Here is a 71,672-nt window from a genome sequence, read left to right as displayed (position 1 = left end):
TCATTCATTCATTAGATTTTTTTACATGATGATTTCTACTTAAACCACAGTGAATTCCATTGAGCTCACCTTTTTCCTCATTTTTGTTGTTGCTTGATGCATTAGATGTGGGTGCTGACTTATCTGATGAAAAAAAATCTATTTGTTATTTGGTAATTGTAAGAAAGCGTTATTCATTATTAACATATTGAAGGATTGTTTATAGATTATGAAATGTCACAAAAGCATTAATAATATTAAATACAACCACAATTACAATGAAGTGGGAACGTTGTGTAAAACATAAATAAAACAGTGAATACAGTGATTTGCAAGTCCTTTTCAACCCATATTCAATTGAATACACTACAAAGACAAGATATTTAATGTTCAAACGGATAAACTTTATTGATTTTTGCAAATTGTCATTTTTAATTTGATGCCTGCAACACGTTCCAAAGAATTTGGGACAGGGGCAAAAAAAGACTGGGAAAGTTGAGAGATTAATTTGGGTGAGTGTCATGATTGGGTATAAAGGGAGCATCGCTGAAAGGCTCAGTCGTTCACAAGCAAGGACGGGCGAGGTTCACCACTTTGTGAACAACTGCGTGAGCAAATAGTCCAACAGTTTAAGAACAACGTTTCTCAACGTGCAACTGCAGGAATTTAGGGATTTCATCATCTACAGTCCATAATATCATCAAAAGATTCAGAGAATCTGGAGAAATCTCTGCAAGTAAGCGGCAAGGCAGAAAACCAACACTGAACGCCCGTGACCTTTGATCCCTCAGGCGGCACTGCATTAAAAACCCACATCATTCTGTAACGGATATTCCCACATGGGATCAGGAACACTTCAGAAAACCACTGTCAGTGAACACAGTTCGTCGCTCCATCTACAAGTGCAAGTTAAAACTCTGCCATGCAAAGCGAAGCCACATATCAACACCACCCAGAAACGCCGCCGGCTTCTGGGTGGTGCAGGTACTAGACTGGCCTGCCTGCAGTCCAGACCGGTCTCCCATTGAAAATGTGTGACGCATTATGAAGCGCAAAATACGACAGCGGAGACCCCGGACTGCTGAGCAGCTGAAGCTGTACATCAAGCAGGAATGGGAAAGAATTCCACCTACAAAGCTTCAACAATCAGTGTCCTCAGTTCCCAAACGCTTATTGAGTGTTAAAGGAAAGGTGATGTAACACAGTGGTAAACACGCCCCTGTCCCAACTTCTTTGGAACGTGTTGCAGGCATCAAATTCAAAATGAGTGAATATTTGCAAAAAACAATAAAGTTTCTCTGTTTGAACATTAAATATCTCGTCTTTGTAGTGTATTCAGTTGAATATAGGTTGAAAAGGATTTGCAAATCATCGTTTTCTGTTTTTATTTGTTTTACACAACGTCCCAACTTCACTGGAATTGGGGTTGTATAATATTTTTGTTATTCTAAGAAAACCTGGACACAAATAAATTAAATTAAATTAATAAATGAATAAAATATTTCAATCTTATTTAATGAAATATGATTTTATAACAGTGAAGACTAAATGACATTCAGTACAGAATGTTTATTTTCGTGTTGATTTCTGCTTAAACTACAGTGAATTCCTTTATGCTCACCTGCTTCCTCATTTGTGATGTTGATTGATTCAGTAGACGGGGTTTGAAGGGTTGATGTTGCTGAAGGAAAAGATGGTAAGAAAGCATTAGTAATTATTAAGATATTTCAGAATTCTTATGTCATCATATCATGCATAAAAAAACATTCCGAAGTGCTAATGGAAGTTAATTTAATGATTTTTCATTCCGAATTTGTCATGAATTCTGATACAATGCAAATTGTGATTATTCAGACTCTCCCCCCAAAAAAAAGAAAAAAAATGAGATTTTGTGGAATTTGCATTTCCCAGATTTAATATTATGTTGACAGAACATCCATGTCAAGTGATGCTGACAGTTTTTTGTTTTTTTTTGACGCCTACTCTCTGGGGAGAAATGACAGACTTCGTAACTCAGTCAGGATCATCATCACCATCATCAGTCCCCAGCTAGTGTCTAGATAAGGGCAATATCGTGAAAGGGACGCTGCTGCAGGATTCCCAACTTGATTGACACATTTTATGATCCACAGCTAACGTTCTTGCTTCGTTGAGATCAAACCGTTGTTTCTTTAGGTGTTCCACGTTTTATTAGGTGCAGTTCAAGAGACGTTGGTGTGGTATACGGTTCACCCCCATTCTACACCTGTCCAAACCATTTCAGCCTATGCTGTTGTATCTGTTCCTCGATGGTTGCTTGCTGTTGACATGCTGTTGACATCTGGCTCGGATGGTGTCGCTGTTAATGTGATCCCGAAGGGAGATGCCAAGGATCTGCCCCAGGCGTCTTGGAAGTTTGGGTTGGGGAGTTGGGGAGTTTTTTTAAATCCATGTTGGTAGGGTTCAAGCATCTGATCCATAAAGAAAGATAGGATCGGTGTTCGGACAAGGCGGGTCTTGATCATCATAGAGATGTTATTCTGCTTCCAAAGGCACAATGTGAGCGAGGCAAACACTGGTGCACTCCTTTCTCCTGAACCAGTCAAACCCGAGTCATCCTGCACTTGTTCAATTTGGATGTCAATTCGAGTGAATGTCACGGTGATGAAATGCAGGTAACATGATGGAGCTTGCCAAGTCAAGCTGGTTCACCAAACATGAACATTTTCCATGGCCTTTAAGTTTTGTTTTACTATTTTAAAGACTAGTTACATCAGCATTGTGTCACTGTAGTATACATAAAGTCATTTTAGCCAAAATATTCTCTCAACAAAAAAATCCATGGCACTTGACAGAAAACTGCCTTTTAAGCAGATGCTGTGTGTTATTGAGGTGTGTATATATATATATAGGACTTAACAGGGGTGTCCACAGTCAGCCTGCAGCCTGCTTTTAACCCATGGTTTCTCATTTAGAGTCTCTTATCAGTGGCCCACCAGCTGTCATGATTGGCCCCTCCCAGTCCTGTCCATGTGTTCATGTTTTGGTTTAGCCCCCTCGTTTCATGACTCCGCCCCTGATTGTCTCCACCTGTTTGTCCTCGTTTTCCCTGTGTATTTAAGCCCTGTGTTTGGCATTTGTTCTGTTTGCTTTGTTTGTGTCTCTGTCTGTGTTGGTGGTGTGATCTGCTGTGGTGTTTGTTCTGTTCTGCTTGTTCTGTTGAATTCTGGTTTGTGTCATGTCTGCCCCATGATCTCTCTGTATTGGCTACTTGAACCTGGACCGTTATGACTATGACCCTGGATTTGCCCATAATAAATCTCGGTTATCTCAGCATGTACGTCTGCCTCCTCTCTCCCCGTCACACCAGCCAGCATGTTGCATTTTTTTCTTTTCACCTGATGGTGGCAGCACCACAAAATTACAGAGTAATGTGATGCCTCTGTTCTCTGACTTGACCTGCTGAATGACATTTGGTAAAGACCGCAGTCATAGGTCATATATGTAACACTGGGACCCAGTCATTTTAGCAGAATGGCAATATGAACTTTTTCATTAAGAGTCAAAATATGTGTGCCTAAGATGTCAAATGACTGTATGAATTTTTTATCAATAGGTGTGAAACTGAGCATGCATATGATAAATATTCAGGATGGGAGAGAAACTACAGTATCGGAAATCTTTAAACCCCCAAAATTTGATCTGCTACGCCTGTTCAATAAAGTGATTTCTGTTGAATTCTGTTTATTTAAAGTGCAAAAGACATGATCTCACTAAACTGAAATCACAAATTCAGTTTGAACAAGTAAACATGTAAATAGGAATACAATCAATGCGTTAGTGCTGTTTTATTTCGTCTGTTTAAACAAATCAATGTCAGCACTTTTCATAAGCACGCATATTGATTGTTATAAGCGCTTACCAAGCTGAATTACTCTGAGCAATGAATGAGCAATCCAACAATAAAAGAGGCCTCCTGCATCTTTAACAGTGATAGGAAACGCTGATCGCCAATCTTCAGTCACCGAAACAATGTGTTAAATCTACAAAAGGCGTTTTCTGCATTTTTTCATAATATGCTACGATTTAAAAAGCCATGTACTATATATGTGGCAAAAAGATATTTCCACCAAGTTCTACATAAAGTTGTTCAAATGTTTGAGCTTCGGCCTTATTTTCTTTCGCTATTTTTGAGGATCCTTCATGGTGGAGGGACACATGAAGTGTGTTTAGTCCTCAAAGTAGTATTTAGATTTTCCAATCAATATTCCATATAAAACTCAGAAGACACAGGTTTGGATAGTAAATAAAATGTCTATATTTGTGTTGTAGTCATAGCGACCTCTGGTTCCTATCACCACCGCTGTAAAAGACATCTGACTTTCTACACCGTTTTACATCAAACCACTCTGAATGACCAAATATGAAAATAAAAGCCATTGTAAAAGACTTGATATACTTGCAGCGGTGACCGCATTACATCTGCATTATTGCACCAGGTCACTAAACATAGTTGATAATGGAATAATCTTTAACTGTAATGCTGCTCACTTGGACCACCAAGTGATGAAGCAAGAACCTGTTTCTATTAAACTGAAATGCTGAAAACTTCATTTTATTAACTCATTTTATTAACTAAGACTAGGCTGATCAGCTGGATAAACAGTCTAAAATACAGCAAACAGGCTAAACAACTACATTAATCTCAAAGGCTTCAAATTAAAGTATTTACTGTATGATTTACTGTAAAACTGCAATATAAAAGTTTAAAGAAAGTCACATGAATGTCTTATTAGCGTCAAATGTCTGCTTTTATTAGATCTGCTTTTAATCCAGGCTGATTCTTAACCACCTCCCTCTGTCTGCTGTGTATGTTATGAAATTCTGGCTTCAGGATTTGTCCAGTGTGGATTTGTACAATATGGAATTGTACAGTTAAATCCCAAATGGTCATTTGTTAAAGATATTTTGCAATGTTTGGGTGCAGCAGTCAATATTTGAGAATTAGACCCAGCGTGGTAAGACGGGCGTACAACACCGTTAACTTGGTGCTAAAAAGACGCTAAATTAGCATAGCCATCACGATGGTCATTTGGAGAGCACTACTTACATAAGTGAAGGTTTTTGCACTAACAGTACTATATCGTGATATCTTCAGTATTACATGACAAAAGGTCTTAAAGGTATACGAAACAATTGCAGAATTCATTGTTCAGAAGTCCATAGCTGCCTAGAAACAATAACATATTCTTAATATTTACATTTCTTGGTGAAATACTTACCTAAGATTATTTAATGATAAATTTGTGTATTTTATCTTAATTTATGTGCTCCCCTGTTTTATACAAGCAGTAAGCCACTTGAGGCTGCGTGTTATAGTGATTTTATCACCCTTACCCATCATAATATCGCCTCGGCTGGCTTATTGCTGTATTAGATAATTGCTGTAATGATAAACTTGGGCCATCATTTGATTCAAGTCTCAATACTGGCTTGATGTTTCAATATTCTCATGATATTTTCAACAAAATCTGAATTAAGAAGAAAAACAATTCTTGTCTCCATGTTGTTGTACAGATTTCTAATGAACATGCCTGTGAGTTGTTGACTGGTGCCCAGTTCAATATCAGTTGTGATATTGCGATGCCTCGACACTTAATTAAGCCCCACTGAGATTATTAATAAAATAACAACTACATAAGTGTGCTCCACCTCTGGTGTAGAGTACTCACCATTGCTGATCATGTGTATGCTTCCACAAAGCAGGAGACAGAAGAACCCAATACGCTCCATCATGCTCGGACAGCAAGTGAGCGAAACTAGTCGAGGATAGTTTCTTATAAAATGGAAAAAAAGCTAAGACACGAATAGCCACTGCCGTGTGAAAACACAGAGCTGTTCACTCACAGCTAAAAGCAGTTCCTGCGGTGTGATGATGTGTGAAAAAATGTGTGAGCATGTGTCAGAGATGGGAACGCAAGACCTGAGTGGTGCTGATTGTTAGGGCCTCAAACAATACAGTTGCAATAGATATAATTCTGCATGTCGCATTTTTGCATTGCGATATCACTACATGCTACACATTTACCCCCCCCATTAAGTTTAATAAAGTACAACTACTGATGGAGTAAGGTACTCTCTGCTACTGATGGTGTTTACACTTAAACACAGCAGCAGAATAACCCAATGTGCTTCATCATGCTCTGACAGCAGGTAAGAGTCTTGACAGCGAGAGTCTTAAGTAAAAGGAAAGCTAAGACAAGAATAGTCTACTTCAAGAGAACACATTTCTTCCTGTTCACTCACAGCTATAAACGGTTCCTGCAGGGTGACAAAATGTGTGTGTGTGTAGATTGCATCTCGTGTCAGCGACTCAGACTCGAGAATCGTGAAATTTCAGCCAGACAAACCAAAACCGATGAACAGCAGCATGCCTTTAACAGGAAAGAGGCAAAATGAAACCATTAGCTTGCAAATAGTTTGGATAGCAAGTATGCTAGAAAACACATTGGCCAATTGAGCTCCACTTGCCAGGTGATCTAGCTGAAGTTTGAAGACGTTAGATTACATTCCTATTACACTTACTAACTAAACCTCAACGCCATACTGAACCTCAGAGATTCAAGACTTGATTCAGACTCACAACCAAGAGGTGTCACTTGGAGTTGTACTCTAGAGACTCTACTCAGAATCACACCTCAGATCCTCGAGGCTCCACTCGTCTTCACCCCTCATAGACTCGAGACGGGTGTTCGTGTTCACACCTCTGAGACACAGCTCGCACTCTGCCTGTTCAATGATGTTAATTTCTGTCAACACCCTAATGTGATTTCTTACAGCATGAAGGACTCAGATACTCAAAGCTTGATCCAGACTTGGATCTCAGAAATGTAAGACTGGACTCGCACTTGCATTGCATACAAAGTTCCGCTACTGACCAATAAAGCTGTCAGCAGCCCCTCAGTACCTACATGTACTTATCTCTTATTATGGACAATCACGACTACCTAGATCACCCGGTGTTGACTCACTATTATTACCTAGAATTAATTTATTTCTGGGAGGTAGAGCCTTTTTATATAATACTCCACAACTTTGGAACAACCGTCCAGGCAGTGTTTGGGATACAGATGTAGGTTTCAAATCTAAAAGGCTGAAAACCCACTTGTTTAGAAGCCTTTGGTAGCTAGTTTTTACTGTTAGATTAAAGATCTGAGGGTTTGTTAATGGACTACTGTGGTAACTGAGAATATTGGTGCTGTGATCTTACTCACTCACTCACTCACTCACTCACTCACTCAAGTTTGTTGATGGTAGAATGGAGGGGCACTGACAGCTCAGGGAGCTCTCATGTCTCTACTTTCTTGCCCTGCTTGCACCCTGTTAACACTATGAATTGTGTTCAGTCAACCAGTCAAGCTCTTCACATTCATTCTAACATATCATCATCATAGTAGTGTTACTGTTTGGTTATCTGATGTCGATCAGAGGAGGATGGAGGATGGTTTTCACTTTTGAGTCTTGGTGTCTCTCAAGGTTTCTTCTTCTCACTTCTCTTCTCACTTGCCACTGTTGTCCTTCTCTTGCTCATTTGGCCTTGGACACAGATTTCTATAAAGCTGTTTTGTGGCAATATCTTTCATAAAAAGCAATATGTAAACACAATTTGATGTCACTTGCACCTCAAAGACTTGGGATCTGGGCTTGCATCTCAGAGGCTTAAGTCTCAACTCACACATAAATGTCTGAGATATGATACTTGGACTGGCACCCCGGAAACTCAAGACTTGATTCAGACTCTGAATCTTCAAAGACTGGACTTGTCCCTCAGAGACTTGACTCACATTTGTACCTCAGAGGTTCGAGACTCGACTCACACTTGCACCTCAGGCACTCTACCCAGACACTCACCTCAGAGACTGAAGTTGCACTCATACTTAGAGACTTGAGACTTGACTCTCACTTGCACCTCAGTGAGTCGACTCAGATGTGCTCCCCTTAGAATCTCAAGACTAGACTGTTTCATCAAAGTCTCGACTCAGACTCGCTCCTTGGAGACTCAACTCACGCCCACACGTCAGAGACGAACTTCTTAGCGCCTTAAGTCAGACTAACTCCTTAGAGATTTGAAACTTACTTCTCAGAGACTTGAGACTTACACTCTCACTCCAGAGACTTGAAACTTGACTTTCAGTCAAACCTCAGAGACCCAAGACTGCACTTGCACACCCCAGAGACTTAACTGTCACTCACTACATAGAGACTCAAGATTCGACTTGAGCCTCAGAGACTCTAGCCTCAACTCACTCTACAGAGACTTGAGACTTGACTTGCACTCACATCTTAGAGGCTCGATCAAGGCTGGATCCCTTCTGGAGTCCCAGAGTGTCAGACATGGCTTTGTAACACTTTCTAAGCTGATAGTTTTTAAGTATCTTTCTCATTTCCTTTGGAATATAATATCATAGTTTGGTGCTTAATGAGACTATTTAGTCTACTTTGCATTGCTGTATAAGGTCTATTTAAGTGGTTTAACATGGATGAGTGAATCAGTCTTTTAGATTATTAAGCCTAGTATCAACTTAATTGGTGTTGGATCACTTCTTTCCTTCAATGAAATGATCATGTCAAAACTGTTTTTCATGGTTACTCGGGTTGTATTTGTTTCAAGAATGGATTATGTTCTTGTGAGGCCCCTGGGCGCCAGCATCTTAGGAGGCCCTCAGAATGCTAACTAACTAACCTAAATGCTAATTAAGCAAACACCTGAAAATTATGATTAGATATTAGATATTAATAGACAATGCACATGCATATTTATGTGGTCTTTCAACAAAACAAACTTTCATCATTTTTTTTTCTGTTTGTACACAGAAGCTTTCGGCTCGCCTTTCTCCGCTTCTGTGTCTCGTCTATATTTTTTCTCCTCCTTCGCTCTCCACATATTTGAAAGGTGCCTATACCACTGAAGATAAACCTGCATCATCTGGTGCAACACAGGCACCTGAGTCGAGAGGGAAAGAAAGAACTCACTGCTGTCATCAGTGTCCCAGTGTTGAGTGTATCTGAACCCACTTGGGCCCTGTGGTCTGAGGCCCCAAAAGGCAACTGACGGTCACAGAACGTATTAATCCATCCCTGCTTTGTCTAGTATTATGTGGGGTTTGAAGGTCAGAAACAATTAAGTGTGACAAATGGGCAATCATAAAAGAAACCAGGAGCAGGAAATTACAGACAATTACGTTACTGTAGAGGTGTTTTTGGTCTCGGTGTTGGCCTGAACTGATGGCTAGGATAAGATCTAAGTTAACATGCATTAGTAATGCATATAATGAAAAGGGGATAGTGTAGAGAATGAAATGATGTAGAATTGCTGTTGATCTGAATTGCTTCATATTTGACTACACTATACACTACACTATGGTCACTGCTGCTGTCTCAGCAGAGTGACAGACTTCTTAACGAACATGCAGTGTGCAAAAGAACTATTTTATGTACAATTCAGTAAAGTAGTGCACAATACAAGCTGAAAAGAGTGAGGCTCTCAAAGCTACACTGTGGTCTTATAGGACAAGGTCATCTAAGTGGACTGAAGAGATGGGTGGGAGGAGAAGTATGAGATCACTCGTGGTTTAGGAAGTGTTTGTGTGGCTGTCTTTCTGTGTGGGTAATTTCATGCCTTCCTGTGTCTGTGAGTGAGAGAGAGAGACCAAGAGAGACACATTTTTCAGTAAACAGTTCTCTTCTCATCTTATAAGCTGGAGAATTTTGAACCCCTCCTAATTAATCTTCAACCTGTCTCTTCATGAACTGAAGACTTGAAACAGGGAGTGCAGCTTCATGTCTGAAGGACAGGTTTTAATTGTCTGAGCACACGGTTCACAGACGACAAGCTGACAGAACACAGAATGGTGTTCATATAGGCCCAGGCACATAGTTGCTCCTGCACCACTGCCAAATTAGGTACTGAAGCAACAGCTGTTCTTAACCTATACATAGCCAAGAATAACTGTTCAGAATGTCCTCCCATTGTCCTCCCAGGTACAGCTCACATGAAATACACAGAGATTGCATATTACAACACATAATACTGAATCTAACATTACATGTAAAGTGTATAATACAACAGATTCCCTCTCTTACCTAATATAGTATATTAATATTAGGGTGAGAAGTTCGGTCATCCGGGAGGGACGCGGAGTAGAGCCACTGCTTATTCACGTTGAGAGGAGCCAGCTGAGGTTGTTCGAGCATCTGGTTAGGATGCCTCCTGGACGTCTCCCTCATGAGGTGTCGCAGGCAAGTCCACCAGGGTGGAGACCCCGGGGAAGACCCAGGACACGCTGGTGTGACTATACTGCCCAGCTGGCCTGGGAGCGCCTCTGAATCCCCCCGGAGAGCTAGTGGAAGTGGCTGGGGAAAGGGAGGTCTGGGCCTCATTGCTTAAGATGCTGCCCCCGCGACCCGAATCCCGGAGAAGCGGAAGATGATGGATGGATGGATGGAGTATATTAATATTGTCAACGTTTCAAAGCATACCATTCACTCCCCAGTCCATACATGAAGAGTAAGCTCTAACAATAGCCAGTTTGAAATGTGTTATGATGTCATGAAAACCAACATATTTATACACACCAGTTTGTCAAAACTTTATGACCACCTGCATGGACTCTGCAAGAACTCAGATGGTGGGCTTTGGTTTTTGGCACCAAGACATTAACAGCAGATCCTTCATGTCCACCAAGTCGGACATCTTGTTCCAGCACATCCATTCTATCATCCAAACATCGAAAGGCCACATATGCTTCTTTCATTATATAATTTGCAAATATAGTCGTGGGCTGGAGGTTAGGGAACCAGCCTCATGACTGGAAGGTCACTGGTTTGATCCCCAGAGTCGACAGCACATGACCGAGTTGTCCTTGAGCAAGACACCTAACCCCCAACTGCTCCCCGGGCGCTGCAGATTGGGCTGCCCACCACTCCGGGCAAGTGTGCTCACTGCCCCCTAGTATGTGTGTGCTCACTAGAGTATATGTGGTGTTTCACTTCATGGATGGGTTAAATGCGGAGGTGAAATTTCCCTGTTGTGGGACTAATAAGGGTCTCTTAATCTTAAATAGCTTAATGGGGATAGTGGGCAGCCTTGTCAAGCTCCTTTGCCAATTTGGAAGTCTGTTTATCCATTTTCTGTGATGACTGATGTATTGATTAGTGTTGAGATTATGTATTAGAACTATGGGATGCTCTTGTATTCCCATTTTCCTAAGTATATTCTATCATTTTGCCCATAACATCCAGCATCCAACAAAACATTTTCTCACAGTCTACTAGTTGACAAGAGACAAGTAGACAGGCAACACTGAGTGAGGGAGAGAGGTAGAAGGAGACCAGGACCTTTAAATGAGCCACACCAATTGTCATTGGCCTGAACAGGCCTGAGCCTGTCCAATCAAATTGCCTGACATACTTTTTTACAGACCCCGGGCTATCGGGCCATTGTTTATGTTGAATGCTGACATTATTACAATTTAGCTGTAGGCTAATGTTTTAAAAGCTCTGGATTCTACAGTATGAGCTTTGACTGTAAAGCACTTGTGACCTACAATGATAGACCCAAGAAATAAGAGCACATAAGACCTTCCTGAAATATTAATAGATTTTATTCATATTGGTTTTTAGAGAAGTTCTACAAAGTGCTAGTAGAAAACAGCAAGTAACACAACAACAATATAATAAAGAAAAAAGAGAAAGTTTACCAGGATCAAAATCTAATGAGCTGTCCCAGGTCAGGGGCACTTGGGTTTGGGTGCAAACAACTAAATATAATGAACAGCATTTAAAACATTTGAATTTAAAACATTGAGGAAAAAAATACCTTTTTAATAACTTACCATTCATTATTTTTAGTTTTAATACAATAAAACCCTTATATACACTAAAACATTGTAGAAGTCTATAGTTTATGCATATGACTAAAGTTTTCACTTGATTCTATTAGAAATTAGCTGATGAGGTGAGTCAGGTTTAGTGTTTATGAACACAAACAACATCTAATGCAAAATAACAGTGAATTAAAACAGAAGTAAAAGGAAGACATCCTGAATGTTAATGTAGGAGGGAACTTAATTTTGCATACAAATTAATTTACTGATGCAGAAGAGAACTTTGAGCACCGTGAATCAGATTGTTTCTTTCATTTTACACAACTCTGTAGTCTGTGTAATAACTCTGAAAGTCACAGCCAGTTAGACAACAGAACAATATAATAAAAACCAGAGGTCATTATAATGAAGTGAAAGTAATGAAGTGAAAGTCCAGGGTTTGTTTTGTGCGCTTCTTGATATCAGCATATAGCTGCTCAACTCTTTCCTGTGTTAGAGAGAGAAAAAAAACTTTTCAAAACTATCTTGGAAACATTGTATTTGTTCCAAACTAATCTAAACTTTTCTAAAACTTTACCTTCAGGTAATAGGTGGATGTTCAGGGGACCCATGTTCTCATATACACACTGCTGGTTACCTGGTTATTGCAGAGAAAACAAGGAAGGTTTGATTGATTTTCCATCCAACGTAAATATTCAATACAACAGCTTTCGAAACAAAGCGTAACACAGCCTTAGTTGAGGATCCATAAGAGTTCATGATATTAAAGTGTTACACCAATGAAATTAAACTAAAATAATGTCTGCTTGGCAGCCAATCTCAGACAAATGTTTCAGGATAGTGTCATGTTTAAGTCACACGATGTGACGTCAGGGTGAACAAGGGGTACAGCTGCTCCATGTCACTGCTGCAGAAATCCTATCCAGATGTTATTGTAATGTACCACTGCGCCCAAACGCTGAGCTACAACCTCCATTTGTGAGCACTGTTCATATGGATTCTAGGTAGCATAGCTAGCTAAATGTAAACAAAGCCTATTATCGTTGCTGTCCAATGAAAAACATGTATCTCAATTTTTTGCGATTTTTACTTTTCCGCATCACTGGAGCTTGGCCGCCGTCCCTTACATTGTGTGATAATTTCATGATGATTGGACCAATAGAAATGCTCCAAAAATACTTAAAATCTCTTTCCATTGACTTCCATTGAAAGTCAAGAGGGTTTCTGCCCTCTCCTGTGAAGTTACTATTTTGGAGATGCATGTTTTTCTTTGGACAGTGATGATGTAATACTTCCACTTTCTTTTTAAAGACAATAAAATCATAGAAATCACTGGCATGTTGTACAAAGACACACAGGTTGTTTACTCTGAGCAGCTGCAGCATCAGTAAACAGGGCTACCCCACACATACATCACCGGCTCCGTTTACATTAAATCAGTGCTTAGAAACTATATTATACAATATTAGACACTAATATATGGCTGCTGTAGCTATTGTACATTACAATAACATTTTGATATAAATTCTGCATGGTTGTATGGAGTGAAAGTGGACTAAGCTGGACAGCACAATGTAGCAACCTCGCATGTGTTTGTGAGGAAACATGTGCCTTGAATCCCCTTAACGCTGATGTAAGAATATGTATATGACTGCTGTTCCATTTCTCACATGATTTTGAAATGCAGCTGTTTTTATTTTGATACGTAGAGAATACGACTTAACAAAGCCTTCAAAACCTTCAAACTCAAAGAAATGGCCCATCAGTTCAGTTTCAGTCTGAACACATAGGACTGTGTCCAGTCAGAGCTAAAAAATAATATCGCAGTGTTTCTGTGAATAAAAAAAGCTAGAGCTGAGTAATTTAATCCTTTTTATTTTTACTTACAATACAGAAACATACTCATGCATGTTTGTTTGTTTTTTTTTTAAATCTACATATATCACCAAACGACAAAAAGTCATAAGAAGCATTAAAACAATAAAGCTGCAAAGGCAAGCACGAATTAGCACAGTGAGGTCAAATGCGCTTTGGGGCCTTTTCATAGACAGAAGAAACGTAATAGGGACAGCTCGTCAGAAGTCCTTCACAAGTCATGATTATTGGTCACTGACCTTTCAAGGTCTGTACAGATTGACCTTTTGACATTGGTATATTAAGCTGCTGATGAGGGATCCGGGTGAAGGTCGGGGCCCATGCTAGGCTAAAACCTAACCACAGCCGGCTGGCTTTACCGTCCATCTTGCCTTCCAGTGTCTGCTCACCAGACAATAAACAGGCACTACATCAGACTCCAGTGGACTATCCAGCAAGAGTTCAGAGACTGCTGCATTTTGGTTTTTCTGAAACATGGCTTAGCAGCAGCATTCTTGAGGCCATCATTCAGCTGGATGGGCTGGCTTCATCTTGTGCCGACAGTGTGTTTACATCATCATGGAATGGAGCAGAAACTCTGTGCTCGTTGCAAAGTCAACAACTGTTCTCTACTGGTGGAGTTCGGGATTGTCAGATGCAGACTTTTTATTTCCCACAGGAATTTTCATCCACGTTTTTAGTAGCAGTGTACATCCTCCCCAGCATGAACACCTCAGAGTCACTTTGTGAGCTGTATGCAGCTGTCAGTGAACTGCAGAACTGCTGTTTGTCACTTGAGATTTTAATCGTTCAAATCTCAGGTCAGTGCTCCCTAAATTCAGTAAGCATGTGGATATTGTGGATTTGGCTGTTGCAAGCATTTGACACAAACATTTGTGTGTCAGGTGGAGCCCTGCCCTACCTCGGCTACTCGGGCCACGTCTCCGTGTGGTTGGTTAGTGTAGTGGGTAACACCTTTGCCTTCTACGCTGTAGACTGGGGTTCAATCCCCCACCTGGATAAACACTCTATACTATACCTATAAGGGTCCTTGGGCAAGACTCCTAACACGACCTTCGTCTTCCTGTGTAACATGATCAAATTGTTGTGTCTGCCAAATGCTGTAAATGTAAATCTCTGTAATGCCGATACCCACAGACAGACTGCTCGTCAGATATTCCAAAACAATCGACAAGCCAGCAGGAGCCATCTTTGCTCTTCAAGACTGCTTTGAGCAAACTGCATGGGGTGTGTTTAGGGATTGCCACTGACAATGGTTCTGTTAACCTGGAGGAATATACAGCATCAGTGCCTGGCTATAGCCGCAAATGCATTGATGATGATCTCCAGGACCATCACCACACACAAAAATCAGAGGCGCTGGAGGACTGCTGAGGTGCACATGCTGCTGATGGCCCATGACTCAGCCTTTAGAGCGAGGGACAAAGCAGTCCTAAGATCAGAGAAGTCTTCATAGACTTCACTTCAACATCCCACACAATCACCCCTCAGCAAAGCTGAGCCCGCTGGGTCTGAACACTTCCCTCTGCAATTGGTTCCTAACCTTTCTTACTGAAAGACCTCAGTACAGATCGGGAGCAGGATTTCCAACACCATCACACTGAGCACTGGAACTCCTCAGGGCAGTGTGCTCAGTTCACTACAGTTCACTTCACTGACTCACAACTGTATGGCAGTTCCAACCACATCATAAAGTTTGCTGATGACACTACTATGGTTGGTCTCATCAACAAGAGCAATGAATCAGCATGCAGAGAGGTGGTGCGGTGACTGACAGACTGGTGCAAAGTCATCAACCTACGTCTGAATAAGGACAAAGCAAAGGAGATGGTTGTCAACTCCCATGTGGTTCCTTGGTGTTCCCCTCATGGAGAACCTTACCTGGACCCTGAAAGCCAGCTTCATAGCCAACAAAGCCCAGCAACATCTCAATTTCCAGCGGAAGTCAAGTAAATCTCATCTCTTATCCACCTTCCTTACCACCTTTTACAGAGGCGCTATGAAGAGTACTCTGAGCAGCTGCATTACTGTCTGGTTTGGGATATGCACCGCCTCCAACTGCAAGGCCTTTCAGCAAATAGTGAGGACAGCTAAAAAAGATAATCAGGCTCTCTCTCCTCTCTATCATGGGTATTTACTCCATCATGGCCACCAGCATTGTGAAAGACCCCACACACCCCTCACACAAATCGTTCTCTCTTCCACCATCCAGAAGGAGGTACCATAGAATTTGGGCATTAACAGCCAGACCATGCAACAGTTTCTTTTGACAAACCATCAGATTCCTCAACTCCTACAGACTGAACTGATGGACACCTACATAGACACACATACACATATAAACAACAATTGACCCCATCTTACGTCATGCAATTCCAGATTATTATGTGCTCTGTGGTAGCCTTTATACTCTCATAATTAAATCCAAAGTATTGTCAATTCTGACAAAGTTTAAGCCTAATTTGACTAACTAAAATTAGCTTATCAAAGCATAATAAAGTACATTTTATTCATTCTTACTGTACACCTAAAAATAAACCATAATTAATTATATGAATATCATAAGTTGATATTAAACTCACCAGGTTGTTTGGTTGGCATGCTGCTATCAATAGACTCATAGAGGTGCTCCTGATTTTGTGAAACAGCATTTTCAGCTGAGAGGCAGAGCAGAAATCACAATGTAGATATCACTTTTTGAACAGTCTACTAAAAGGTACCAAAAGGATTCTTTGAAGCAACGCCCCAGAATAACCACTTAATTGTTAAAGAAAGTCTAAAAGAGTGGATGGTTTTTAAAGAGCAGGTGTTTGCAATGAGAGTCTGAAGAACAAAAACAAACCAAGACCGATTTAGGCCATTTGGATGCATAGAAGTAGTTGCAACCAGCATAATGGTGAAAATGATTTCTCAAGAATGAGTTTCATCAGTGCTGCTAGGCCACAAATAAGTGCAGATAATGCAGCATGCAAACAGTGCACACTGCTAACCTGTTTAGCTGAGTGTCTGAGTCAGGGGTGTTTCAGTCACAGTTCAAATGAAATTGAAAACTCAGCAGACCCTCGATCACCTTGTGCTGTCTAGTCCATTTTATCTGAAGAAGAACACTTAGTTTTTGAGGCAGTGGACAGAACAGAACTGCTGTTCCTTTGGGGGTTGGCACAGAAACCACAGCACTAATGTTTCCTCTCGGAAACCACAGCACTCGGGTTTCCTCTCGTACCACCTGCCTCAGTCTGCTGGATCAGATGATGCTGTGCTCTCCAGGTCAGCAGTGGCTGACGATCAGGGTGGGGTAGGGGTTGTGTATGGGTGAGTGTATGGGAGGGGGGTGAGTGTATGGGGGGCTGAATGGTATGAGAGTGAAGGCAACCATGCACTGAAAGGTTCTTAAGGGAAGTGGTTTATTGGTGCCACTCCTGGAGACATTTAAGAGTGTAATAGTCTATGCATGTATGTTTTTTTTTTTTTTACTGAATAAGTGGACTGACTTTATCCAATTTAAATGTGTAACCTTTTCCTCATGAATATGTAACTTCACTTTTGGCAAGAAGTGAATTGTGTGCAATACATTGTATTTATGTGAAACCCAGCAGTGACCTAGGTGTTTAAAACTCCAGCAGCACTGATGATCCACTTGTACCAGCACAACACACACTAACACACCACCACCATGTCAGTGTTACTGCGACCCACCACCCAAATAGTACTTGCTCTGTGAGGATCCTGACTACTGAAGAACAGGGTAACAGAGTATCAGAGAAACAGATGGACTACAGTCTGTAACTGTAGAAATACAAAGTGCAGCTATACAGTAAATGGAGCTGATAAAGTGGACTGAGTGTAGAAACAAGGAGGCGGTCATGATATGACTTATCACCTGATCTCTCTCTCTCTCTCTCTCTCTCTATATATATATATATATATATATATGTGTGTGTGTGTGTGTGTGTGTGTGTGTGTGTGTGTGTGTGTCTGTGAAAAAAAACACAATATTCAACAATTTACAGCAAAAAAAAGCCTTATCACCCTTTGTTTTGTAAAAACATCTCCATGAGTACAGAACCAGCACGACAGACACCAGGCAGCTGCTATTATGATCAGGCAGCTCTGCAGAACTGAAAATAAAAACACAAGATGACCTCACAGGATCAGCTCACATCATCACACAGAGCATGTTTGGCACAAGTTGCCTTTTAAAATGAAAAGCAAGATTAAAACCAAACCACGACTGCCGGGGTCATTTTTCAGATCTTCATTTTGTCCATGCTTGGTTTCAGAACCACCTACAGAACATAAGAACAGTGATGGATGAGTCCTCAGCATTTCTTACTTAGACCCTCTGCACAGTGCAACCTATTTCCCCTCCTCTGACATGCCTGGTTCTGCTCTCCGCAGGATTAAAGTAATAAAGAAATATCAAATGTCAGATTCAAGTGTTTCCTACTGCATCTTGGACAGACAGTTAGTGGACCAATGTAAACATGCATAACGCACACTGTCTGGTTAAATCTGAGATGGGACAGTATTATGTGCATGTAAACACAAAACACTGATCTTTTTTTCATACAGTGTGCATATATAAATGTTATCTTTCGTTAAACTACTACATAAAATTATCGCATGTTTATTTTCTAAATATAAGATGTTCTCTAAATCCCTGGAGGGATTTCTCTTGCCCACTTTTACAGCCATTTCTATTTATCCTCCCGAAACCAGTGTCCCAATACATCAATGAGTCAAGCATCTAAAATTTCATAAGAGAATGAAACCTCGTAACACATCATCTAGTGCTGTGGTGACCAGACATTCCATTTTTCCCAGAACAATCCGATACTTCAGTCTGTGTTTTGGCTTCCCAGTTTTTTTTCTTTGTTTGTTTATTTTTTCCCCTGTGTCAAAAAGGTCACCAAAAAACACATTTAATATATTTAAACAAAACCAAAAACCAGCACAAAAAAACCAAAGGAGTGTAAAATTCCTGAAGGAATTTGAAGTGCATCCTGCAAAAGACTGTAACACAAAAAATGGGACACCCTGGCTGCTTCACACGAACAACCCAGCACCTCCAGCTAGCTGTGAGTTATAAGCAAAGTATTTGAGCAGCTGCAGAATATACAGTTCCAATCTTGGTCAAGTCAAATTGTATTTATATTATATTATATTTATATTACAACAGGTGTTGTCACAAAGCAGCTTTACAGAAAAATCCAGGTTCAAGCCCCCATGAGCGTCGTCGATGGCAACAGTGGCAAGGAAAAACTCCCTAAGAGCAAGAGGAAGAAACCTTGAGAGGAACCAAGACTCAGAACCCATCCTCCTCTGGTCAACACCAGATGTTAGTATAAAATATTACAACCCCAATTCCAAGGAAGTTGGGACGTTGTGTAAAACATAAATAAAAACAGAATACGATGATTTGCAAATCCTTTTCAACCTATATTCAATTGAATACACTACAAAGACAAGATATTTAATGTTCATACAGATAAACTTTATTGTTTTTTGCAAATATTCACTCATTTTGAATTTGATGCCTGCAACATGTTCCAAAGAAGTTGGGACAGGGGCAACAAAAGACTGGGAAAGTTGAGGAATGCTCAAAAAACACCTGTTTGGAACATTCCACAGGTGAGCAGGTTAATTGGAAACAGGTGAGTGTCATGATTGGGTATAAAGGGAGCACTATCCAATAAATAACAAAAGCATCACCTGTGACCAAAAGCTAATGAATAGAGATGCGTTTTGAGTCTTCCTTTAAAAATGTCCTTTGATTCAGCTAGTCTAACATCCAAAGGCAGAGCATTCCACAACTTGGGGGCACACACAGAAAAAGCACAATCTCCCTTACGTTTCCGTGTTGTCCTAGGGACCACTAAGAGCCCCTGACTAGATGACCTTAGTGATCTGGTACTAGGATACGGTGATAATAATTCTGAAATATATTTTGGCCCATCACCGTGCACCGCCTGGTATGTTAAAACCAAAATTTTGAACTGAATTCTAAAAACAACAGGCAACCAATGCAGAGATGCCAGTACAGGGGTAATATGATAGAGTACTCACCGTTGCTGATCATGTGTACGCTTCCAAACAGCAGGAGACAGAAGAACCCAATATGCTCCATCATGCTCGGACAGAGAGTGACAGAAACTAGTCGAGGATAGTTTCGAATACAACGAAAGGTTAAGACAGGAATAGCCTGCATGGCGTGAAAACACGTTTCCTCCTGTTCACTCACAGCTGTAAGCTGCTCTAGCAGAGTGACAAAGTGCATATAGGTGTTAGAGATGGGGACTCGAGCCAGGAACTCGAAGTAAAGACACACTACTTTAATCATTTTGACCAGAGAAAAAAAACATAAACAAAACAGATGAATTTAGAACTATCATCTTAATGCTGTAAATGTGCTCCTCCTCCTTCTGCTTGAGGATGCCCCACAGGCGCTCAATTGGGTTTAGGTCTGGAGTCCATCATTTTTACCTTCAGCAAGGCAATCATCATCTTGGCGGTGTGTTTGGGGTCATTATCGAGTGCCATGCGGTGCAGTTTCTGAAGGGAGTGGATCATGCTCTGCTTCAGAAAGTCACAGTACATGTTGGAATTCATGTTTCCTGCAGTGAACTGCAGCTCCTCAGTGCCGACAGCACTCATGCAGCCCCAGACCATGATGCTACCACATTGCTTGACTGTAGGCAAGAGACAGTTGTCTTGGTAGTCCTCACTAGAGTGCCACCACACATGCTGGACACCATCTGAGCCAAACAAGCTTATGGTCTCATCAGACAGGACCTGGTTCCAGTAATCCATATTCTTGGACTGCTTGTCTTCTGTTTGCAGGCTTTCTTGTGTGCCAGCTTCAGAAGAGGCTTCCTTCCGGGACGACGGCCATGCAGACTGAGTTGATGCATTGTTCAGCGTATGGTCTAAGCACTGATGTCCCACTTCTTCAATCTCTGCAGCAATGCTGGTAGCACTCATGTGTCTTTCATTGATCCTGGTGAGGCCTGTTCTGAGTGAAACCTGTCCTGGAAAACTGATGTATGACCTTATCCACCATGCTATTGCTCAGTTTCAGGGTGTTAGCAATCTTCTTATAGGCTAGGCGTCTTTGTGGAGTGCAACAAATCTATTTCTCACATCCTCAGAGAGTTCTTTGCCATGAGATGCCATGTTGAATATCCAGTGGCCAGTATGAGTGAATTGTACCCAAAACACCAAATTTAAGAACCCTGTTCCCCATTCACAGCTGGAACCTTGACACCAGGGAGGGACGACGACACAATTGGGCACAATTTGGACACGTTCACTGTGAGGTGGATTCACTTGTGTTTCCAGCTATTTAGACATTAATGGCTGTGTGTTGAGTTCTTTTCAGAGGACAGTAAGTCTGCACTGCTGTACAAGCTGCACACTGACCACTTTAAGTTATATCCAAGTTTCATTTCTATAGTGTCGTCCCATGAAAAGCTAGAATAAAATATTTGCAGAAATGTGATGGGTGCACTTACTTTTGTGAGATACTGTATATAGTGAGTGGAGCTGATAAAATGGACAATGAGTGCAGAATGCGTATTCTGTGTATATTGTGTCCAGTCATCCCAAACAGAATGAACTATGTTTCCATGCCAAGATGGACAGCTGCCCATCCTGTGCTTCTTCTGTCTTGATTGGATGCCCCTGCTTGCCCACTTTCTGGTCCAGTGCAGTATAGAAAGCATCTCCTGCATCCCCCACTCACTCTCCTGATGTTACCACCAATACACTGAGCTCCTCCCATAGTCATACTAACATATCATTATTCTAAACATAATAAATGATGTGATGTTTATAGATGTGGCTCTCATTTCCACTGCAATATGCTTCTAACAGTACTGACCATTTTTCATAAATCTGATTCTCGTTTCTGTTCATATACAAGAGCTCCATCTCTGAGCAGCTACACTAGCTCAGTATTTACAGTATATTTCAATAAAAGTGCTCTATCAACACAACGTAGGCTTTCTTTGTGAAAATCTCATTAACAAGCAACAAAGCACCAATAAGCCATACACAAACACTCAGGCTCTTACGCAGACACAGCTGTGGAACAGAAGTTCTTTCAGCTACTGGTCAGGGAACCAGGAATGCTACGGCAGTCACGCCAGAATCAAAACACCACCTTTCTTCCTGGACGTCTTTATGAACTTTTTATCAGCGGCTCCCCCGGCGGTGGCTTAGCGCATATGCGCCTCTCACAGGTCTGTAATCAGTACAGGAGAAGACACACCACACAAAAGAAGCCACAGGGCCATAATATAGGCTCAGAAGAGTAGTCATCAGCTGTGACAAGCTGCTCTCCTTCTCTCTCTATTCAATACTTTATATTATCCTTTGTTCATATTGCACTTGTGTTATCGTGTTGTTATCCAGCGTCAATCAGAGAAGAATGGATTTCACTTTCCTACTTTCTCTCAGAGTTCCTTCCTCTTCTTGCTCTTAGGGGGGGTGTTCCTTGCCCCTGTCAGTCTTCTCCTGCTCACTGGGGCTTGGATTTCTTTTAAGCTGCTCTGTGATGTCTTTTGTAAAATGTGCCAAGTAAATACATTTTCATTTGACTCGCACATCAGAGACTTGAGATCTGGACTTGAACTTCAGATATTCAAGACTTGACTCAGGCTCACTCCTCCGACACTTGACTCACTCTCCTCAGAGACTCTAGACTCGACTCAGGCTCACCCCTCAGAGACTCGAGTCAGACGTGCTCATCAGAGAATTAAGACTCAACTCAAACTTGAATCTCAGAGACTTAAGACTCGGATTGGCACCTCTGAAAGTCAAGGCCCGACTCTGACTCGCTCCTCAGAGATTTTAGACTCAACTTGCACTCACACCTCAGAGACTCAAGTCAGACGTACTCATCAGAGAATTAAGACTCAACTCAAACTCGAATCTCAGAGACTTAAGACTCGGATTGGCACCTCTGAAAGTCAAGGCCCGACTTTGACTCGCTCCTCAGAGATGTTAGATTTGACTTGCACTCACACCTCAGACTTGACTCAGACATGCTCATCAGAGAATTAAGACTAAACTTGAATCTCAGAGACTTAAGACTTAGATTGGCACCTCTAAAAGTCAAGACTCTACTCAGACTCTCGACTCATACTCTCACCTCAGAGACTTGTCTCAGACTAACTCCTCAGGGACTTGAATCTTGACTCACACTTGCTCCTCAGAAACTCCTCAGACTTGGCTCACACTACAGAGACTGAAGACCTGACTTGCAGTCACATTTAAGGGACCTAAGATTCAACCTACTCTCACATCTCAGAGACTTGACTCCGATTAACTACTGCTCCTAAGTTCACGGCCAGCAAATACTGGTTTTTGGCCTCGTCCCTTACATACAGAGATTTCTCCAGATTCTGTGAGTCTTTCATGATATTCTGTACCGTAGACGATGAAAAGCAGAAGTTCTTTGCTATTTTTATGTTGAGAAACGTTCTTCTTGAATTGTTTCACCATTTGATTGTGTAGTCTTTCAGAGAGCGGTGACTCCACCTCTCTGAGATGTTCTTTTATATCCAGTCATGTTACTGACCTGTTGCCAATTAACCAACAGGTGGTTTTTCAGCATTACACAACTTTACCTGCCCTTTGTTCTCCTGTCCCAACTTTTTTGGAACACATTGTTGGCATCAAATTGAAAATGGGAAGATACTTTTAAAAAAACTATATTTGTCTTTGTACTATTTTGATTTAAACGATTCGCACAACATTGCATTTTGTTTTTATTTAGATTTTGCACAGCGTCCCTACTTTTTTGGAAATGGGGTTGTACTTAGCTGATGAGGTGAGACAGGTTTGGTGTGTTTGCTCACAAACAGCATCTAAAGCAAAATAACTACATAAAACAGAAGTAAAAGTGTTGACGTTCTGAACATCCATTTTACATGCTGATATAAAAGACAAATTTTGAGCACTGTATCAGGTTATAGTTTTTATTTTACACTACTCTGTAGTCTCTGTAAAATCTCTGAAGGACAACAGAACAATAAGTAAAAAATGGGTCAGGATAGAGCAGTGAAGAAGTAAAAAAGTCCAGAGTTTATTTTTTGGTCTTTTTAATATGAACATACAGCAGTTCAACTTGTTCCTGGTATAGAAAGAAAAAAAGCAGTACTTGATTAAACCTTTTGTATACTATCTTGAAAACATAGTATTTGTTTTGGAGGGATCTAAACGTGAAAATGATTGTTTATATTCAAACACTTAGAAACTATAATCAAAAACAATTCAGAATTAAATACTGCAGTGAGTTTTGTGTGTTTACCCTCGGTGTTGACTGTTCTTTTAGGGGATATATGGCCTCATACGCACTCTGGTTATCTGGTTAAAGCAGAGGAAAAGGAAGGAAGACTCATTGATTTTTCTTCAAACATAAACATACCGTACTAAAGCTTTCAAAGAAAACTTTTTATATCGATATTTGAGGATCTGCAAGAGTTCGTGAACACAGAAGAATGGAAAAGGGGCTGTGATATTGATATTAAAGAGCAATGCCAGTAAAATTACTGGAAAATGTAGCTAAAGCACAATCTGGTACCTGGTTATGTGGTCCTACATGTCTTCATGTGTCTGCTTGCCAGCAAATCTCAGAAAAACATCTCAACATTTTATGTGCATTTTATTGAAATAACATCTTCCCATCTTGCCAGTAAATTTGTTTGTGTGTACTAATGTCCTAGTGTAGAATGAAAAATATAATATAAATAAAAACGACTTACTTTGCTCTGACTTTAGCAGCTTTAGTTCAGCTATAACCATTTTTCTCACATCTCTGGCAGGATACTTTCCAAAAAGTACACCGGTTTCTCACAGAATGTCTCTCAATGGTCGACTTTTTACGAGGCTGAAGTCGCTTCTCATTTGCCAGCTTCTTGTTCAAATGTTCCCATCCCATCATAAATGATGTCAGATGGTAACTGCTGGTCCATTTAAGGTGGAGCAGAAAAAAGCAACCGAGAAGCCGACCTCAGCCTAACAATGTTTTAGTGTTTGACCGTTTCATGCTGCAGATTAAACATATCAGGAAACCAGCCAAGGTGATTATAAACATAAATAAATCCGTCCATTCGTCTCCAATTTATCAATATTCATCTTAAGTGTTTCTTTTCTTTGTTCTTTTATAGCTCTTAGCTGGGCGACCAGCAGTCTGCACACCAATGTCCAGGGTTAAAGGCTGGAGCCTGGCAGTGTTTAAGACCATTTATAAATTAACTCCAGCATTTGAGTCCATTTACTGTTAAAACTGTGTTAAAACAGTCAGTAGAGCTTTATTTTACTGCAAAGGAGGATTTTTACCTAAAAATCTAATTCTGCTGTGGAACCACAAGAGGGCAGTAAAAGAGCTGCATGCCTAGCCAGTCTCTCTGTGTCAGTGCCAGCCAGTAGCCAGTCTCTGTAACAGTGTGGTAGCAGGCTGAAGGTGCTAGTTAGCTAGCCTACCATTAGCAGTTTAAGGAACATCAGGTTTGTTTGAGTAGCCAACGTTAGCTGGCTAGCTTTGTTAGTGATCTGTTACAGCATCGTTCTTTTGATTTCAGAACAATTTCAAAAGCAGTGCTATGGATAAAATCCACATTTCACTCCTCAACTCCACAAGTTTGCTCTGCATGATCTGTTTTAGGGCAAAAAAATAATGAGCACATTATATAATCTGAGCACCAACCAGTGGACTGCAGTGGGTTTACCTGTGATCTGGGCTCCTGGATCAGTTGCCAGGTAGTAGATGGGTTCCTTTGTCCTGGCTAATAGAGAAATACAGCGTGATTGACTGAATCATTTGTTAAACACTATCATCGAGATACTCAGCGTAAAAGTCACACAACTTATTTACATATTTAAGCTTTTATTTTCTCATTGTTTACTGTCAACATCAACCGAAAGCTCCACTGAAGAATCAGAGCAACTGGCAGGCCAGTTTAGACACTGTGGTCCCTCACACTGATCAACAGCATCAACACAAATAAACTAATTTGTTCATTTATGAGACGCTCTGTGACAGCCGTTATTGTAATATTGTAAACAACATTGTAATAAAATCTGAAATATTGCAAACATTCACCAAAAATTGTGGGCCTACTTCCTTAACCTGACTAAAAGTAGCTTAAAAGGCGTTATAAAGTTGTATTTATTCTTCGTAAAAGTAAACCATAAGCAAATGTGTGAAAACAATACGTCGATGTTAAACTCACCAGGTTGTGTGGTTGGGATGGTGTTTTCAGTAGAGTCATAGAGGCCGTCCTGATTTTGTGAGACAATGTACGCGGCTGAGACACAGAGTAGGAATCGCACCGTAAATATCAGTCTTTAAAAACTCAGAGATGCCAAAAGGGTTCTTTGAAGACGTGCCAGAGGATAACCACTTAATCTTTAAAGAACGTCTGTTGTTTTTTTTAAAGCTTTTGAAACTTACGTCCAAGCCAAGCCTAATTTGGTTCTTTATTATTATTTTTTTAATAGGCATAGAAGTAGAAGTGAGAACTGGTATAATGATCAAAATTATTTCTTAAGAATGAGTTTTATCGGTGCTGCTAGGCCACAAATGAGCCCAGATAATGCAACACACAAACCGTGCAGACTGCTAACCCGTTTAGCTGAGTGTCTGAGTCAGGGATGTGTTAGTTATGTGTCAAATGAAAAAGAAAATGCAGTGAACTGTCAATCACCTGGTGCTGTCTAATCCATTTCATCTGAAGTGGATTAGACTGAACACTGAACACTTCGGGCTTTAGCCTAGCATGGACACCAGAGCGTGTCTTCTTTCTCTCGCACTGCCTAAAAGGAGCCACCTGCCTCGGTCAGCTGCATCATACAACAAGCGTTCTCCGGGTCTTGTGCATGCAGTTGTGCCATAATTTTTTTTTTTGTGATATCAATTTTTGCCCATAACATCCATATAAAGAAACTTCACAAACAGGTGAGTAGTTCCTCTGTGTATTCCTTTATAGAACCCTTTAGGCACATATGTTCTACACTGCAATAAAGTGGGCTGACTTTGTTTAATTCAATGTGTGTATGAATAAAATCAGTTTACTCTTGGCTCGTTTAACTTTTGGCAAAAGCTGAGTTGATGTAAAATGTTTTATTCATGTACATCTGATAAACACATTTAAAACACGTAAAGTTACTTCTCTTTTTTCAATATACTTAAAGTGGTCCTCTAATGGAAGTGTGTGTGTGTGTGTGTGTGTGTGTGTGTATATATTTTGTATATATGTGTATGTATGTATATATATATATATATATATATATATATATATATATATATATATATATATATATATATATATAATCATTATTCATTAATACTATATACATTTTGTTTAATCAGATATTAACACTTTTCTCAGCAAATAAACACAAACTACTAGATTTTGAAAATGTGTCTTGGTTGCCTAAAACTTTCACACATTACTGTGTGCACATATATAAATATATATAAATAATAAATATTGATTTTCTGGATGTGAGTGTGTTTGTTTACCCATCTCCAAGCCGCTCCTCGAGGAAGCCCAGTATTATATGTAGTTAAAAAGCAGCTCCTGGTTTGACCAATCAGTGCTCAGTAAATTGAGCTCATGATGTAATTGATGATATTAACGAGTCTCTGTGGTGGCTGTGAAGGTGTCAGGGAAAAATATGGACCCAAGAAATTCTTGTTACTTTTTATTGTTTTTCTGTTTATTTGAATTATGAATACGACTTTATTCTAATGTATATTGTGATAAACTCACTGCTGAGGTCAACTGTTTAAAATTGCCTAAAACTTTCACACAGTACTGTGTGTATGTATATATATATATATATATATATATATATGTGTGTGTGTGTGTGTGTGTGTGTGTGTGTGTGCGCAAGATATTCCTTTAAAACGGTACAATAATTCATAATTTCTAGCTCGATCAATAAACCAGAATCACCTTTCCTTTTGTAGAAACATCTCCACAAGTACAGAACCAGCGCCACAGCAACGAGGCAGCTCACTGCTACTGTGATCAGGAAATTCTGCAGATCTGAACATAAAAACACAAGACCGAGAATGTTCAGCCTCCTAAATGAAAACTACTATTAAAATCAAACCATAACTGCCATTTGTTAGTCTATTGCCATTGTCTAACCTCAAACATCAGGTCAAATCAGTAGAGTCTCCTACGGCGTCTTGAACGGTCAGATAACGGACAGATGTAAACATGTGAAATGCACATTATCTACAAAGGATATCTAGTAAATGCTTCTTTTTGAAATATAAGGTGTTCTTTATGTCCGTGGAGTGATTGTTCTTGCCCACATGTTCAGTTATTTCTATGAATCCTCCCTAAAGCAGATTACATCCGTCGTACATATACAGTTTAATAAAAATATAAAACCGTGTAACACATGATCGCCCTAGCGCTGCTTTTCTCAGAGACAAGCCCACATTTCAGTCCATGTCCTGGTGTCCCAGTTCATTTTTAAAAGATGTACATTTGTCCCAAACCGCCACGTTATTAGTACAGTTAGCAGAGATTCACTGCCAAAATGGTTCGTGTTTATGCAACAGGAACACATCAGTTATTTCACGAGCTACAGGTCTGTGTACGCATCCCCCCATAAAACAGCCAATTATGTTTGTTAGTTGTGTAAAAGTGTAAAATAAGTGAGCCGGTTATCAGCCGCTCTTCATCGACGTGACTTACTGGCCTCACTCTGCAAATGGTCAAACATACTTGTTTACTTAGTGACTTAAAAACTTAAAAACATGCCGGTCGCAATGATTTTATTCCGTATATTTAAACAAAGACGATGAAATACGTAAGAGTCTTTTATTGCACAAACTGAAGAGGCCTCACCTCACCATGCGAGTGAGGGACTGTCTGCATATCAATCAGTTGGCCATGGACATAGTGTCAGATCAGCTGACCACACCACAAAAACTGAATATTTCAGTGACAGCCAGTAAATTATGGAGAGGAGTGTTGTGAATTCTATGTAAAACTACAGGAAGGCAAAAACACACCCTGCAAAAGACTGAGTTAAGTGGAAAACGGGAACACTTTACTGTAGGGTGCTGTTCATAAGGCTACATGACACTTACATAAGGTTACCATTACAACTGGCATAACCCTTCTTATAAATGCTGGTTCCAATAAGCATCATTCGCTGTGAATGTTACATTTGCCAATTTTGACCAAAGTCTTTATGACAGATGACGCCTGTTGTACTAAGCACTTATAAACAGTTGCGTAGGGTTATGTCAGGTGTAATGACAACCTTATGTAGGTGTCACGTAGCCTTATGAACAGCACCCTACAGTAAAGTGTTACCTGGAAAGCTTCTCAAACCTGACACTCCGGCTGCTATACATGAAGAACAACCCACCACCATTAGCTCATAGCCGAACCTTCAGTTGTTCTTCCAGATGGATCTTCGGTTGTTGTTTCAGATTCCAGTGCTGTTGTGTTTGTCGTTTTAGGGCCTAGAGTGTAGAGAACAACATTCGTTGTTTTTTCCACTTGGTTCAGGCCGTTTACCCTCACATGGCTAAGGTATTAATTCAGTACATCTTGCATTAAGATGTGTTTCATGTCCAGATCTTAATAACACGTCAACCCAAGCCATTTTTCTGTTTACTTTACCCTCCTGTTACACTACAAATGGACCAGTTTGATTTGGTGGTTTGCACTGGGTGCAAGAAGGCCTTCAGTTTGGGGAGAATTCCAGTTTCCTTCTTCCCACTGGTTAGCATTCAGCAGATTCATTTACCCTAATGTCATTATATTTGGATATAGGAAATGCATTCCATTTACCCTTTTGTGGGATGTGGCCAAGATCCTGACCACCTCTGAAACAGCTTCATTGAGTTAGACACCAGTCAGGAATGTCAGATACAGTCTAATGAAATCTTCTCCTGCCCAAAGCTCCAGAAATTAAATCATGAATAAAAGGATTGGCACTGTGGGATGTATTTTAAGTCTGACCTTCTGGAAGTCCAGCATTTTAAAGGAAAGGTTGGACTGAAACCCAGATTGATGAATTTGGAGAAACAGATGATGTCCAGGAAAGACTGTCATGGGTGTATGAGGTTAGCAGCCTGATATACAGCACTCATAAGAAGTCACCAAGCAAGCTATGGAAAGAAATAAGAAGCATTAACCCCAGAGTCTCGTGAGGAGAAAGGGAGGGAGATTGATGAGTGACTCGACATTTCTAGCCAGAATAGAATTGCAGGAAGGCTCAGAGAGGTGGCAATTGCGAGAAGGAGAGAAGACTTGGGTTTAAAGCCAGAAGCACTTTCTGTGTCTTTCTGCCTTTAGATTTACATTTATAGCATTTGGCTGACGCTCTTATCCAGAGCGACTTACAATTTGATCATTTTACACAGGGAGGCCAAGGTGGTGTTAGGAGTCTTGTCCAAGGGCTCTTATTAGTATAGTGTAGGGTGTTTGCCCAGGTGGGAGATTGAACCCCAGTCTATAGTGTAGAAGGCAGAGGTGTTATCCACTACACTAACCAACCATTAGATGAAGGAGTCACCCTTTCCCTTCATAAGATTTGTGACGTCATCAGAATTGTGTCACTGTGATAGAAACTAGTGGTACAAGGTACATGGTCAGTGGTTATAACTTGCCATAACACCTCATGCCAAATCAATTGTAATTACAGAAAAAAATAAGTTACCTGACACAAATGTTATGTGAACTGGCATCGAAGCAAAAGCAGCTAGTACAATGAGCTTTTATAAAGGTTTGTATAAGTGTGGGGGAGCCTCATGAATACTGCCCCACAGTAACAGGGTACTGTTTTTGAATATTAGAGAATAAGGCGCTTTATAGAAGCTCTGATTTTGTAATCACAGTGGATAAGTATAGCTGATAGACCGGTGTCGTCTTTTTATCTTTCACAATCCTGTAAAGTCCTGAGTGGTCTACTTATTTCCCCACACTCAATTTATAGTGCACATATAACGAAGGGAGAAATCTTTATCGATAAGTAGAGCAGATGTCGTCGCCCACTCTGTTCAGGGCTTTTGGAATTATCGTCCCCCTGCTTCAGGTTGGGTTTTCGCATACTTTCCATGTTGGATCAAAAGATAAATAAAAAACATTTTATAGCCTTTTAAGCCATGAGGGTGTCAATAATCCTGGCCTCACTGTAGTTTCGTGATACAGAATAAAACATCTTTACTCTTACTGTACCTTTTCCTGATGTCACACTGAGCTCCACTGTAGCTCCACTGCAGTTGTATCTACCAGCGTCTGACTGAGAGACTCCGTATATTATCAGCACTAGATCATTCCTTGAGTTGTAATGTTTGTCTGGATCAGCGATGTGTTTGGTCGTCTGTCCGTTATGAGTGGTCAGAATGTCCACGCTCTGTCCGTCGGTGTCTCTGCTCCACGTCACTTTACCGTTAGTTAGGTTTCCGCAGCGAAGGACGATGGTGTTTCCCTCTTTCTCAGTCTGATGTAGAGTCTCTGTTAGGAAGAACACAGTGGAGCAGGTTCAGTTGATTAATATGTTTATTACAATTCGACTACAGTTCCTTATTGGTCATTTCATCATTGTTTGTTTTCTTTCATTGTGCCAGGCCCCTCCATTTTCCTCTCATCATTTCATACCTTCCTGTATCTTTATTAAAATGTACATATCTCTTCTGCAGCTATGCACTACAGTCTTTAGAAAGCAGTGTTCTGTGCTGTGGATTGAAAAGTGCCATTATTTTACCAGTTCGGTTTGAATTACAGGGGGGCCACATCTCCTAAAAGGTGCGTACAAAATGAATTACTGAAACTGAATGTAAAACGTAGGTTTTTAAAAAAAAAAAAAATTTAATATTCCTGGGCCAACATTCCTTGGCCACACCACCCCTCTCCTTTTCCAGGGGACATCATTTACTTATTTATTTGTTAAATTTTTTATTTATTTATTAATTTATTTTTCACTTTGCTATTAATGTCACAACTCAAGATTAGAAATGAGCAGATCAGAGGGACAGTGAAGGTGGAGCAGTTTGGAGATAAAGCCAGAGAGGCCAGGTTGAGATGGTTTGGACATGTGTTGAGGAGGAATAGCGGATATATTGGTCAAAGAATATTGGAGATGGAGCTGCTGGGTAGAAGGAGAAGACATGGAGATGGTTGGTGTGAAAGTAGAGGAGGCAGTGGACAGGGCAAGATGGAGGCAGATGATCTGCTGTGGCGACCCCTAAAGGGAGCAGCCGAAAGAAGAAGAAGAAGATTAATGTCACAACTCAACGTTTACTGAAGATCATACAGGTATATGGTGATGTGGCACCACAACCGCCTAACACCCCTCCAAACGCCAACCCCCTGCTTTGAGTGAAACAAAAAAAAAAAACAGAAATAACAGAGACAAAAAAAAAAACAGACGAGGTAGACAAAAAAGATTAATTATTATTATTATTATTATTAACACTTGACAATGGACAAACTGGACATACAGGACAGAGAAACACAAACACAAGTTTTTAAGTACAAGAAATGATGCCCTGTTGAATAAGTTAAACCTGAATATATTCATTTTTAATAGAGCTACATTTTTGAACCAAATTCTTATCATTGCAACACAGTAAGACTAAATGACCAACATTGCTCTTCACTTTGTGTGTACTATTTCACTTTCTTCGAGTTTTCAGAGATATTGACCTCTGGTCTCTACAATCAACCGTTTCACACCAAACCACTCAGAATGAAAATGTATGAAGTAAAAGTTATGATTTCCTGCAAGTATAATTCAGTAAACGTACAAGTAGGCAGTTTCAGTTTGAAGCCTTTGTGAAATATTTGATATATGCACAGCTATGACGGCCACACCGCAACTGAATTTCATATCGCTGCACTGAGTCACTAAAAATCGCCGTTCTGTTAATGGAATAGTTTGACTGTAATGCTGCTCACTGATCCATTATAATATCACTGTACACCACCTCAAGTGGCTTATTGCTTTAGCAGAGGTGTAATAATAAACTTGGACCATCATTTCATTCAATTCCCAATACTGGCTTCACAGTTCAGTATACTCATGATATTTTCAGCAGTGTGTCGCAGAGGTTCCTGACGAGCATGCCGCTGAGTTGTTTATTGGTGCTGATTGTTAGGTGCTCAGTTCTTCATGAACGTTGTCACAATTTTGCATTGTGATATTACAATTTCCCGATACATTATGCCCCCCTCCCACACTTGTTTGTTGTATTTTCCACCCATGGTATAAACTACTGTACTCACCGCTGATGATCATGTGTACGCTTCCACCCAACAGGAGACAAAACAACCCAATACGCTCCATCACGCTCGGATAGCAAGTAACAGAAACTAGTCGAAGACAGTTTCTAATAAAACAAAGACAGGAAAAGCCCAGACCATGAGAGCATGCAAAACATTTCCTCCTGTTCACTCACAGCTGTAAACGGTTCCTGCAGTGTAGGACAAAACGGGCATGTAGGTCTCAGAGGTTGGATCTCAGGTCAGTGACGTGGACAGAGAAAAAAACAAAAACGAAACTCAAGAATTATGACAGGAACCTTAATGCTATAATGTTTCGGGGCAGGAGGGAGGTGGACCCCAGCGCAGAGGAAACCTGTGACAAAGGGTCTTGTGGTTGAGGAGGCTCAGAGCCAGATTCAAGCTGCCAAAGTACTGATTGGTGGTCCGAGGAGGTACCACTGCACCACCAGGAAGCACAGGTGGAAAAGGGAAAAATACCTCAGTGAATGGGAAAAAGAAAAAAAAACAGCGGGAAAAGGCAAACAAAGGGGATGCTGGAAACAGCTCAAACAAAGGCTGAGATAGAAAAGTGAATTAAAAGATAATTAGAAAATAAAAAACTCTGCCTCTGTGATTCTTTTCTTTTTGTTTAAGTATCACCTGGGCTGAGTACCGTACAGGTCACCTTCTACAAATACGTGACGAAGAGCTGCTGATTGCCATGGCCTTAAGTATAGTAGTACGCAGGTGTGCCAGGTTGGGTCTAATCAGCCTGGCGGCTTCTGGGAATTTTAGTTTCCTGAACTTATGGCACCTCATTCTACATGTAAATAACTAAAACTTTTATTTCCAGCCTTTTGTGTGACTTTGTTTTGCTACAGTTATTATTGGGAACAACTTGTACTAAACCTACATTTAAAAGAAAAGAGGCAAACCAACTTGGAACAGTTGGCTAGCACATAGTTTGGGCAGCAAGCTTGGTAGCTAACAATAACTAATTGAGCTTAGCTGATAAAGTTAAATAAATTAGATGAAATTCTTTTAAAACGTACTGAAACTCAACAGGACTCAAACCTCAGAGACCTGAGACTTGATTCAGACTCACACCCTACAGTTGAGACTAAGACTTGCACCACAGAGACTCGACTCAGTCACACCTTAGAGACTGAAGAGTGAATTCTTGTTCGCACCTCTGAGACTCAGCTCACACTCGACCTCGATAATGCTATTTTCTGTCAACATGATTTCTAAGAGTTTTAAAGCCTCAGATAGTCAAAGCTAGACCCAGACTCACCCCTCAGTGTCTAAATTACTTTATATCTTATTGCATACCATCATGCCATATAGATCACAAGGTGCTGACTCACTTTTATTACCTAGAATTGATTAAGTTACATGGAGTGGGGGGCTTTTCATAAAAACCCCCTCAGCTTTGGAATAAGCTTTCAGTCAGTGTTTGGGACTTGGATTTGGGTTTCAAAACTAAAAAGCTAAGAACAACTTTGTTAAGAAGAGACGTTTGGTAACTATTTTTCCCATTAGATAAAAGATTTGGGGGTTTGTCGACAGAGTGCTGTGGTAAATGGAGATTGGTGGTGGTGTTGTCCCACCCCTTTCATGCACCCACTCCAGTTTGTTGATGGTGGTCGGTGTAGGAGGTGTAGAAGAAGGTGCTCCAGTGTCTTCATGACATGGGATGTTAGAGCAACAGGCCTGAAGTCATTGAGTCCTCTTGGGTACTGGAATGTTGTGTGACTCACACTCGTAGCTCAGAGTCTCATAACTTGACTTGCACCTCAGAGACTACTCGGACTCGCACCTCAAAGATTTGAGTCACACTTGCATCTCAGAGACTTGAGACTTAACTCAAACTTGTACCTCAGACACTTAGATACACTCCTCAGAGACTTGAAACTCAACTCACAATCAATCCACAGAGGTTTAAGACTTAGATTGGCACCTCAGAAACTCGACTCAGACTCATACTTCAGAGACCCAACTCACACTCACACCTTAGACACTTGTCTCAGACTCAGCAGAGACTATGACACATTTGAAGACTCACTCCTTAAAGACTTGTGAGAAACTCTGAAGCGTTCCTCAGAGACTAAAGACTTGACCTGCATCCCAGAGACTTGGCCAAGATTAACCCATCAGAGACTTGAGACTCAATTGACACTTGCTCCTTAAAAGCTTGAGACATTACTCGCACCTAGGAGACTCAAGACTTGACTCACACTTACATCACAGAGACTTGACTCACACTTGCGCCACAGAGACTTGACTCACACTTGCGCCAGAGACTTGACTCACACTTGCACCACAGAGACTTGATCCAGACTCACATCTCAGAGACACGACTCAGATTGGGAGAATCGATTGTCTTTTGTATGAGGTTTGTGTACTTAAAGTAGAACTTGAATCAAGGTTTCTTGTCTTTTTCCTTTATTCCAAAAGAGTCATAATGCAAATATCCATTCACACAAAGTAAGGTGAAACATGCCATTTGATAGCTGTAACAAAGTCAATGAACAGAAACATTTCATGCCATGAGGAAGAAAGACACTGGAGACAGGTTTGACGGTCACAGCCATCTTAATTTTTATTTTAAACAAAGCACAAAACCACATCCAATCAAAATCAAGACGCCAGCCACTTTTCAGTGGCCTCTGACTCTCTAACCAGACTTATCGGTTACGGGCGTTTTGCACACAGAAGCTTTTCAGCTCTCCTTTTTCTGCTGCTGTGCCTCATCCATGTTCTTGTTTCCCTTGTCCCACTCCACTACTTTTAAAGGCACTTAGACTGCCGAAGTAAAACCTGCCTGGGTGTTGGGTGTCTGGCATATACAATGGCTATTGATTCATCTAATTCTTATATCTGCAGTGTGTTTGAGTCCCTTGTGGTCTGAGGCCCCCTGAGGTCCCTGACAGTCATAGATCCGGTCCGGATTGTTTCAAGGTCTTAAACAATAAATTGGCAAAAAATAAAGAAATCAGGAGAGGGAAAATACTTTTTAACAGTACTGTTAATAAAAATCCCTTAATGGTTCTGACAAAAAAAAAAACATTATTAGCTTGATTTTACTTTTTTTGACCAACTGTTGGCATTTCTGAAGGCCTGGTCTTAAAAAGGACTGAAGAGGTTGGTGGGAGGAGAAGTATGAGATTACTTATGGTTTATGAAGTGTTTGTAGTCTGTTTGTTCATTTTCTGTCAAGACTGTCTGATTAGTGTTCAGATTCCTTTTTGAACAGTTTTTCTAAGGACATAATTCATAATTTTACCCTTAACTCTATTGATGAGATTCTGCATGCAGGGATAACGGCCTCATTGCAATCAAGCAGTAAGCTAATGTTTTAAAAGTTCTGGTTTATATACCTTGATATACCCAAGAAATAAGAGCACAAAAGACCTGCTTGTAAACAAGTATAGATTTTATTCATGTTGCTTTTTAGAGAAGGTCTACAAAGTGTTACATAGAAAACAATTAAAACACTAAAATGATTTAAAACATTAAAACACTAAAAGAAAATAAACTTTAAAGAACAAAGAGTAAGGTCTGATAGAATAAAACTCTCATATACACAATAGAAAAAAAGTTGTGAAATTTTACAAGTTCCTTGTCTGACCTAAGTTTCCTGATTCTATCAATAGTAAGTTGATGAGGTTTTACATTGCTATATTTCTGGATGTACCAAGAAAGCTGTGAATTTTGCATACTGATGCAAAAGAGAACTTTGAGCACTGTGTATCATATTGTGCCTTTAGTTTTACACAACTCTGTAGTCTCTGTAGTTCTCAAAGTTACAACCAGTTAGACAACACAACAATATTATACAACAGGAGGTCAGTATATAGCAGTAGCCAAATGAGAGCAAAGTCCAGAGATTATTTTGTTGGCTTTTTGATATGTACATACAACCGTTCAAGTCATTCCTGTTTAAGAAATTAAAAAAAAAAGTAATGCTCAATTAAACATAAATCAAACTCTCTTGAGAACACGGTATTTATTACAGACTGACTTTAACTTCTCATCATGTAGTATTTTAATTTGATGAATAAGTTAAAAAGATCCAATTTATAATCAAACAATCAGAAAACACTGCAGGAGTTTTGTGTGTTTACGTGAGGTGTTGAGTTTTCATTCAGAGGATATATGGCCTCGTACGCACTCTGCTGGTTGTCTAATTAAAGCAGAGAGAAAGGAAGTTTCATTGATATACAATACAACAGCTTTCAAAGTAAAACTTAATACAGCGGACAAGGGGCTTTGGCTGATATTACAGAGTGAAATTAATGAAAGATGTAGTTAAAAGCTGTGCACAAGAGTAATGACTGCTTGCCAGCTAATCTCAGAAAACTGGATAGCTTTAGGTTTAAGTCACGTGATGTGACATCAGGGTACACAAGGGGCGCGGCCGCTCCATTTAACTGCTGCAGAAACCATGTCAATATTGTAATGTCCCATAGAGCTCATTCACAAACGCTCATCTTCACGCACTGATCCAAAAAACAGTGAGAACAACAGGTTGGGATCGTAGCCACTGTTACCAATGGCCTCTAGGTAGCATAGCTAGTAGTGAAGCGTATCAAAGTCAACCAACATGTGTTGGTTCCACTGTAGCACCATGAATGGTGAATACCATGTCTATAAGAACCTATAAAATTTGACCCATTCATAACACGATAAGTTGTATTAGTCCGCTCTAAGTAAAGTGAAGTGTGCTGTACTAAAGCCTCCTCCAGGGTTTAGACTGAGGCTTCAAGTCGAAGTATTTACTGAAGTATTTACTGAAACACTAAAACACAATAAAGCTCATTACAGGCTTCAAATGTCAGAGTTTAAACTAGAGCAACATCAGTGTTTCACCCAAATGTGGGAAAGTCAATGTTCACCACTGTTAATGTTCACCACCGTTAGCCTGACACTGACTTAACACTGCATATCCAATAGAACGGCAGCAGAAACCAGCATTACTGTGATGCAGTGCAATGACTCAAAGTCGGTTGTGAAGTTTAAGCATAAACCAGTGTTTGGACTCCTAGAAAGTATTACAGTAGGTTTACCTGTGATCTGGACTCCTGGATGAGTTGCCAGGTAGTAGACGGTCTTCTTTGTCCTTTGTTGGTCACTTGCTAATAGAGAAATACAGCATGATTGACTGGATCATTTGTTAAATATTATCATTGAGATACTTAACATGAAAATAAATAAATAAATGTTACATGACATTTTCAACAGCTTTTAAGTTTTTGTCATAATTTATTGTCAACGCTGTTGGAAAGTGGTTAACTCCTACATGCTCATTCCATCTATCAGGATAGTCATTCTGTCCTTAAGGACTGGATCCTCTTAGGTCCTCTTAGAATGTTCTGTATCATTCTATGCCTCTCTGTCACGGGTACATAACTTTGAAGGAGAGATTGTTTGGGTAAGTTGAGGGTAATATACTCTCAAATCGTTTCCGCTCTCGTTTTCTGTGGAAGAGTTAACACCTCTGTATGAAGACTTCTTGAAATAAACCTAACTCTCTTCTCCAGCATACATTCCCAACTGAAAGCTCCTCTGAAGTGTTTTTCCAGGCTATTTTAAATACGATTCACCCGTCCTGTCATGTGACACAAGTGAGATCACCACAGCTGGAGGCGGCATATTGGATGTGGCTGGAAAACCTCGTCTCATCTGTTTACGTAAAAGTCGCTGATGACAACTGATGATGTATCCGGTTCTTGAAGGGTCGTCCCATTTCATAGGTGGGAGATTTCAACACCTACCCCTTGTAACTCAGTTTCAAGGAGGAGGGTTACACTCGAAAACAAGCCTTACACTTAAATGTAAACCAAAAGTAAGTGTGTGAAAACAGTATATTGATGTTAAACTCACCAGGTTGTGTGGTTGGCACGCTGTCATCAATAGTGTCATAGAAATGCTCCTGATTTTGTGCTGCTGAGACACAGAGCAGAAATCACGCTGTAGATATCGCTCTTTCAAAAAGTCAAAGACACCAAAAGTGTTCTTCAAAGAAATGCCACAGAATAACCACTTCATCGTCAAAGAATGTCTGAAGCATTTCAACCATACGTCCAAGCCAAGAGTCATTTAGGCTCTTTGTTTTATGAAGGTGTGTGGAAGTAGGAGTGGGAACTGGTATAACAGTCTAAATTGTTCTTCAAGGTTGAGTTTTGTCAATACTGTTAGGCCACAAATGCGCTGAGATAACTCCACGCCTAGCGTGGACCGCCTAAAAAGAGCCACCTGCCCTGAGCTCACAATTTCTGGGCCTTGTGCATTGAGCAAGCTTTAGAGCAGCTGGTAGTGAAGTGTGAACCACTGTAACACTTTCCACATTCTAGCAGAGTCTGACGACCAGGGTGGGGCGGGGACGGGTGATTCTGGCTGGGGGGCGAGTGTAAAGGACGCATGTAAGAGACTAATGACATCACACGTTGGCTTCCCAATCAAATTTCCCGTTCCATCTTAAAAGTCGTAGCATTTAAACACCTGTTCAGGTGCTACTTCTGTTGCTTTTCACCCTCAGGTTTGAACAATAATTTACAGTATAAAATATTTAGTGCAGCATTATATGTCACGAAGTGTTACAGTCACGTAACCATGAGTTTAACATTCATTTAATCATTTATAGGGATCGTACCTAATGCCACGAAAGGAGGGAATGATGACTAATTTGAATAAATATCTAATTAATCAGTAGATTAGCTATTGATTAAAAGGAGAAATATTGGGTTTAAAAAGTCATATAGGATCATTCTGTGTGCTTCTGATTCTGAACTTCTGAACCCTCTGAACTTGGGGTCTTAAGCATTATGCAAGCGTATAAAATAGAATGAGCATAAAAGTAAAGCCAGTGTCTCAGGCTGAGCAATAAGTTGTATAAGCATATTCGCTGTTGTCGGAACAAATCCTCATATCTCCAAAATGGTAACTTTACAGGAAAAGGAAAAAACCGACATTACTTCTAATGTACGTCAATGGAACCAGACTTTTTTCCAAGTCATTTTGGGTCATTTATTTCGACCCATCCTTCACGATATTTACACACAATATAAAGGCCAACGTGCATTTTCGAATTATGTAAAAAACTGAAAATCAACAAAAACAAGGTTTTGTTCCGACAACAGCAGTATAGAAAAGGGATCTGTAAAAGGGAAAGCTGTGGATTAAGGCTATCGGATATAGGATGCATTTGCACTTACGAGAAACTGAACATGCTAAAGGAACCTCTCAGATATGACTCATATATGGCTAAACACGGTACAGGAATTACCTCGTCCCTCCAGAAAAGGGGTATTAAAGCTATGCTTTGAAGGTCATCTGGACGTTGGGCTGTCCGGAGAGCTCTGCAACCCAACTGCTTTGAGGTTTGCTTGAAGAAAGGCTGAAGCATTTTCCTCTTTGCACCAACTCAGCCTTCAAAAATTCTTTTGATTTTGTTAGATTTTTTTTCCCAATTTTAACTAAGAGTAATTACTAGTCTTGGTGTATAGCAACTGATTTAATTCGACATCTGGGTCTTGGGTAGAATGGATTGCTTCTGGGTCGACAGTGCCAGGATGTGACTGTGGCTTCATTTAAAATGGAACTTCAAAGCTGCCAGATAAAAAGCCAACTTGTAGGAATTCAGACATGATGCAATATTTGGCACCGTTTTTGCAATATTGGCGTAGGTTTGTTCATATCTACATTGTTCTGTTTTATTTTTTAATATTTACAAATATTTCAGATGTTGTTTCTGTGTGGTTCTTACTGAAAAATGAACAAGCATCCTAGAATAATAAACCACTGTTTATCTACAAAAATGGGTTTATTTCAAAAAGTCTGCTGTAATATTTACTGAAAACCTCAGAAATTTGAATATGAGATAAAGTTTTGTGTATTTTTTTCTGTAGCATCCACTACTTTAAAGAAACTTTATAACCAACCAAAAGTTTCATAAAGTTTCTTAAGGGAAATAGTTCCTCTGTGGCATTCCTCTAAAGACCTCTTTTGCAAGAGAGTAATAGGATGTGAAAGTATGTTCTCCACTGGAAAAAAGCAAACCTTTTACTTACGTCATGTGTACCAGTTTCCTCATGAGTACACTTTGTAATTTCAACTTTTTTTCAGTTTACTCTTGGCTAGTTTACTTGCGGCAGTAAAAGAGCTGATGCCGTTTATTTTATTCATGTGCACCTGATATACACACATTTAAAACAAGTAAGCAGACGATTTCAGTGTGCTTCACCCTCTAATCCTCCCTCTCTGCACATTAAAGTATGCTAGATACCCCTTTAAACAGTACAATATTCCAGAATTTATAACAATAAACCATAATCACCTTTCCTTTTGTAGAGACATCTCCATAAGTACAGAAACAGTGCCAAAACAACCAGGCAGCTCAGTGCTACTGTGATCAGGAAGTTCTGCAGAACTGAACATAAAAACACACAATCACCTCACAGGATCCATTCAGATCTTCACACTGAGGATGTTTAGCCTCCTAAAAGCAACTCTGAATGATATGAATACTATTTAAATCAAACCATAGCTGCTCGGTCAGTTCAGAAGCACCTAAAGAACATAACAACAGTAATTGATGAGTCCCCAGCATTTCTCTCTTTCCCCTCCATTGATATGCCTGATTCAGCAAATGAATGATGGGGTAATAAATTCAGATCTGTTGGGGTAATAAAATCAGATCTGTCTGTCCACAAGTGTAATATCTGATTTCAAATATCAGGTCAAATCAATAGAGTCTCCTACCACGATATATAAAATGCACATTATCTGATTACATCTGAGATGGTAATGTGTTATGTGCATGTAAGCACAAACCACTGTGATTTACATTTCATACAGTGTGCATATGTAAAAGTTATCAGTTTGTGAACCACAAAGGATAATTATCAAATGTTAAACTTTTAAATATAAGATGTTCTTTACGTCCCAGTAATGATGTCTCTTGTTCACATGTACCTGTAACGTTTGACAGGGGAGAGACGAACATGGATGAAGCTAACGATATACCAGGGATAGACAGAATTCAAAATCCACAAAACCAGTTCCTAAGTCAAAACACGAAAAAGCCAAAAACCACCAGCTAAAGTACAAAAAGATGAAACCACAAGACGAAGTCGGTAGGAACGAGAAAAAGGGGTTATAACATGTAATCATAGGAGATATAGAAATCGCTCAGTATGTTCTTATGGTGGAGAAGCAATACCTCGCACTAACTCTACTTTGGACCAGTCTTAAATAGTCCCAAAGTAGGTCAACCTGTACAGGTGCCTCAGATCAGTAATCAGGAGACTGTGAGCACTGGTAGTGACGCGGGCGCTCGTCCCGAGTCATGTGATCTCCCGATGCAGTCCGCCTGAGGTGTGACAGTACCATTATTCACATTCATCCTCCCAAAGCAGTTTACAATACATCAATGTGTTGCGCACAAAGTGTCATAAAAATATAAAACCTTGTTAATTCATGATCTAGGGCGTGTGTTAAAAGCAATGACAAATTGTTCATGAAGATTGACAGACAATCACTGCCAAAATGGTTTTGTCAAGTTCGGACAGAATTCAGAGGGTTGCCGAACAAACTGAATTAAGAGGTTTATTAGAAACAGGAGTATCCAAAATCAGATTCAGCCAGTCCAAAGTCAAAAGCCAAATCCAGAAACAGTAACCACAAGAGTAGCCCAAATTCCAGAAAACGGTAACCACAAGGGTAGCCCAAATTCCAGAAAACGGTAACCACAAGGGTAGTCCAAAATCCAGAAAAGAAGGTCAAACCAAAGAACACCAACTGTACTAGTGTGTTAGGCTAAAGACGAGGTCAAAAACCAATGAAGGAATGGTTTATGGTGAGCATAACAGGTGAGATGAATCAGTAATCAGGTGAAGTGGAATGGTGGAGAGTCATGTCTGTTACATGAGAGTTACATGTCTGTAGACATGTCTGTCTATCAAAGGGCCAATTATGTTCATTCACTTTACCAAAGCCTAATATAAAGTGTGACTTAGTGTCCTCACTCTGCATAATGGTCGAACATGCTTGTTGTCTTAACAACCAACTTATCCAAAGTGTAACGGTCAGGAGCGAGGAGGCAGACGCATGTGCTGAGGTAAGCGACTTTTATTGTGGGCAAATCCAGGGTCATAGTCTAGACAGTCCAGGTTCAAACATCCAACACGGAGAGCAGGAGGGACAGACATGTCAATAAGGAACACAGAACCTCAAACAAGAATCAAACACTACAAACAACAAAGAGTACATCCAAACATCCAGACAGTTCAGACAAAGACCAGTCAAGACAAAGAGCAAACACAGGTCTTAAATACAACAGGGCCATGAAGGGAACACAAGACAGGTGGAAACACAGGTGGGAACAATCAGGGCCGGAGTCACTAAACAAGGGCGCTGGACTACAAAACCAAAACAAAGAACACGCAGGCTAAACCAAAACACAACACGAACACATGGACAGGACTGGGAGGGGCCAATCGTGACACAAAGATACTATGGATAGCTGCAGGATGACATGAAGTTTTCCAGATGAAGGCACTGAAGATATGGACTGTCCCGCCCGTTCCCCAGACCTGAATCCGATTGAGCACATCTGGGACATCATGTCTCGCTCCATCCACCAACATCACGTTGCACCACAGACTGTCCAGGAGTTGGTGGATGCTTTAGTCCAGGTCTGGGAGGAGATCCCTCAGAAGACCATCCATCACCTCATCAGGAGCTGCCCAGGCATTGTAGGGAGGTCATACAGGCACGTGGAGGCCACACACAAAACTGAGCCTCATTTTGACTTGTTTTAAGGACATCACATCAAAGTTGGATCAGCCTGTCGTGTGTTTTTCCACTTTATTTGTGTGTGTGACTCCAAATCCAGGCCTCCATTGGTTAATAAATTTGATTTCCATTGATGATTTTTGTGTGATTTTGTTGTCAGCACATTCAACTTTGTACAGAACAAAGTATTCAATGAGAATATTTCATTCATTCAGATCTAGGATGTGTTATTTGAGTGTTCCCTTTATTTTTTTGAGCAGTGTATATTTAAAAAAAATAAGGCAAAGAAGAAGACAAAGTAAGTGTGCAACACAGAGTGTGACCACTTTTTTTTTATTCCACAAGTAGAATTGGGCTAGGCTCATGCAAGTGAGGGACTGTTTTAGATCAGCTATATGCACCACAGAATATGACACTGAAGGCCAGCCTTTTTGTTTAAGTAAATGTTGGAAGGAAGCATAGCTAATTTTATGTAAAATTCCTCAAGGGCAAATGCACCCTGTGACAAGTGGCCTAAAATTTCTCAAACCCTGACGGCTTCACACAAAGAGCAACCCAGCATCTCCAGCTGTGTGTAATAGACAAACTAACGTATTTGAAGAGCCGCAGTGTATGCTTAGTTTTAGTATGTGTGGTTTTATGTAAAATGCGTTCATATAACATACATAAAATACACACATCGGTATTAAAAAGTCACCCTAGTACTAGATCATCATACGAACCTTGAGTTGTTCTTCTAGATGAGCCTTCAGTTGTGGAAGTTGTCGTTGTCTTCATGCCTGTGTAAGAGGGCAAGAAGTTGTTTATCGTTTTCATTCATTATTATTCATTGTTCATTGTATAGTTTAAGATTTTTTGTTTAAAATATGTATAGTTAAAAATGTGAGATGATGCATATTCTTGTGAATCTGTTAAAAACAGTTCCTAAGTAGTTAATATTACAACTCTGATATTTAGTTCCTATGTACTGACTTACGGGGGGGAACCAATTAAGAGGGACACACACTCACACACGGGACAGGAACACCCCCGGGGAGTAACTTGGAGTTACTTGGAACTACACGCAACTTTTAGGGTTACACCTGTGCTGTTTGTTGTGGATGTGGTTGTAGATGTTACAGCTTCTGTTGCAGCTGTGGGTTTGTTTGTGGAGAATAACATCTGTGGTTCAGTCTGTTCAATCACGGGCCACTTTATTAGGTACATCTGTTCAGTTGCTTGTTAATACAAATAGCTGATCAGCCAATCACACGGCCGCAACTCAGTGCATTTAGGCCTGTAGAGGTGGTCAAGACAACTTGCTGAAGTGCAGACCGAGCATCAGAACGGGGAAGAAAAGGGATTTAAGGGGCTTTGAACGTGGTGTGGTTGTTGGTGCCAGACGGGCTGGTCTGAGTATTTCAGAAACTGCTGATCTGCTGGGATTTTCACGCACAACCATCTCCAGGGTTTACAGAGAACGGTCCGAAAAAGAGGAAATATCCAGTGAGCGGTCAGTTGTGTGGATGAACATGCTTTGTTGATGTGAGAGGTCAGAGGAGAACGGGCAGACTGGTTCCAGATGATAGAAAGGCAACAGGAACTCAAATACCATGTTGAAAGTTTGCCATGAAGAAATAAGGCAGTTCTGAAGGCAAAAGGGGGTCCAACCTTTTACTAGCAAGGTGTACTTAATAAAGTGGCCGGCGCGTGTATGTCATGTCATATATGGTTGTGAAATGTGACCAGTTCAGTAACCTGTATCATTGATGTTCAATAATAATAATAATAATAATAACAATAATAATGTTTATTTATATAGTGCCTTTCAAAACCTTAAGATCACTTTAGAGAGTGTCTAAGACAGGCCAGCAAAACAGACAGACTATCAAACACAAGTGTATCATGAAGAACACACGGGGGACAGAGATGCACAGTAATAGCAAAGTAATACAGGAAAATAACTTTAGATCATGAAAAAGAAAAAGACAATACAAACCGAAGGAAAAATAAACAGCACAGAAATAACTTCAGTTTTATCAGCATTAAGTCTCAGAAAATTGGCTATAGAACATTCCAGTGAGATATCATAATGGGCACTAAGCTAAGAGCAGAGCATCTGAACCACATTGCATTAAGTAGTATGCCAGGTTACTCCAACAGACAAGTGTAACAACCATTGCTACACCCCGATACCAAGTAAACTAAGCAAACTAACCCAACAGTTAATTGAGAGGAGGGGGCAACCAATCAGACAATGGACTGACAGAGACAGATTACCAAGAGAGTGCAAACTCACTCACCAAGCGTGCCGTAGAAACCACACCGGAAACAGAAACCATTGCTAAAATGTGTACCTTGCAATGTGTTTCATGTCCAAGTCATATCTGGATAATCTTTGGCCTGATTCCATTTATACTTTTCTCTAATATGCGTCAACCATGTGACCGGATAAGATCCAACTTTACTTTCCACAAGTTGTTTCCATTATATATCTGTTTACCTCTTTGATGCAGTATGAATGGACAAGCTAGGCATGGACGCCTCCATTGGTTCAAAGTGTAAGAAGGCTTTGTGGAACTCGGCAGATGCATGTACCCTTAGGTAATTGTTAGGATCCCATTTACACTTCCAGGTTTCACTTGTGCTCGATGTGGTTAAGATCCGTCTTTGACCGCCTCTGAATAAGGTTGTGACACCTGGCTTTTAATGCAGTGAAGTGACATCAGAAAGTGGTCTTATCACCCAAAATGCATGCTGATGATGGTGTAAACAACCTCATTATGTAACATTCCAGTTAGGAATGTCAGACACAGTCTGATAAAATCTACTCCTGCCCAAAGCTCCGGTCGTTAAGTAATGACCGAAGTAGAGGCATCCTGAAATTCATTTAAACATTGACCTTCTGGGAACCTTTAAACTTCAAAAAAGTCTGTGACTACAATAAAAGTTTTACTCTATTTAGATGAAAAGCGACCTACAAACAGTCACCAAACTAACTGCTAGATGTGTATTACTGGTGACTGATTGGCATGATAATCGCTCAGGATCTAGATCAGTCTGCAAAATCCACTTGAAACCTCTTGAAAATCTGTGGGAGACCTGCAACAATGAGTAAGATGCCAGGGAAGGCACCAGGAAATCTGGCCGAACTGCACAATTCTGTGATGCAAGAGTGGCTGAACATTGATGTCGCCTACATCCAGGAACTTGTCAATTCCAGGCCAAATCAAATCACAGCTCTTAAGTTGTTTCAGTCACAGGTGACAATTTTTTTCCTGTTCACTTATGTGCTGAAACCTACATATACTAAATCAGTTGCTTCTGAGTGGCCACATAAAAAAAAGACATAAAAAAACCCTTCTGAAATTACAGAGGTCCAGACCTCGGTTTCCTCATAGCCAGTTACAGCCATGCTTTTACTGCACTGTGCAGTAAAACACTGATTACATTTGACTAGTTGTGTTTGTGTGTTTGTTCTTCATTGGACTGAAAAAATAATACGCTGTGGGCAGAGTGTGAGGCTGCTGCTAAGTGTTGGTTTCCATCACAATAGCTTTACCAAATCAACTATCTGGTCACCACCCAGCTCATTTGCATAAAGTTGGTCCAGAGCAAGAGAGCAGAGCCGGTGGTCTGATGTCAGTTGTGTGTATATTGTCATCACTCGCCTCAATATAGCACAGTATGACGCAACCTGCCTTAAAAACAATCAAAAAAGGAAATCGTTTCGCGTGACTTCATCGCTCAAAGCTCAAAGTTTGAGCACCACCAACAACTTCCCACATCCCGCCTTTAGCTGCAGTGGTTGTGTGGAAAGTTTAATTGTAATATATTGATTTCAGATATACTGAAAACAGTTCGACGACAAATTATGAAATGTTGGAAACTGAGGAATTTTAAAAATGTTGAATTTAATGCATCACATTTTAAAAAATTGGGACAGGGAAAACGAGTTGTGTACTGTAGTAGTAGAGTAGAGGGTTTCACACTTACCGGTTCCTGATGTCACTGTGAGCTCCACTGCAGCTCCACTGCAGTCGTATCTACCAGCGTCTGACTGAGAGACTCTGAATATACTCAGCACTAGATTTGCTCCTGCGCTGTAACGTCTGTCTGGATCAGCGATGTGTTTGGTCGTCTCTCCATTATAAGTGGTCAGAATGTCCACTCTCTGTCCGTTGCTGTCTCTGCTCCAGGTCACTGGGCCTTTAGTTAGTCTTCCACAGCGAAGGACGGCGATGTATCCCTCTTTCTGCCTCACATGTAGAGTCTCTGTTATGAAGAACACAGTGGAGCAGACACTTATTTTAACTCTTGGTGTTACTAAGTGTTGAAAGCACTTGGTATTCAGTGTGCAGTATCATTTTAATTTGTTTATAACAGGTTATTACAACTTTTCATTCATTGTTTCATCTCTCACTCCACCAGGCCTCTGCCTTTTGTCTTTTATCATCAATTCCTTCCTGAATCTCTTAGTAAACAATATATATCTCCTCCCCGACAACACAGCAGTCTTTAGAGTCTTTATGAATCCTGGTTAACCCCTTAAAATCCCAGGCTTATTACACACTAATGTAATAAGCACAATGTGATCACTAGTTGTGTTGGGGGATATAAGTGTGTATGTTGTATTTTATTTCTACACAAATCAACAAAATAGTTTGTTGTCCTTTTCATGCTAGAATTTAATAAGTTATGTACGGTGTGCATGTCTACAGTGGGAATTCCAACTGTTTTTGTCATTGTTTTGAGACATTGTTTTAAAATAGTTTATGAAGGCTTCAGCATGATTTTTCTGATTGAATGTATTTTTAATATCAATTCATGGTGGACGGATACATGCAGTGCATTCTGAGGCAAAATAGTTCCCAAAGAAAACAGTTTTTTTCCTAGATATATCACTATTTTCCTATCATCAGCTCAGACACGTGTAGGTTCACTGGTGGTTCTGGATGGTAAATAAAATGTCTATATGTGTGTTGTAGTCGTGGACCCTGGCTCCCATCACTGCCACTGTAAAGACATCGTCCACCTAATCCCATTTCACCCCTCGCTCCTACCACTTAACCCTTAGTTAGGGCTACATGACTCTGCAAATGGAGGCTTTTCAGAGACTCACTCCAACCAGAGAAAAAAACAGCTGGCTGAACAGGACACCAAAGAAACCCACAAATATTTTTCTCTGTTAAAATTATAATAACCATCATATTATTTTAGATTAATGCTGTTTCAGTGTATTATGGCCCTTTTCTAAACAAGCGTAAAAATTGCAAGTACTATTTTAAAGTCTCACTAGCTAAATTTACTTTATTTAATTCCACCTTAAATAGTCCAGCAGTACTTGGAGGAAAAAAAACGACTTTGAATTTGAACGTTTTTGCATTGAACACAATTATGATATGTTTACTATAATATGACAGAGTTAAAAAGTTCATGAAATAACTGCAGCATAAAATACTGGGTGACTTGTCCTCCTTCTGGGTGACTAGGCAGTACTGACATTTCTTTTAGGAATATGTAATTTACATTGTTTCCCGTTTTATAAAAGCAATAAGCCAACTGAGGCTGTAAGTTCCGGGAGGTTTATCACAGGTTGCATCCTTATCCATTACAACATCGCTGTAAAACACAACCGAGACTAGCTTGTTGCCGTATTAGAGGTGTAATGATAAGTTTGGCCCATCATTTATTTCAAGTCTCAATATTGGCTACACGTTTCAATATTCTCATGATGTTTTCATGGCCCCTGGTTCCATCACCACCACTGTAAAGAAATTGTGGGGGTTTCTGATGAAACATGTTCTTGAATCACAGTTTAATAAAAGTTTTGTAAAAATCATTTACCTAGAAATGATTGAAATAAAGTTATAGACTTTCTAGAAAACAGGCCTCACATTGTACGATTGGGACAGAATGAACTCTTGACCCAGACACAGGCAATGCATTGTATGAAGGGGGCTTTAGATGGCGGGAAAGCATCTGGCGTTTGGGAGGGCTGAGAAATGATGAAAACAAGCCAGCCGTTAATAATGAGACTAGATGATAAGGAGTGGCAAAAACTGGTCTGTGAGCCAAACTAATAAGGACGTGCCTAGACTATGACCTTGGGAGGACTGGAGGACTTGATAGGACAAAGCTGAGAAACTAAGAGTGGTTGGAAATAGAGGTTTCCAGAAGACGTGTTAGACCAAGACATAATGGGAACCAAAAGTGATTCAAAGTCATATAACAAGGGAGGGGGAGGGAGGGGGGGTGATGTCCACACCCCGAAGCAGGATATGAAGACGGATGGTTTGTGATGATTACATGTGTGGTTGTCCGCGTACCATCCTGCCACCTGAAGCTCAATAAATTACGAGGGCCTTTTCCTCCCTTCCGCAAGAACTCAGCGGCTGAAGTCTTTTATTCTACTTTCTTTTATTTTTGGTCGAATACTCTTTTACTTTTATTTTTGAAAGTGATTAGACAATAAATAGAACGAAACCACAGTACAGAATAGTCTTAGTATTTAAACCTCATACGTCGCTGCTTTGGGCGAGGAGATAACAGCTCTTGGCCACAACAAAATCCTCGACCTAATCCCATTTCACCCCTAAGTGGTGGTGATGGAAAACAGGGTCCATGAAGATATCAAGAGAATACTGAAACGTGAAGCAAGTATTAAAATAGATAATGAGCTAAACTTATCATTACACCTCTAATACAGCAATAATGTGTTTTCAGAGATTCCTTATGAACTTGCTGGTGAGGTGTTGGCTGCTGCTCAGTTCTTCCACTCTTCATAATGCATGTTTTTGCACTGGGAGTTTGCGATGTCTGAATACATTATTTCCTCCCCCACTGAGTTTATTAACCCAGTAAAACTACAGAAGTGCGTTCCGCCTGTGGTGTAGAGAACTCACCGCTGCTGATCATGTATACGCTTCCACACAGCAGGAGAGAGAAGACCCCAATACGCTCCATCATGCTCGGACAGCAAGTGACAGACACTAGATGAGGATAGTTTAAAGAAAACGGAAAGACAGAAATAGCCCACATCATCTGAAAACAGAGCATTTCCTCCTGTTCACCCACAGCTGTAAACGGGTCCTGCAGTGTGACGGCGTGTGACAAAACGTGTGTAGGAGTCAGTGATTTTAATCACGTTAAACCAGAGGAGAAAAACACAAACAGAACTGACGAAATTAGGACCATCACCTTAATGCTGTAAATGACTGACACCTTTCATTTCCAGCTGTAAGTCTGACTCAGTTTTGCCTCAGTCATGTACAGTTATTACTGCATTAATGTTTATCTGCTACTTACAGCAGAGGCAGGTTTGATATGCCCTCAAATGACAAGCCTTTTCATTAAAGATGAACCTTCAGTCTGATGGAGAGAACAAACAGCAACATGCAGCAAAGCCTGCACTGAAAAGGAAAGAGGGAAAACAGCTTAAACTGGTTGGCTAGCACACAGTTTCAATAACACAGACTCGCCTAATTGGCGCCTAATTGAGCTGTGGTGAATCGTTTAAATAGGTTAGATCACTTTCCTATAAAATTTCCTAAAAGTTAACATGGACTCAAACCCCAGAGACTTTATTTAGACTCACATCCCAGACGCAAGACTCAGTCACGCCTCAGAGGCTCAGCTCGCACTCACAATCTACCTTTTCTAACATGCTAATTTCTGCCAACACCCTTGTGTGATTTCTAATAGAATGAGACCCTCAGATTCTCAAGACTTGAATCAGACTCACACCAGAGATTCAGGACTCAGGAGATTCAGGTACAAAACTACTGAAATATCAAACTCTAAACGGTCTCACCTATCAGTACCGACGTGAACTTAGGTTTCAAAACTAAAATCATAAAAACCCACTTGTTGAGTAGAGCCTTTGGTAACTAGATGTCCTTTTAGATCAAAGATTTAGGGGTTATTGACGGAATACTATGGTAAACTGAGCATGTCAGGGTTGATGTTCTTCCTATTTCATGTGCTCACTCAAGTTTGTTAACGGTTTAGTGAAGGGGTCCCCTCATGCATCTGCCACGGTGACACACGCAATGCAGATTTTTCCTTTTAGCCCCCCTTTAGTCCCCCACCCCCCTGACAAATTTCTTGGTGAACCTCCTCCTCCTCTGGCAGTGGGCCAAAGGCAGACCGAAAGAGGCTCCACAACTTTTCTAATGATTGAGCCACGTCATTATATGAGGCCCACAAATGAGTCAGGCCCTCGTAAGAATATTACGAAGACCACTTTGGAGTCCTCAGACTGGAACGACTCCTCAAAGTAGTAGAGGCACTCATCGTTAAAGTTCCTCCACAGTTCTGGTTCCCCATTTTAAAAGCTGAGGTAAGCTGGTGGTGTGGAGAGGCTTGTTGCAAGCTGGGGTTTTAAAGCCACTCTCTGCAGCCTAGTCAAAGTCTTCTGTAACGAAGGGGCTGAGGCATGTTGCAAGCATGAAGTGACTTTTCTTGGAGCTTTCAGATACTCATGGTCATAGCAGGCAGGGGTCAGCATACAAGCAGGCAGTTAAAGATACATATCTACACTCAAAATTCAAAATAAAAGCAAATGTCAAAGATAAAATATACAAGAAACAGGCTCCAAAAGGACCCATAGCTGTGTGGTAGAGAAGGATAGTTGGCTAAGCCATGGAGAGCCCATGTCAGTCTCCCTAGTGGGGGTGACAGTTTATTGTCCAGCTTTCAGATCCATAAAGAACTACAGAGAAGACCACACCCTGAACAATTCTGATCTTTGTTTGTGGAGCAATTTTCTGCTATCAGTTTTCTGTCATTCATTTATCAAAGGCTGCATATGCTTGTTTCATCATGTGTTCTGTAAATAGTTTGAACAAGTCTGGGGACAGTCGAGCTCCTTTGCCAATGTGGAAGTCCGTTTTTGTCCATTTTGTGACTGTTGTGTCGAGTAGTGTTGAGATTCTGTATTAAAACTATGACATTCTCTGGTTTTCCAGCTTTTCTTACGACATTCCATATTTTTACCCTCAAATTGTTTGTGAGACTCTGCATACAATGACAACCTCATTGCTATCTAGTAGTTGGCTAATGTTTTAAAAGCTGTGTGTTCTACAATATGAGCTGTGACTGTACAACACTTGTGACCACAACCTTGAGACACCCAAGAAATAAAAGTACAAGAGACTGAAATAAGAAGATTTAATTCAGATTGTTTTTAAGACAAAGTGATATTTAAAAAACAGCAAATAACACATAACAATATAATAAGAAAAAATGAAAAGAAATCAATTTTACCAGGAAAAAAAATCTAATGAGCAGTTTTGGTGCAAAATACAAAAATATTATAAATTATACGAACAAAAGTATTGGGACACCTACATAACACACCTACAGGAGCTTTCATGAATCCCATTCTAAATCCATAGGCATTATTAAAGAGTTGGCCCCCCTTTGCAGCTCTAGCAGTTTCCACTCTTCTGGGAAGCTTCTACAGGCTTTTGGAAAGTGTCGGTGGGAATTTTGCTTAATTTCATCCACCTGTTACTAAAGGGTGTGGCTGAAACACCTGAACTCAATAATCAAGCGGTGTGTCCCAATACGTTTGTCTATATAGTGTATATCTGAGCATCTGATGAAGCTAAGTAAGTAAATATGATGATAATATAATGATAAAAATAACATCTAATGCAACATAGCAAATAATTAAAACAGAAATAAAAAGAATTAACATTTCTAATGTCAATAGATGTAACAGGAAACTAAATTTTGTATACTGATATAAAAGAGAAATTTAAGCATCGTGTGTCAAACTGTTACTTTCACTTTACACAAATCTGATGTCTCTGTAATACTATGTGAAACTGAAAGTTACAACCAGTTAGACAACAGAGCAATAAAACAAACCAGAAGGTCAGAATTGAGCAGTAATGAAGTCGGAGCAAAGTCCAGAGTTTATTTTCCTGGCTTCTTGATTTTGGCATATAGCTGCTCAACTTGTTCCTGATTTTAAAAAAAAAACAATAAAAAATGACTTAAATAGACTTTTCAGAACTCTCTTGAAAAGACTGTATTTGTTCCAGGCTGAATCTAAACTGCTCAAACATCGAGGTGTATTAATTAGATTAATACATTGAAATGATACAATTTCTAATCAAGCAATCAGAAAACACTGCAGTGAGTTGTGTGTGTTTACCGTCTGTGTCGGGTTGTTTCCCAGGGGTTCTGTGGCCTCGGGCGTGCTCTGCTGGTCACCTGGTTGAAGGAAAAGGGAGGAAGTTTGACTGATTTTCCTTCACGCATACAGCAGCTTTCAAACATGTGTTCAGAACAAAGGGCTTTGGCTGATTTTAAAGATCAACACCAGTGAAATGAATGAAAAATGTCACAGAAAAAGAGTTTTTCTCTAATATTTCTCTTTTTTAAACTGAAAGTGGCTTCATTTATATTCAGCTAGCTACACTCGCTAGAAGCCATTGCTAACTGCAGCTATATTCCCAAATGAGAGGGATTTCAGTAGCTGCTGGCACCAGCTGGCTGACATGTCTCTGTGATACCTTTACAACAGCGATTTCAGTGACGTTATAAAAGGAAAGCAGGACTTTGATATGTTGTGTGAATTTGACAGACTTTGTTGAAGCTGTCTTGTAGCTAATGGTAGGCTACTGGGATACGGGTGCTAGTTAGCTAAGGGATCTTTATTAGTCCTACAACGGGGAAATTTCACCTCCGCATTTAACTCTTCCATTAAGTGAAACACCACATACACACTAGTGAACACACACACACACTGTGAGCACATTCACCAAAAGCAGTGGGCAGCCCTATCCACAGCATCTGGGGAGCAGTTGGGGGTAAGGTGTCTCGCTCAAGGACACCTCAGTCATGGACTGTCGGCACTGGGGATTGAACCAGCAACCTTCTGGTCACAGAGCCAGTTCCCTAACATCCAGCCCATGTCTGCGCCCCCCCCCCCCCCCCAATTAGCCTACCATTAGTAGTTTAAGGAACACCGGCTTCACATGAGTAGCAGAAGTTAGCTGGTCAGCGATCTGCCTCGGAGCACCACTCTTATAGTTTCATTACCGTTTTTAAAGCAGAGCTTCAGAGAACATCCAGATTTCACAGCTCACTCCAAAACACCACTGCTGGCTCGTACATATCTTAGCACCATCACTGTGCTGTGACTGTTTGGTTTCCACTTTCTGAAAGTTGTTCACAGTGTGAGAAAAGCCGTGTACTGTCTCTGACACGATGTGCCAGCTAGCTGATGTTGGAGAAATGACATTGGTGGCTTATTGACTGTAGCATCAGCTTTTTAAAGATGTGAGTGGTAATGTAATCTGCTGGTAATGTGATGCAGACAGCGGCCTTATTTTGGTTGGATAACAGTTTGGCATAATAGCCGCTGTTTGGCTTCTAACTAGCATAGCCATGTAGTACAAAGACACAATGACTGATTCACACTTCAAAAAAGTTCAGCAGATTAAAATGATAAACTGGTGGTTGGACTCCTAAGAAATACTGCAGTGGATTTACCTGTGATCTGGACTGGTTGAGTTACCAGGTGGTAGACGGGCTCCTTTGGGTTTTGTTGGTTGCTTGCTAATAGAGAAATACAGCAAGATTGTCTGAATCATTTGTTAAATATTATCATTGAGATACACAACATTTTAAAAAACAAAGACTTATTCCCAACAAGAAGATTTACATTTTTCTCATAATTTGCTGTCAGCAAGAACCTAAAGCTCCACTGAAGAATCAGAGCATCCAGCAATTTACACACTGTGGTCACTACCACTGGTCAGCAACATCACAAATGAAATACATCATTTGTTCACTAATTATGCTGCTTGTGATAGCCATTATAACATTGTAATAAAATATAAAGTTCCAAAAGCCAGTTTCAGCAACCGAGGATCAGAACGCCAAGGCCCACGCCTTCATAGCTCCTAGGATCATTCAAGCACACAATCCCCTCTACGATAAGGTGGTGATCCATGGAGAGGGACCCTCCCCGGTGGACGAGAGGGTAGCTTCCCTACGCCTTCGGGTTGGGGAACGGGTCCTGACTGTTTGTGCTTATGCACCGAACAGCAGTTCAGAGTACCCAGCCTTCCTAGAGTCCTTGGGAGGGGTGCTTGAAAGTGCTACTCCTGGAGACTCGATTGTCCTACTGGGGGACTTTAACGCTCACGTGGGCAACGACAGTAAGACCTGGAGGGGTGTGATTGGGAGGAATGGTCTCTCTGATCTGAACCCGAGTGGTGTTCATTTTTTGGACTTCTGTGCAAACCACAGTTTGTCCATCACGAACACCATGTTCGAACACAAGGATGTCCATAAGGAATCCCCCCCAGGGAGCTAGTGGAAGTGGCTGGGGAAAGAGAGGTCTGGGCCTCATTGCTTAGGATGCTGCCCCCGCGACCCGAACCCTGGAGAAGCGGAAGATGATGGATGGATGGATGGACGGATCGATGGATGGATGGATAAAATATAAAATAATGTAAATTCTGGCAAAAATCACCTAACTCAAACTAGAGTACCAAAGCATATGTGAAATCAATACATCGATACTAAACTCACCAGCTTGTGTTGTTGGCATGTTGTTGTCAGTACAGTCATAGAGGTGATCCTGTTTCTGCTTAACAGTACACACTGCTGAGACAGAGGAAAAATCAGATGTGGAACTCTCGATATCGCCCTCTGAAAAAATTTAAAGAAACGCTAAACAGATGTTTTTAGAATCAATGTTTGAAATGATGTGTGAGTGTGAAGAACATTCCCATTGTTGAAAAAAACTCCATATAATGTAACTGTTCTGTATCTAGAACCATACCTCCAAGCCAAGACTCATTTAATTTATTTTGAAGGTGGTATAATGATTTCAATTCTTGCTCATGTATGAGGTTTTGTCAATACTGTTCGGTCATAAGTGAGCCCCGATAACTCAGCATGCAAACAGGGCAAACCTGCTAACCTGTTTAATTCTGAGTATTGAAAATATCAGGTTGTGGTTATTTGGATAATGAAAATACTTCAAATACTGGATAATGAAAATACAGCAACTGCAACTACCACTGCTGTAGACAATGAAGTATGCATGAATACATATGCTGGATATCCCTTTGAAACTGTACAATATCCCATAAATTACAGCTGTGAAATTACAGCTGTTATCACCTTTCCTTTTGTAGAAATTCTTCCACAGGAACAGCACCAGCGCCACAGCAAGCAAGCAGCTCACTGCTATTATGATCAGGACTTTCCACAAAGCTGAAAATAAAAACACAAGATCACCTCAGAGGATCCATTCACATCTTCATACTGAGCACATTTGGCATATGTTGCCTTTTAAAATGACTTCTGTATAAAAAATTTCAAATCAAACCATTGCTGGTGAAGAACACAGCAACAGTAACAGACCTATGGTCATGAGCTGTGGGTAATATTTTTAGCTTGTGGGCAGCAGAAATGAGCCTCTTCGCATGGTGGTAGGCTACACTCTACTGACAGGGTGAGGAGCTCAGTCTTCCTGGAGGAGCTCAGAGTAGAGTCACTACTCCTCCACACTAAGAGGAGCCAGTTGAGGTGGTCTGGGTATCTGACCAGATGCCCCCTCGATGTCTCCTGGTGGAGGTTTAACAGGCACAGTCTAGTGGGACAAGACCCTGAGGTAATCTCAGGCCCCGCTGGAAGGATTATATCTCCAGTTGGCCTGGAAGCGGCTTGGAACCCCTGGAATGAGCTGGAGGAAGTTGCAGGGGACAGGGGCATCTTGAGATTCTCTCAACTGCTACCACAACCCAATCTGGACTAAGCGGTTAATGATGATGATGATGATGATGATGATGAATGAATCTGTTGATAAACTGCCAAGGATAATTATTGGGTGTTTGATTTTTAAATTTAAGGTTTTCTTTACAGAGTGATGTCATTTACCCACATAGCGCTGGGTGATTGTGCACCTGTTGAGATTTTTGTTTCATTTTCTTTATTTGTGTAATTTTTCTATTCGATAGGTTTGAACGTTTTTAAGTGTAACTCATTTTCCTTCAGATTAACTGACCGGCATTCATTTATAACAGACTAAACTGCATTTTATGACCCCACCTAGTCATTCCCAAGGACAGAACACACAATAGTGTATGACACTAGAGTATTTAGAACAGGACCTGAGCCCACAAGGAAGCCAACTCTGTTTTGCGACAGGATCCAGGACAGGATGAGAACACTGTTGTTGGTCTTTTACGACTGAAGCTAGGGCTTTGGGCCAGGAGTTGGACACTGGTATAAGACTTGAAGTTGCACCTGCTCTCCTGCTCATTTTCTTGGCAAAAGAAAGATTAACATTACACCTTGGCACTGTTTTTCCTGGGACAATCCTGTGCCTAATCCATGTCCCAGCGTTCCCAGCTAATTTTCAAAAGATTTACATACATTTGTCCCGTGTGTTAAAGATAAGGATGAACTGATAAATAAGATGAATAGAAAATCACTACCAAAATGGATTGTGCTCATTAAAAAGGAGCGTTATTGTTTTACACGTTACATATCTCTGTACTCATCTTCCAATGAAGTGGCCAGTCAGGTTCGTTAACTTTACAGAAGCCTTACTAAATCGAGCCACTAATCATCTGTCTGACGTCATGTGTCCTACTAATTGTGCTCTGCATAATGGTCAAATATGCTTGTTTGCTTAATGACCAGCTTAAAAACAATGCAGCCTAAATCTGTGAAAAAGATACTTTAGATAGCTGCAGGGTGAGTTGCTAGATGAGCACTTTCCAATATTTCACACGGGCCGTAGTGATATTATTCACTATATTTAAATGGAAAATGCAAAGAAGAACAAAGTAGTGTATTTGAAGAGGTGCAGTGTATGTTATTTTTATGTAAAATGAATATGTCATAAATTAAACACATGCAGCATCCTGCATTAAAAATGTTGTCACACTTCCTAGTGCTATATCATTAAATAGCACCACATAAGCAGGTCATACAAACCTCGAGTTGTTCCTCCAGATGAACTTTCAGTTGCGTTTGCAGTTTCAGTTGCCTTTGTAGTTCTTTGAGTTGTGGGTGTGGTTGCAGTTGTTGTAGTTTCAGTTGTCTTTGTAGTTCTTTTTTGAGCTGTGGGTGTGGTTGCAGTTGTTGCAGCTCCACTTGCCTTTGTAGTTCTTCTTTGAGTTGTGGGTGTGGTTGCAGTTGTTGCAGCTCCACTTGCCTTTGTAGTTCTTCTTTGAGTTGTGGGTGTGGTTGCAGTTGTTGCAGCTCCACTTGCCTTTGTAGTTCTTCTTTGAGTTGTGGGTGTGGTTGCAGTTGTTGCAGCTCCATTTGCCTTTGTAGATCTTCTTTGAGCTGTGGGTGTGGTTGCAGTTGTTGCAGCTCCATTTGCCTTTGTAGTTATTCTCCTAGTTGTGGGTGTGGTTGAAGGTTGACCTATAGTATACAGAACTTATTTGTCACTTAGTTCAATCAGTTTAATGTATGTCATGCCATGCAGCTGGTAAAATTTGGCTAGTTCAGAATCCTGTATCATTGAAGACATTTATCTCGCATTAAAATGAATTTCATGTCCAGGTCACATTTGGATCAACATTCGCCTGATGCTATTTACAAATTTCTATGAGTCCCCAGTGTGTTCAGATGAGATCTGATTTTATTTTCCTGGGTTAATGACATGTCAACACAAGTCATTTCCTTTTTAAATCTGTTTACTTGACCCCATTGTTACAACATGAACAGACGAGTTTGGCGTTTCACTCTAAGTTATTAACCTAATGTAGATGTCTGTACAGGTTACAGCTAGGAAGTCATGAATGTGTCAGCTGTGAATTAATATTATTATTATTATTTTATATTTAATGTAAAACTTAAATTAGCTTTTTTCAGTTTGTCAGATTTCTACTGATACCATAACATGAATTCACACTAGCACAGATTCCAAGTCTAGTGATGGAGTATATATCCAAACTTTAGAGCTTTCTTTATATATAATCTCTTCATAAGAATTGACACAAACCTACATAAACATTTACAGCATTGCTGTTGAAACAAAACCTTCTGTCTCCAAAAACATTACCTAAAAAAACCCAATTTAAATGCTAATGGAAGATAATCTAACAAGGTTTATTTGTAAGTCACTTTGGACTTTTTCTGCTGGTCTACTGGTCATGGACTTTAAACACAAAATGCAATACAAATAATAATTGGATTTTTGAAATTATGCAAAAACAAAAAAGGAAAACATCAAAAATGGAGATATATTGATATATAGTTTTATAGTTCAACAGTGTTGATAAACATTTATTTTAATAGGTGTCTTTTATCATAAAGGTTGCTTTTGCCATCTTTCATGTTATGTTGGCAGAACTATGTGGTGACACTGACTTTTTTTCTGATTTTAGGTTGTTATGACACTTTCGAGGGTTAAATGACAGACTTTGTAAGTCGGTGAATGTCGCAGTGACTTCACCTTCACTGTGCATCTTCATCTCCGCCACCTCCAGCTCAGCCTCCTGTCTTTTAGACAGAGCCACAGTCTCCAAACCGTACATCATAGCAGGACGCACTACTGTCTTGTAAACCTTCCCTTTCACTCTTGCTGCTATCCTTCTGTCACACATCAGCACTGACACCCGTCTCCACCCACTCCATCCTGCCTGCACCCTCTTCTTCACCTCTTTTCTACACTGTCCATTGCTCTGGATGGTTGACCCAAGATATTTGAAGTCATCCAACTTTACGACCTATACTCCTTGCATCTTCACCTTTCCACCTGCCTCCTTCTCATTCACACACATGTATTCCGTCTTATCTCTACTGACCTTCATTCCTCTCCTCTCCAGTGCAAACCTCCACCTCTCCAGATTCTCTTCTACCTGCTCTCTACTCTCACCACAGATTACAATGTCATCTGCAAACTTCATGGTCCATGGAGCCTCCTGCCTGACCTCATCTGTCATCCTTTCCATCACTATTGCAAACAAGAAGGGGCTCAAAGCTGATCCCTGATGTAACCCGACCTTCACCTTGAAACCATTTGTCACTCCAACTGCACACCTCACCACTGTCTCACTATCCTCATACATGTCCTGCACCACCCTAACATACTTTTCAGCTACACCTGACTTCCTCATACAGTACCACAGTTCCTCTCTTGGCACCCTATCATATGCCTTCTCTAGATCCACAAAGACACAATGCAGCTCCTTCTGACCTTCTCTGTACTTCTCTACCAACACTCTCAATGCAAAAATTGCATCTGTGGTGCTCTTTCTGGGCATGAAACCAAACTGCTGCTCACTGATCTGAACCTCTCCCCTTAGCCTTGCTTCAACAACTCTTTCCCATACCTTCATGGTGTGGCTCATCAACTTTAAACCTCTGTAGTTACTGCAGCTCTGCACATCACCCTTGTTCTTAAAAATGGGGACCAGTGCACTGCTTCTCCACTCATCAGGCATCCTCTCACTCTCCAGGATTTTGTTAAACAACCTGGTTAAAAAGTCCACTGCCTTCTCTCCTAAACATCTCCATACCTCCACAGGTATGTAATCTGGACCAACTGCCTTTCCATTCTTCATCCTTTTTAAAGCTGCCCTCACTTCCATCTTACTAATTCTTTACACTTCCTTATCCACTATCTCTCCCCCCGTTGTCCTCCTCTCTCTCTCGTTTTCCTCATTCATTAGTTCTTCAAAGTACTCCTTCCATCTACTCAACACTCTCTGTTCACTCACTAGTACATTTCCCTCTCTATCCTTTATCAGCCTAACCTGCTGTACATCCTTTCCAGCTCTATCTCTCTGTTTAGCCAAACGATACAAGTCCTTTGCTCCTTCTTTACTGTCCAGCCTCTCATACAGCTCATCATAGGCCTGAGCCTTTGCCTTTGCCACCATTCTTTTCACTATGCGTCTAGCCTCACAGAACTCCTGCCTACTTCCTTCATCTCTCTGGTTATCCCACTTTTTCTTAGCTGCCTTCTTCTTCTGAATACTCTCTTGGACTTCCTCATTCCACCACCAACTTTCCTTGTCTTCTTTCCTCTGACCAGACGAAACACCCAACACATTCTTGCCAGTTTCTCTCACCACCTTAGCTGTAGTTTCTTAGTCCTCAGGTATCTCCTCACTGCCCCCAAGGGCCTGTTGCAATTTTTCCCTGAACTGCCTGCAACCATCCTCCTCCTTCAGCATCTAATCTTTGGCTCTGTCTTCACTCTCTTCCTCTTCTTTGTTTCTAACCTCATTCTACAGACAACCACCCTATGCTGCCTTGCTACACTTTCCCATGGCACCACTTTACAATCTCCAATCTCCTTTAGGTGGCATCTCCTGCTAAGGATATAATCCACCTGTGTGCACCTCCCTCCACTCATGTAGCTTGTTTCTGGAAATGTAATTTAGTAAAAGTACAAGGGCTGAGTTTAAATTTGAAGCCGTTGTGAAATTCTCTATAAATGCGTTGAATTCTGTTTTACTGCACCAGGTCACTGAACATCGTTGTTCTGTTAATGGAACGATCTGTGACTGTAATGCTGCTCGCTTGGACCACCGAAGTCAGAACCTGTGTCTGTTTAAACTGAGCCACTGACTAGCTAAACATGCTAAACAACTTCTCCACAAACTCAGAGGCTTTGAATTGCAGTACTTACTATATGATTCCCTGCAAAAACAAAAACAGTAAAACTAAATAAAGTCACTTGAATGTCTTTCATGCCTTAAATGTCTGTGTTTAAGTGAAATACGCTTTAAACTGAATCACAAATGGCTCCTCCGTCCAATGGAAGTTGCTTCTGCACCCAAACAGTGCATGTTTGTCCTGTATGGAACTGTAGAATATAGGGTTATACAGTTAAATCCCAAATGGCCATTTATCAGTTATATCATGCACTGTTTGTGTGCAGGAGTCAGTACATTAATTCCTCAGTAGTGAACTCTGTAGGGAGGCAATTTTAGATTTGGTCCCAGTGTGGGAAAAGTGTGACTTGCGACCTGACAAATGGATGGATAGATGTGGGAAAAGTGACCAACAACATCAGTAGTTTGGTGCTAAAACGAATGGAAATTGCATAAAGACACTAGTGGAAATTAGCATCAATGCACAGTGGTAAAATATATAGAAAGTAAAGTTATTTGCATTAACCAGTGCTGTATCGTGATATATTCATTAGCATATGACAAAACGTGGAAAAGTTCATGAAACGACAGGCGGTGGTGGGTGACTGAACATTCTTGTCCTTTTTAATAGTCCATTGTTGCTTGGAAACAATAAAATACTCTAAAGGAACTACATTTATTTACTATTATTAATAACCTGAATTATTTAAAACTGAGAAGTTAACAGCAATAAGCCACTTGGGGCTGTGCACATAGTGGAACAACATGACCCATTATAATATCGCTGTAACTCATGAATTAAAGTGGCTTATTGCTTCATTAGAGATGTAATGATAGGTTTGTCCCATCAGTTAACACGCTCAAACAGCAAGTGACAAACTAGCCTGGAACAGCTTCAAATAAAATAGAAGGCTAAGACAGAAATAACCCACACCGTGAGAAAATGCTTGCTACATGTGTTCACAGCTAGTGGTTTATGCAGTGGGATATATGATAAAATGTGTGTGTAGGCGTCAGACATGAGAACTCGAGTCAGCGACTCAGACGAAGCACAAACAGAACTGATGGAGTTACAGCCTTAATGCTGTAAATGAAGTCTCTTGTTTCTACACTAACTTGTGTGACTTCTTCTACTAGTTTCAATACTGTTCAGCGTCAGGTTGAATAGCAATGCACAGCTTCAGATAAACCTAGAACTCTCTGTAGAACTCGATTCACACCCCAGTGGCCAGAGCCTGGAACGCAGACCCACCCCAGTGAGTTGACTTGGGCTTGGACACTAGTGATTTAAAACACTAGTTGCACCTCAGAGACTCAACTCTTGACTCAGACTCAAAAACCAGAGACTAGAGACTCAGACTTGGACTTACACTTAGACTTGGATTTAGACTTTTTCCAACCCTGTTTACCCCTTACGATTAAACAGGCTGTTTTTTGTTGCTGTGCCTTTAAGGCCGATATACACTATATGGACAAAAATATTGGTACACACCTCTTAGTCATTGAATTCAAGTGGTTCATTCAGTCTGATTGCCACAGGTGTATAAAATCAAGCCCATAGCCCTGCAATTCGAGCGGTGCTGCAATAGTTGTAGCAAGCCAGTTCACAAAATCTCTTCCCTCCTAGATATTTTATAATCAACTGTAAGTGGTATTACTAAACCAGCCATTAGGGGTGTACTTTGTGTACTCCTGGTGCCGGTCCCAAGCCCGCATAAATGGTGAGGGTTGCGTCAGGAAGGGCATCCGGTGTAAAACTTGTGCCAAAACTATCATGTCACAAATATGATTGCTATACCGGATCGGTCGAGGCCCGGGTTAACAACAACCGCCTCCAGTGCTGTTGACCATCAGGGTGCTGGTGGAAATTGGACTACTGTAGGTCGAAGACCATCAAAGAGGAAAGAGAGCAAGAGAGAAGGAAAGGCAGGAGTGTGAAGGTTAGAGTAGGGACACTGAACATAGGGACAATGACTGGTAAAGGCAGAGAGCTTTCAGACATGATGGAGAGAAGGAAGGTAGATATTCTGTGTGTCCAGGAGACCAGATGGAAAGGAAACAAGGCCAGGAACATTGGAGGTGAATTCAAACTGTTCTATCATGGTGTAGAGAGGAAGAGAAATGGAGTAGGGATAATCCTAAAGGAACAGCTTGGGAAAAGTGTTCTGGATGTAAAGAGAGTCAGACAGGATCATGAGCCTGAAGTTGGAGGTTGATGAAAGAGGAATTTTGGAGTAAGATGGATGCAGTGGTAGATGGTGTCCCTAGAGAGGAGAGATTGGTGATTGGTGGAGACTTCAATGGACATGTTGGTGAAGGGAACAGAGGGGATGAAGAGGTGCTGGGTATGTATGGTGTGAAAGACAGAAGGTCAGATGGTTGTAGATTTTGCAAAGAGAATGGAAATGGCTGTGGTGAACATGTATTTTCAGAAGAGGGAAGAACACAGGGTGACATACAAGAGTGGAGGGAGGTGCACACAGGTGGATTATACCCTTAGCAGGATATGCCACCTAAAGGAGATTGGAGATTGTAAAGTGGTGCCATGGGAAAGTGTAGCAAGGCAGCATAGGGTGGTTGTCTGTAGAATGAGATTAGAAACAAAGAAGAGGAAGAGAGTGAAGACAGAGCCAAAGATTAGATGGTGGAAGCTGAAGGAGGAGGATGGTTGCAGGCAGTTCAGGGAAAAATTGCAACAGGTCCTTGGGGGCAGTGAGGAGCTACCGGAGGACTGGGAAACTACAGCTAAGGTGGTGAGAGAAACTGGCAAGAATGTGTTGGGTGTTTCGTCTGGTCAGAGGAAAGAAGACAAGGAAAGTTGGTGGTGGAATGAGGAAGTCCAGGAGAGTATTCAGAAGAAGAAGGCAGGAGTACTGTGAGGCTAGTCGCATAGCGAAAAGAATGGTGGCAAAGGCAAAGGCTCAGGCCTATGATGAGCTGTATGAGAGGCTGGACAGTAAAGAAGGAGTAAAGGACTTGTATCGCTTGGCTAAACAGAGAGATAGAGCTGGAAAGGATGTACAGCAGGTTAGGCTGATAAAGGATAGAGAGGGAAATGTACTAGTGAGTGAACAGAGAGTGTTGAGTAGATGGACGGAGTACTTTGAAGAACTAATGAATGAGGAAAACGAGAGAGAGAGGAGGACAACGGGGGGAGAGATAGTGGATCAGGAAGTGCAGAGAACTGGTAAGGTGGAAGTGAGGGCAGCTTTAAAAAGGATGAAGAATGGAAAGGCAGTTGGTCCAGATGACATACCTGTGGAGGTATGGAGATGTTTAGGAGAGAAGGCAGTGGACCTTTCTCTTTCTCTTTCTGCTAGACCTCAGGTTCAGTGAAAAATGCTACCCTCAACTATTGCCTCAGGGACCCAACAACCCTCCTACCCCCCATCACAATCACCAGTCTAGGATGGACTGTTAACCAGAGCTTCCTCAACACCTGCACCACCTAAAATAAAGAGACAAGTTCCTCGTCCACCAGAAAGGCAGCTTCACTCTCTACCTTATCATCAACAGGTTTCTGGCAGGGATTGAACCCCATCCTACAGCATGGAAGTCAGAGATGCAACTACACCACACCAACCAATATTAATAATGAATTAATGCTGAACTTAGACAAGGTACATAATATATAAATACAACGACTATTGGTGGGTTATGATATGTTCTGTAATGAATGGTAATGAACTGAAATTTCTAATAATGAATTAATCCTGCAATGTTCACACATATTGATTATTAACCTACAGTTTGTGTTGACCTACATCATCTCCATCGGACATTAGTCTTAATTAATATATTAAGTCATGGTATTAATTAAAAGATTTATAATTATGTTCATATTTAATGACTGCCTTTATTAACGGTTGTTTTATTCAGTTCTTTATTGACTTATACGCTTCATTATTTCCTGATGTGTTAAGTATAAATCTATGCATGACTTTGCTGTGATGAAAGCTTCAGTTTTAGTATTAATATCTGCTTATTTGTGGACCAGTATTGTAAATTGTTACTGTTCTTTGTAGTATTTTGCTGATGTCGGAAGAAAACCTCGTATCTCCATTTTTAATGTTTTTCAGTTTTTGACATAGTGTGAAAGTTTTCCTTTACATTGTATGTAAAGTTCATATTGAACAGACTAATAGAAACGACCACAATTCTGTTTCCATTGACTTCCATTAAAAGTCAAGTATGTTTTTCCTTCTGCTGTAAAGTTACCATGTTGGAGATACGAGGTTTTATTCCAACAACAGTGAAATATCAGATTGTATTTAAATATTTCTTGGTGAGATTCTTTATGTAAAGCCTCATGTTGATTCTACTCAACAGTAAAATAGTTTGTGCTATTTTTCAATTCATAGCTGCAAATTAATTAATAATTAAAAATCTTAAAGTCCAGCACTTCTGGTGTTTAACCTCTTATGTTCCTGAACATGCCCTAAATATAAAACTCATTATTCAATAACAGTAACTGTTATTTAAATATATGGATATACAAAATCATAAATAACTGGATATAAATTTTTAATTTTAGTTAAATTTAACAATTGTTAAACAAAGATATCCATACTTCTATACATCCCTCAGATCATTTTGGAGAGGCACCCAAGTACAACTTATGTATGAAAAATAAATTGTTATAATAATAATAATAATAATAATGATGATGATTATATAAATATTAATGCTCTTTGTAGATATAAAGTGTCACAGATGTCTATCAGTTATAAATGTGACTCACCTGTTGGTGGAGCAGGATTCACAGTCAGATTCACTGCAGGAGCAGCGTTACAGTAATAAATCCCAGAGTCAGAGAGAGAAAGGCTCCTTATCACCAGTGATAAATCAGTTAATACACTGTATCTGTTTTCTGGATCAGGCCTGAGTCTCTGGGTGATTTCTCCATCTTCAGCTGTGAGGATGGTAGATCTTCCTCCATCAGCTCCTTTTTCCCAGGTCACTTTACCCTCATTTCCACAGGCCAGGATGACGTCTCTCCCCTCTGTTCCACTCTGACTGTGTATTACTGTCAAAACAAACATGAGCAGAATTAAAATATGATCATCTCAGAAAGAAGAACTTCTTAGACAGTCCTACAACTTTTATTAAACAGTCTATATTTACAATCATCCGCATGTTCTACACGTGAAAGCAGGAATTTGGGAATATTATACATCATTACTGATATTCCAGTGAAGAAACATTAGTCTCTGTTGTATTCATGAAATAATTAACGGTATTTCCTACATGTAGATTGTACTTTGATGGCACATGCAGTCATATGAGAAAGTCTGTGGCCCTGGTCAGATAATATGTTTGTGTTTATTTTCTGAGTGTAAATAAGTTCATCTCCTCTACAGAGAACACATTTCTGCACGTTTTAATGAGAAATGAGAGAGTGAACAGAGTAAAATTAGCTTCACACTACACTTTCAAAACTCTGCTGGATAGAATTTACTTTGTGGTAGTTTGAAGGAATGCCGAGTTACAGTGACAGTAATAATTCATCTAATATTCACTTAACAGACGAGCAGTGAGACACGTATTTTAAGAAGAAGCCGTGCGGTGGGGATGGGGAGGAGAGCTCAGGTACAAGATGTGCTTTGGGGTCACTAAGCTGGTTTAAACCTCACTGAAGTACAGACAGAAGGAATGGCTGTATCTGAGAGAAGTGGACTTGTGGTTGATATTCGAGTAAAAGATCTCATTTGAGTTCAGCTCAAAGCAAAAAAACCCTCTGATAGGTTGGATTCCAACCTTCTGAAGCCAAAACGTGAACATTGATCCAAACCTTCATCCTTTACAGTGCTAACAAAGATATAGGAGATTTTTCTCATATAAATACAGTGAAAAGGTCTCTTATTTTGAAAGAAGTATCTGAGATCTTGTGAGCCAGTGTGAAGGGTAAAGTTTAGTTCTACCTCCAGCCATCACACAGATTCATCAGCAGCTCCTGAATTAACATAATGAAGTATTGATTACATAAACCAGGTACTGAATGACAACTACAGTGAACCCTTATGTGGTGTTCAGGTCTGTGGGACCCATTTTCAATGTTCACCAAAGAAAAAAAGCATTTGATTCATTTTTATTTCAGCCTCAGATTCTTGGTCTTTGCTCGTTTTCTGTGAAGAACATATAAAATAACTCGTTTTCAGGGTCTTCACGTTTTCCACCCCCCACACATTTATACTACACATGTGGTGTTGGGCTGAACCCACGGGGAGTAAAAGTGTGGAGGTGCTGTGTCCTTCACTCTGTTCTCCTCCTACATGGCCTGCTGGTTGTATGTGTGTGTGTGTGTGTGTGTGTGGGTGGACAACAAGGGACAGGCTGCTGACTGGCTACAGCTGCTAAAGGAGAACCCTACGCTGGACACTTGTGATATTTTAAACATCTGGTATTTTTTACATAAATTGCTATTGATTTAAAAAACAATAATGTGGTGGATCCACGAGACCCCTGAGTAACACACACACCAACACCACACACAAGGGTTAAAGCTGGTCTTCCTCAAGAAGAGGGCAGAATAGCCAATTAAACACATTCACATACTTAAAATCAGGACTTACTGCGTTAATGCGGTTTGTATTTACTCTAATATTAGTGTGATTCTGAGCAGATAAGCTCTCTCCGCTGGCTGTGTGTGTGTGTGTGTGTGTGTGTGTGTGTGTGTGTGTGTGTGTGTGTGTGTGTGTGTGTGTGTGTGTGTGTGTGTGTGTATACGCGGCAGTTTGTTGACCGAGAGAAACGGCCTACATGAATAAACTGACTTTTGCTCATTAGCCCAGTGCAGATTAACAGGAGGGAACAACAAAGCAAACAAAGCACTCAGACAGAGAACAGCACAGCAAGACCACTCTGACGACGTGAATATGATCTGTAATTAAAAAGTGTTATAAAGTGTTATAAAGTGTTAGTGTTGATGTTTGTATGTAAATCCTGCACAGCCTCGTGAATGAAAAGCGGTGCGTTTGAGAAAAATCACTGTAAAACATTTATTTATATAAATCGAGTTCTAAAATTCTGAATTTATTCTTTATAGACGATGTCGGACCCCTCCGACCCCTCGGACCCCTCGGACCCCGACTCAACACCAAACTTTATTTCAAATATGTTTCTTTGGTTTCCAATGTGATGTACATTGTAAATATGTTGTCAGAATCAGCTGTTCTTGTTTTTTTTCTAACTACAGGGAAGTGATTCATAGTGACTGTTTGTGGCAACAGATGGAAGCAGATGCAGCCAGTAGAGATTATTATTCCTACCTTTAATATATTTCTGAGGTCTTTAATTATGTAGGAATATATTCCGTTGATGAGGCATAATCTTCTTCTTTCGGCTGCTCCCTTTAGGGGTTGCCACAGCAGATCATCTGCCTCCATCTTGCCCTATCCACTGCCTCCTCTACTTTTCTCTCAGTCCATCAGGCCTCTGACTTCTCCTCTCATCACTTCATCACTGTTTTCTTTCAGTCCATCAGGCCTCTGTCTTCTCCTCTCATCACTCATTAGTAAAGCATTCGTATCTCCTCCCTGATTGTATTCTACAGTCTTTACAAAGAATCACAGTTAAAATGTAATGTTTTCTCCTTATTACCACAAACAGTGGTTGAATAACTGAAGATAAACCTGAATGATTTAATTGATTTTAAAGAGTTTAAGACTTTTTCTAATTAAAAAAAAAAGAAAACCCCATATATACACACCAGTACTGAGGAGCAGAGACGTTGCAGTAATGAGAAACAGGGTGAATTATATATTTATTAAATATTCACTGAAATACAAAAAATTAGATATTTAATATTTTTAGATATTATATTAAAGAATAGCCCTGCGATGGACTGGCGACCTGTACAGGGTGTATCCTGCCTTCCGCCCGAAGACTGCTGGGATAGGCTCCAGCATCCCCCCGCGACCCTGACGGAGAAGCGGCTTAGAAAATGGATGGATGGATGGATATTAAAGAATATTAAATCCCAGCCAACAGCAAAAACATCAAACACTTAAACGTGACCACTAGTTGTGCTGCGTGAAGGATCTGACCGATATGAAAATTTACTGCCCATATCAATCCAGGTGGCCGGCGGTCCGTGGAGTTAACGCTGCGCACAGGTGCCGACGGGTAAAGCACCTCCTCTGTAAGAACGAAGGGAAGGTCGACTCGGTTTGAGCAGTTTGGTTGATTAAACGCTGCTTATATGTCTCGGAGCCGTTTGTGGCTCAAGACCCTTTTTTTCTTGATTTTTTGGCATTAAGTGGCTTTGGGACAGTTTCTTCTTTGTAGCCCTCTTTTCTTCTCTCTTTAGTTTTGGGGCAATTTCTTTCCTCAGCTCTCTTTTCTTTTCATTTCATTTCTTTAACGACACTAAGTACCACACCGGTCACCCCTCTACAAAGGTGTGACAAATGCTACTTAAGTAGAGGAGTCAAATTGGGCTTCTGGGAATTGGAGTTCTCTGAAGTTTTGGCCCCGTGCCACCATCGCCCTCTGCTGGCAGCTGGCGGTGCAGGCTGGACTGCTTGCTGCCACCACCCTCAGTACATTACATGTTCATTAGTACAGATAAATAGACTGTCAGTACAGATCAATGTAAACGACGGATCTGTGGGGCTGTAATAATGCGTGATCACTGATCTTCAGTCACCATAACAACATTTAAACATCCACTAAAGGGTTTTCTGTTCTTTTCATAACACACTGGGGTTTCAAAAGGTCTGTACTGTATATATGGCTGAAAGGGGACGTCCACCAGTTTATCAGGAGTTCTGCAGAATTAGATATTCAAGTGTTCTGATGCAAAATGCTCCATTTGTGGTGTCTGAGACAGTTTTAGCTTTCGCCGTATTTTGTTGTCAATATATTTTTTTAATCCAGTCATGATTTAGATGTACATGCTGGGAAATTAAAGGCAACTTAGTCCCCAAAGAGACCAGATTTATGACTATTTCATCACTCTTCTATATAAAACTTGTGTAGGTTCTCAGGTGGTTCTGGATAGTAAATACAATTTCTATATTTGTGTTGTAGTCATGGCGACGCCTGGTTCCCATCACCACCACTGTAAAGACGTCTGAACCATTTCACTCCAAACCCTCTGAATCACTCTGAAAATGAAAATGTATGAAATGAAAAATTTGCTATCTTGAAAATAATTTAGTGAAAGAACAAGTGTTCAGTTTCAGTTTGAAGACTATGTAACTCTAACCACCTCACAGCAGCTGGATTCTGTACTACTGCACAGAATCACTAAACTCTGTTGTAGTTTTAATGGAATAATCTTGAACTGTAATGCTGCTCATGTGGACCACTAGGGGGTGAAGTAAGGTCTCTTT

The 71,672-nt window shown here is 40.5% G+C and overlaps 4 protein-coding genes across 11 annotated transcripts in view; all 4 read right to left on the bottom strand.

Moving 5' to 3' along the window:
* The window catches only part of LOC108416644 (integumentary mucin C.1-like), a 21,490-nt gene extending 15,703 nt beyond the window's left edge, over positions 1-5,787 (bottom strand). For 4 of the 5 annotated variants that reach the window (XM_037542594.1, XM_037542595.1, XM_037542597.1 and 1 more), the window contains exons 1-3: positions 5,691-5,787; positions 1,601-1,660; positions 70-123 (exon numbers count right to left, since the gene is read on the bottom strand). In XM_037542594.1, the coding sequence (XP_037398491.1) occupies positions 70-123; positions 1,601-1,660; positions 5,691-5,754 (178 nt within the window). In that variant the 5' untranslated portion in view covers positions 5,755-5,787. The remainder of the gene's footprint in view (positions 1-69; positions 124-1,600; positions 1,661-5,690) is intronic. The other variant, XM_037542596.1, reaches the window with a different exon arrangement.
* Positions 5,788-11,666: 5,879 nt separating this feature from the next.
* On the bottom strand, positions 11,667-33,152 carry LOC108414535. 4 transcript variants are annotated; one of them, XM_017687408.2, is made up of 11 exons: positions 32,987-33,152; positions 30,938-31,216; positions 29,143-29,217; positions 27,683-27,775; positions 25,955-26,029; positions 25,451-25,507; positions 17,945-18,004; positions 17,748-17,836; positions 16,301-16,375; positions 12,421-12,480; positions 11,667-12,330 (listed from the first exon to the last, which is right to left on the bottom strand). In XM_017687408.2, exons 1-10 carry the CDS (start codon positions 33,045-33,047, stop codon positions 12,442-12,444), a joined length of 903 nt encoding a protein of 300 aa, XP_017542897.2. In that variant the 5' UTR covers positions 33,048-33,152; the 3' UTR covers positions 11,667-12,330; positions 12,421-12,441. The 4 variants fall into 4 exon arrangements, with proteins under 4 accessions (XP_017542897.2, XP_017542898.2, XP_017542900.1 ...); XM_017687409.2 differs by lacking the exon at positions 29,143-29,217; XM_017687411.2 differs by lacking the exons at positions 11,667-12,330; positions 12,421-12,480; positions 16,301-16,375 and adding an exon at positions 24,031-24,086.
* Positions 33,153-36,539: 3,387 nt separating this feature from the next.
* Positions 36,540-50,710, bottom strand: LOC119264232. The gene is made up of 7 exons (XM_037542310.1): positions 50,647-50,710; positions 47,738-48,016; positions 44,485-44,541; positions 41,304-41,396; positions 38,852-38,914; positions 38,035-38,103; positions 36,540-37,151 (listed from the first exon to the last, which is right to left on the bottom strand). Exons 1-7 carry the CDS (start codon positions 50,708-50,710, stop codon positions 37,060-37,062), a joined length of 717 nt encoding a protein of 238 aa, XP_037398207.1. The 3' UTR covers positions 36,540-37,059.
* Positions 50,711-53,460: 2,750 nt separating this feature from the next.
* On the bottom strand, positions 53,461-59,104 carry LOC108410942. The gene is made up of 7 exons (XM_037542799.1): positions 58,995-59,104; positions 58,718-58,893; positions 56,894-56,986; positions 56,297-56,371; positions 55,250-55,315; positions 53,907-53,965; positions 53,461-53,713 (listed from the first exon to the last, which is right to left on the bottom strand). Exons 1-7 carry the CDS (start codon positions 59,102-59,104, stop codon positions 53,666-53,668), a joined length of 627 nt encoding a protein of 208 aa, XP_037398696.1. The 3' UTR covers positions 53,461-53,665.
* Positions 59,105-71,672: the final 12,568 nt, after the last annotated feature.

This window comes from Pygocentrus nattereri, chromosome 11 (genome assembly GCF_015220715.1).
Source record: "Pygocentrus nattereri isolate fPygNat1 chromosome 11, fPygNat1.pri, whole genome shotgun sequence".
Taxonomy (NCBI): domain Eukaryota; kingdom Metazoa; phylum Chordata; class Actinopteri; order Characiformes; family Serrasalmidae; genus Pygocentrus; species Pygocentrus nattereri.
The sequence above is the reverse complement of the archived record's forward strand: the minus strand, read 5'-3'. Positions and strand labels throughout refer to the sequence as shown.

Excerpts from the sequence above, each read along its gene's own strand:
- LOC108410942 (XM_037542799.1), bottom strand. The coding sequence starts at position 59,104 with ATGGAGCTGCAACAACTGCAACCACACCCACAGCTCAAAGAAGATCTA. Across the intron at positions 56,987-58,717 it reads ATCTGGAGGAACAACTCGAG|CTTTGTGGAAAGTCCTGATC; the intron begins GTTTGTATGACC and ends TTTTATTTTCAG. Across the intron at positions 55,316-56,296 it reads CATGCCAACAACACAAGCTG|CAAGCAACCAACAAAACCCA; the intron begins GTGAGTTTAGTA and ends TTTCTCTATTAG.
- LOC119264232 (XM_037542310.1), bottom strand. The coding sequence starts at position 50,710 with ATGATGGAGCGTATTGGGGTCTTCTCTCTCCTGCTGTGTGGAAGCGTA. Across the intron at positions 44,542-47,737 it reads CACAGTGACATCAGGAACCG|GCATGAAGACAACGACAACT; the intron begins GTAAGTGTGAAA and ends CCTCTTACACAG. Across the intron at positions 38,104-38,851 it reads CGTGCCAACCACACAACCTG|CAAGTGACCAACAAAGGACA; the intron begins GTGAGTTTAACA and ends TTTCTCTATTAG.
- LOC108414535 (XM_017687408.2), bottom strand. The coding sequence starts at position 33,047 with ATGGAGCGTATTGGGTTGTTTTGTCTCCTGTTGGGTGGAAGCGTACAC. Across the intron at positions 31,217-32,986 it reads CGTACACATGATCATCAGCG|AGACTCTACATCAGACTGAG; the intron begins GTGAGTACAGTA and ends TCTTCCTAACAG. Across the intron at positions 29,218-30,937 it reads CAGTGTGACATCAGGAAAAG|GCCCTAAAACGACAAACACA; the intron begins GTACAGTAAGAG and ends TCTACACTCTAG.